The following is a 72,089-nucleotide window of genomic DNA, read 5'->3' as shown; positions in this document are numbered from 1 at the left end:
CGCATCTTTCTTGTCACATGACTTAGGTTTACTGGTACTACCCGAGAGCCCATCATATCTTTGAGGCCCATTATGAGTGAAGGGTTGGCCGCAATCATACGACTCCCTTACTTATGTCCAGATTCACCTCTACTACCATGGCACCATAGAGGATAGATTCCCCGCGACACTCCCTATCTTTTCAACAAAGACCACCTACCTTGTCCCCTCCCCTAGACATACCAAAAGCTCATCCATGCTCGACTATGCGGGTCTAGGGTCCCAATCATCGACCACCATCACATGACCCACCCCGTGGGTGTAACTCACATGGAATAATAGCCCGTGCAGCAGTACCTACACAAGCTCCACATTCTCTAGTGTGCAGGGTTCACCTGTGCCATTGGCTAATTCAAATAATTTATCTAATTTAGAAAACAAGCATGAAGCTTGAATCCTCTTCAAACTCAATTCTTATGCAAGTAAGATCACTAGTTCTTAGATAAAAAGGTCAACCTCTCTCTACATTTTAAAGCTTCGCTGTATAGAATTAAATGCTAGGTTGATTCGTACTGATTAGATAGACTTATTTCTTCTTGACTTCATGACCTGATAACTATTCTCACTTATTTTACATGCATCTAGGTCACTTTTCAATCCAATCTCTCTAACATCGCATAACTTTACCTATCATGTCTATGGTCCAAAAATTTGGAATAACTTTATCTCTAGAATATTTAAGTCGATTAAATTTAACTTAGAGAACTTTATCTCTAGACTATTTAAGTCGATTAAAATTTGAGTAACTTTATCCCAAGATTATTTAAGTTTATTAAAATTAAATTAGAGAACCTATTTATCATTTATGCCCATAAATTAGTTATTTAACTAGATACTCTTAGTAGAAATCTTGGCCTAAAGCTAGTTTCTCTCTCTAAAAGCTCACCTACCCTATTTCACAACTTGGGTATATGTATAATAATCATAAACCTAAGATTATGAGTTATTCTAAGTTCATCTAGGATCAAATTTTTGTTTAAATCATACAAATCCATACATTCTCTCTCTAGGATCTAATTAATTAATATACATCTTCTCTTACTCCAAAATTTATTAAATTATTCAAAATATGTATTATTTTTCCATCCTTAATTTGGATTAATCCTATTGTATCTAGGGCTTTAAAATCCAACTAAAAGGACTAGTTATGGTTATTTTATAAAAAACTTAAGCTAAGGTCTAAAGCTACACACTATTTGATTTGATTTGAAGGGGGTACGGCACTGCACAAGGACCTATAGTGATGCCTCTTGTTGTTTGGCTTCTTCCATACAGTCTTATGATTCCATGGCATATGAGTCGAGGTGGCAGTGCTCTCCATACCTACTTAAGCTTGGGGATGGCATCCATTCCCACTTTGTCATTAGTTTAGCATTTAACGGCATGGTTGTAGAGGATTGTGGTACGATTTTATTGACCTTGGAACCCAGAATGTAGGGGTTCCCTTCGTATAGAAGCCTTGAGCTTTCATCAACTTTGTGTGACCCAACGGAGTGTAGGCTATTTTTCCCTCAAACTAGGGTTGAGGATCCCCGAAATCCAGAGATCACCAGCAAGCGGAGCGAAGGGCTTCCCTGAAGGAAGCCTGAGCGAAGCGATCACCTTTCAATTATCCATCGCTTGCTTGTCTTTGGCTTAGGAGTTTGTGGTGTAGATGGTGAGGGTTTTGAGACCCAAACAAAAGGGTTTCCCTCTCTGAAGGCTTTCTATTAAAATATTTTGATGGGGATCCAAGGCTATGGGTAAAACTCTATTTCTTGAGGCCCACCACTTGGTAAATTTATGCTCATGAGTGAGTAGGCTTCTAGGTAAGCAATGGTGACTATGAGGTCTATGCTTGGGCATCATACATTCCTTGTCTAGCCAAGGTACTCTTGGGTGACTTCCCTAAAGGGTTGTTAAGGTTAACGTTTGAGAGGTGGCCTTCTTCTCTACCCACAACAAGGCTTTGGATCTTCATAATGGTTTAAGGGGGTGTTCAACATAGTGAGGGAAGAGGTGAGGAAATGTATTTGGATAATAACGCTTGGGATGTTGAAGGGTTTGGGATATCCTCGTCCATTAAAGGTACATGGTAACCATTCCATGGGAAGCTCAAGTGTAGCATTCTTTTTTTCTAACTAAATATGCAATTAGTGGCCATGACCATACCCTTCCGAGGATGATGCGAGAATCAGATAGAAATTGCAAGATATAATTTTACTTCCAATGTAAACTTCTACTTCAAAACAATCAGTTATCATGGATTGGGATTTGTTTACTGTGGTAAGGGCATCTGTGCATGTTGTTAGGAGTAGGTGGTCATGTCTCCCAAGACAAAATGTTGTGACTATGGTAAGGGCATCTGTGCATGTTGTTAGGAGTAGGTGGTCATGTCTCCCAAGACAAAATGTTGTGACTATCCCTAGTGTCAACCAAGGGGCTGGACAAATAGCTAGTTGGTCTTTCTAGGGGAACTCTAGCTCAAGAGAGGCGAGTGGGTGTTCCACTATTAGTTTGGTTTCAAATGCCACTAGCACAAACATAGATGTTATTTCCATCCCGCCTAGTTCCAAGCTTATGTGGAAGAGTGTCCATGGTCACCAAGACATGAATCTAATCTCCTCAAAATCATCAGGATATATTTGTAGTTGAATAATTATGTCAAACTAATGGGCAAGAATGCCTCAACCCATTAGATGATTCTTCCATGTTTTCAAGTCAATTTTCAAGGACTATTTACCTTTACATATATAAATGCGATTGGTTTTCTAGTCACATAAACAAGCCTTACGTTGGCCTTTCGAGGATCATACTGTGTGACGCTCTTCTATAGAAATCCATCACCATGAATGAGTGGTGGAATGTTAGTTCAAAGTTCTTAATTTTAGTCCAAATTAATGGTGGAACCTTAGTTCGAAGGTCTTGATTTTAGCATTCTGAAGGACACCCAATTATTTATATATGTCCCCATTGGCAAGCTTGACCATGAGGCTTGAGTGGTGGGATTCTCGAGGCCTCCCAATAATCCTTGGTGGGACACTAGTACCACCATCCAAGGTTATCGTGACCGTCTTTTCCTTGTACACAATAGGTAGCACGACATTCATTTCATGACTTTTGGAGTAGTATCCCAGCTTATTTATGTGCACTTTTGGTTGACCTTTGGTCTCAATGTGACATGGCTCATCCTTGTCCTCTTTAAGCTCAGTTAGATTCCCACTCATCCACTTAGATAAGTCTCCCTAAAGTTAAGAGTTCCCTTGCAAAAGAGAACTTATTGAGACTTAGACTTTCGAGGACAAGAAGGTTGTGGGGCCTACTATGTCCCGTCTCGGTGGTGATATTCGCACTCATTTGGTTTGCACTCATTTGGTTTGCACTCACTCGGAGGTGGGCTTAGACGTGCCAACATGTAAGCGATATGTGCAGTGAATCTTCCCTAGGAGGCAGTACCTTTGAAGGGGTCAAAATGTCGCTAATCACCTTAAATGGTGACGATGATGACCCAATTTACCTCCCACTGAGTTCTCTTTCACTACATCTAGCAATGCAGGGCATGGGTGAATTGGTTCCAGAGGTAGAGGCTCTAGAACTGGCTCTTTCTGCAACCTCTTAAGAATGGTTATGAGTTTGATCAAGGCTTTGACATGCTATAAGACTCCCTTACTGGTTCTATGAGTGGATCTAGAATGGAATTTGGGATACGCTCAAGCAAGGTTAGCAGTTCATACTCGACCACTTCAAGAATAGGCTTTAATTTACCATATACCTTCCTTATAAGCTCCTAGGTGGCTTGTTTCATTTGCTCTTTCTCCAACATGGGATTAGGGTACTCTTTGAGGTTCTTTGGAAGGTTTGTGTAGTCAATCAGCTTCTTTTCCTTGGGTGAGTAGGAGATCACTCACAAGGGATGTAGCTTTGGAGCTCTCACCCAAACCACTTTTAATAGTCACAATGTCGTTGTTCTTGAAAATTGATTGTGCATTACATTTCTACATATTGTGTTTTTTAAGTTTTTAAATATTTTGTTTTTGTTGACTCATATCTCATGTCATGGCTCATGGTTGGTGGGTTCATCATGCGAATTTGGAACAACTTGGCTCACACAAAGTTGTGGGCTCACGTCACTGCTAGGTGACCCATGGCTAGCTAACTCACCTCACATACTTTTGTATGGAACGTCTCACATCTCATGTCTTGTGATCTAGACTCACGGCTAGCTAACCCCATCTAGCTAACTCCATCACATGCTTTTATATAAAATGTCTCACGTATTATGATCTAGACTCATGTCTCGTGAGCCATGAGCTATACTCATGGCTTATGTCTCATGTCTCATGTCTCATGTCTCATGTCTCACATCTATATGGGCTCATGTCTCATGGCTAGCTGGCTCATGGATAACGCGAGTCTAGTGAGCTAGACTCATGGCTCACGTCTCACATTTCACAACTCACGTCTTGTGTGGACTCATGTCTTATATGGACACACAGCTCACGACTCATGTCTTGTGTGGACTCATGTCTCACGCTTCACGCCTTATGTTGTGGACTCACACCTTGTGTACTCATATGTTATGACACACCTTGTGGACTCATGTGTTATGACTCGTGGCTCATGGCTCATGTATGACTAGATTAATATATTTTTTATGAAATAGTTCCATTAAATTTTTTCTTTTATGAAATAGGCATACTTGGGCACGGCTTCCAAAGTAGTGTGTGGGGCCTTGTGCCTAAGTCAAGGTTGATGAGCAATTATTAAGCAATAATTATACTTATTGATATAATAATTACAAAGGATAAGATTTTTTCGTAAAAATTGATGCTGTACAGACTGTATGACACAAAAATCTGAATAGGACATGGATAGGTATGTCATTATAAGTCTTCAAGGCAAGTTTAACTTGTTGGTACAGTATTAGGTTCATTTATCCTTAAACGCATGCTCACGTCCTAGTTGACTCATGTTGCACATAAGTTATAGCTTACACTCACTTCTTTTATAGCTTATACTTACATCTCATGCTCAAAATTTTTCACACGTGACTATGGACTCTTATCTCTTGCCCAAAAGATGGTTTAGCCCAGCTTTTAGAGTTTTATAAGATTTTTTGGACTTGATGAAAGGTGATTAAGGTTCCTAATCTTAATTAATATGTTTGTTCATGTGATTGAGCGTTTTTTTTATATTGCTACCAATTCTAGCAATTGAGTGTTTTTTTAATTATTTTGTGTTGATTTTAGATGCTTTTAAGCTACCAATTCCAATAATGAATGAAATGCATTATTTTTTGTTGATTTTAGATTATAAGCTACCAATTCCAACAATGCATGAAAAAATATAAAATGCATGAACAAAGATTTTTTTTTCTCTAATCCACACCAACTTAAAGCTTACCCTTTTGGAGTGGTTCACAGTGGATTACACTTTTAATCATAAGTGCTGAGATATTTCTTGATTTAATGCAACGAAATCAAAGTCTTGTGGGCTTCAAAATCTTGCAAATCTGGATTTTTGGCTTTCACGTATGAAAATAACAAGCTCCAAAACCACATGTTTTTTTGGAGTGTGACCTCCTATTCAACACCAAGCAATATTGGGTACTCCCAATAGCTTGGAATGAACAAAAAAAATAGCTAATCCCTTGACAACGGTGCCAAATATGTTAAAATCGAAAGTTTAACAAGTGTCATTCAGTACTTTACCATAGAGCCACAAATGCAACCTCCATTATGGACCTCTGCACCATCACATCCTCACTCCATTGTCCCATTGAATGCTTCCATGGCTATAGCATGTAAAGGTACTTAAAACTTTGATTAGAGTTAATTATCCTCTATGTTTAAGTGTTCACCAAAGGCCTTACCTTTTGAAAAAATGTCAAACATGAATAATCTTTTGCTATAAATATGTAGAAATATGGAGTACTTCCTTCAATTTTGAAACATATATCTCAAATTGATTGGAAGAAGGAAAATACCTCTTCAATGCTTTTAAGGTATGGTTCTGATTGGGAAAAAAGGTTACAATTAGAAATATGCTTGTTCAAAACTATCTTTTTTTTCTTGTTCTTTTTTTGGGGGGGGGGGGGGGGGGTCGGGGGGGGGGGGGGGGTGGTGTTGATGATGATACAAACATCCACACTACCCTTAAGGTTGCAAAACGAGAGACAGAAAATATGTTTTTACAGAGAATGAAGATGAGTATTTTTCACATCATTGCCTTGGATATTGCCATTAACGGTAAAAACATCACAATTTTTGTACATCGCAAATTCCAAAAAATAATAACATGGCAGATTGCATCCCATCAAGACTCACATTGTTGTTCAATAGCGTTGGTGCTGTTGAGTTGCCTCAATCCCTTTATCAAGGCACTGTTATCACAACGATGATTGTGGAACCCTCCCTGGCCATTCCAATAATATTGCACAGATCATTGAGACAAGGGCACATGTCCAAATGATGTGCAAATAATCAGGGTAAGGGCACACCTCTTGAAAAGCAACATCTCCACTCGCCTTCGTGTGCATGCACACACATAGGTACAATTATCATTTTCTTCTCATTTCTTTTTTGCCACATTCAAACAATTTGCAAAAGCAAGATGAGACAATGTGAGAACATTGAAATTCACTACTGTGCAAGTGTGTATCTCAACCAACTCACGAAAAATAAATAACTCATTAAGTCAAAATGCACACAGTCTAAACTTTTGTAGTCTGGAGACATATATCTCACATGATCAGAACAAAGGAACCATTAACTTTGACCAGCTTGAGATCATACAAGGAGTACAAGGTTCACACCAGGTTTATCTCACATATCGAGGCTTTCGATCATTCAGGAGCAATGGAGACTTGTCGGCCAATCGCTTGCATTTGTTTGCAATTGTCAGATAGAGTGCATGATGAGGACCCGGTTTAAACCGCCTCACATTAGCATTAACATCCTTAGACAGGTGATGCCTGGCGGGGACGACATGGCCCCACCAAAAATCATTCAAAGCAGTCAGCATCAGCTCCCATAGATCCGGATTCCTATCTATCCTGTAGATGGAGCTTCCATTAATGGTCCATATGTAGAAATCCATCCAGCTTCGATCAAAAATCTCCATGAGCCCTTGTGCCTGGGGCATGTAATAGTATGGTACATATGGCCATGGCACACCAATGTCTGGGCGCCCATTGTTGAAGGGGCACTTAACCTCCAAGATGCCCCCATTGTCAAGTAAGAGAGGCAGTTTACTGTCCACGAGGCCATCAGGAGAGCAACCCATCCAATCTGGGATGGAAGTTCCAGTAGGATAGGACTTAAAAAGCTGGTGGGATACCTTGTTTTCTGTAAGTTCGATGTATCGCTGTATCGCTGTGGCTTCTTTGAGGGTTCCCCAGTTGGTGGCCATGTTTCCTTCAAATGGCTCCAGCAAGCCAATCTTCTCCCTCCATAGCTGCACACGCCGGCCTTCCCAGAAACCAATGGCGAATGCAAAGACGCTTGCTGTTAATCGAGCCTTTCGAAGCTCACCCCACTCTCTGACCTGCTTTTCTAGGCGCTGCTCCATATCCAGTTCCTGCTGATGGGCAGCATCAACCCTAGATGGCCCCTCACTTGCAACAGGAGGCTCTGGTGAGTCCCCTGTTGTATGTGTTGCAAAGGGCCTACACCATACATCATCACATAAAGAAGGCTTGCCGCTATTACATAAGGGTAAAAAGTTTGATCTGCCAGGGTTTTTCTTTACAAGCATGCAAACTGCTTGCATTTGTGAGGCGGGTCTCCCAAATTCTTGGTGTTATCTGCAAACCTTGGGGTTTTCTGCAGAACCTGGTCGCAAAACAAACAGGCAAAGCCAAGCTGCTGCTTGCTGCTTGCTGCAAAGCCTTAAACCCTGTGATTCCGCAGACCCTGTCACATGCGACTGTCAAAGCCAAGCTGCTGCTTGCTGCAGAACCTTAAACCCTGTGATTCTGCAGACCCTCTCACACGCGACTGTCAAAGAGGGGCAAAAAAACTTTGCCAGACTTTATACACTGCTTGCATTTGTGAATCCTTCGCCTTTCAAACACAAGAACATATATCAAACCCTAATAACTGCAAAAGAAACAGGAATATTAAACCCTAATATCTGCAAACCCTGACCTCAAATGCAACAGGAGATATAGCAGAAAACTGACTTGCCAGTGCTGTCCCATGCTACCCGTGCTCCTTGCAAACCCTAATCTCAAATGGACTGCAGGATATAAACCCTATTCAAACCCTAGAGCCGTTCATCATTGAATTTCTGTCTGCACGCCCGATCTTCCCAACCTTACTATGACATAATGCCCTCAACATAGGCATAGCTTTTAGCAAATAACGTGTTATTCTAACATTATTATTTATTATAATTTTAGCAATAACGTGTTATTATTGAAAAAGCTCACTCATAACATTATTATTTAGTATTATTTATTATGACAAAAAGCTCTCAACTATAGGAGTTGTGGGGTAACTAGAATGCATGGTTAGCAAGGATGTGCGTTTGTGTCACTATGAAGGAAGATGACACTGAAAAATGAGGAGAATTCAGCATGCAATGGTATTGGAATGGTTGTACAACTATGCTTCTGGACTCTCGTGTAAATGTATAAAACTCTATGGAAATGCACAAATTTGAAAGCATGTAACGTGCTTATTGAGCAAAAAAGTAGCTAGCCTACTCAATGAAATCACATGTATTACGTGTAAAAAACTCACAAGTCGCCATTTTGGGCACTTTGTTGCAACTCCTGCATATTCTTTGCTAGATTGTGCAAATGGAGCCAATGTGATCAATGGGTTTATAATGTAGCAGATTCACATGCTTCATCTCCCAAGCTTGCAAAGAGAGACTTCATGCCTCGGGTTTGCAACAAGAAGTAGAGAGAAACCTCAAGAAAATCACCAAAAATGCTTCAAATGCCTCCAAATCACTCACCTAAGCATAGACAAGCCTAAAGTAATAGAACCAAGTGCCCTTCTTGTAGGCGACCAAAAACGGCCTCTCCTTCATTTCGAAAATCTCCGCCTACTAATATCCATTTTGCCTCTTAATATCTTGGTTGGTTGGAAATGAGAAATAGCTTGATAATGGCCCAAAAGTGCTTAATACTCCATGTACAAGCTTGAAACAGCTTGTGGGAAGCCTAGGGTTTGCGAAAAGGCCTCACAAGAAGCGAAAAGTTCAGCAATTTAGGAAAAAAAATAGAAAATTATTTTTTGCTTATTTTGAACAATCTAGGTCAAAATAGGCTCAATAATGCTCACAAGAAATCTCTACTAAGCATTGGAAATCTTGTGAAGAGCTAGGGCTTGCAAATGGGTCAAAAACAAAATCTCAAAAATTAGGGGAAAAAACTAAAAATTCAAAAATTAGGTTGTATGTGTAGAATGGATCAAACATGGCTCAAGAACCATGCTCTGATACCACTGCAAGAAAGAGAGGTTGTACTTATAGCATAGAGTGTGCACATGCACCATCTCATGAGAGAGAAGGTCACCATGGACGCTTGCTTGAGCAAGAAAGTGATCATCAAAATGATAAGTGATTATGAGTTAATTATGATTAGGGCTTATACTTGTCTTATATATTATTGCCCCTTTTCACACTCATAAAACCCTAATTCAATCACAGATGATTCGGGCTATTATGGGATGCAAATAATGGTTGAAAAGTACAATCTAAAAGCTACAAGATGAGCCATCAACACCTCATCAATTTGAAGTCGAATTCTAGGTCAACGAGAGATAGTTTGACTAGGTATAAAACCCTAATTGAGTCAAAACTGTGTGCGGAGTAAAATTGAGTGGTTTACATGGTTTAAAAGCCTCATCAAAGAGATTTCATTCAAGCCAAATACCTCTCGTTTTTTATGTCATTTCCTAGGTCAACTTGAAGAAGTTGACTTTTCCCAAAACGTAAAATAGAGGCATGTAGGCCATTGATTGAAACAAATAAGAGTACATATTTGGAAAATAGGTACCAAGAGCTTTCCAACAAGCCTTAGATCTCCAAATTGTGACAACCTTACATTGGTCATCTAGGAGATACAAATTTGCAACCATGCCGAGAGGTAGAGGTCGTAAGAATCTAGACATACTTCAAGAGCTCATGGATCATGACAACGTAGAGTATGTGGATGATGTTGAGGTTGTGCAATATGTTGAAAACGAAGGTGAGAATGTATGTAAAATGGTAAGCATAATGAAGGCAATGCACATGCCAATGTGGGTGATGCTAAGCATGCAAATGACGGCAATGTACGTACTAATGTGGATGTACAAAATGCAAATGTTGGTCCTTCCATTACCAATGATATGCAAAAACGGTCATTTTAGTGATGAGATCTATGATGCAAATGTACGTACTAATGTGGATGTACAAAATGCAAATGTTGGTCCTTCCATTACCAATGATATGCAGAAATGGTCATTTTAGTGATGAGATCTATGATGGAGAATTTCAATCAACAACAATCCCAACTTCAAGCACAACTTCTCAAGGGTTGCAAGAGTGAGATGTTGGCTTTGAGAAGTGAATTCAAGAATGGAGGTATGCCACAAGTTGCCAACATGCCAAGGTGCTACTCCTTTGCAAGGCTCATATAAGGAGAGAGTTTCTCATGAATTTGGGATGCACCAGCCCTAGAAAAACATGGGAGATTATGCTAGGTGAGAAATTTGCATCACCAAATGTATTCTTCATCTCTAGGTTATGCTAACAGCAAGGGAATAGCCTTTGATTCTTCTTGCTTTTATCGAATCTATGATGGTACATAAAACATGGTGATGCTATTTGAAAAACTCTCTTTTATTGCAGTTTTCCAACCACTGTTGGTGGTTCCCTTTCCAAACATAAAACATCCTACCTGCAAGCTTGTGAAATTTAGGGATTCTCCGAATGTCTACCTCAAACTCCTTACTGATGTTTTGCCAAATAGTATCCCATTTTGTCATTATCTCCTCACTAATCATTGTGCTCTCTCTATCACATGTCCACATGGACACTGGGAAGGCACCCTTTTTTTGGCACATGTCCCTCCTTTTACCAAAAGTTGTCTTTAAACCTGACACATCATCTCTCAATCCTCTCACCTTTGCATATGGAATAAACCTACATAGTGGAACCATTGGACATTGAAAACAACTGAAAAGTTTGGTTTTTTGCATTATATCTTGTCCCCTGTCCATTTAAATTTTGTTCTCATCCCTGTTTATCATCTAGTGGAGGAATCTCAAATCTCATAATAGATGGAGCAATTTGCATGTTAGCTTCTTTTGGTGCCAGCTCATTGTCCACCTCATGACTATAGAACCATCAACAATCTGGCTTTCCACTTCTTCACCCACATCCTCTTCTTCTTGGAAATCTATCTATACCCCTCTACTAATCTCCTCCAAACTCTCTAAGGGTAGAGGATCATGATCTGTATTCCTTGCCCCTCTTCCCTTTCTCCTACATTTGCCTCCACCTCCCCTGGATGATAGACACGATTCAAATGTTATGAATAGAATTGAATTTGAAATTGGAATGTAACATGGAATACATATCACATACATATACATCAGAGCATTAAACATAAACATACATATATATCAAAGCATCCACCATACATGGCATTTGACAATCCATGGCCAAACGTGAATATGGATTCAGTCTCTTTAACAACATATGACAAGGCAACATTATATGCCTGTGAAATTTTTCCCATATAGATACCCTTACAAGGCATGATGCCCATTACCACCAAGCCGAGATGCAAGGCAAGACCACAAAAATCCCCTCACCACCAAGGCAACTCCATGGCATATGCCATGGAGTTTCATTGGCTATTGGTTATGTAAGTCTTGCACATGGCATATACCTAAAGCCTGGCTATGGCATATGTTCCATATGCATCGAGGCAGCTTCCCCTTGTCATTTTTTTGTGGAGCATGTGCCATAGCCAAGATTTAGGTATATGCCATGGATCCAGAGGCTAGACACCATACTTACCACTTGTTCATATGTTCACATGACTATTCCAACAATAGGCAAAGAGTCCCCTAGCCTAAAGAATCCTGTGACCAAACTCCAATCTCAAGACATAAGTCCTTGCCACCACCGCATAAGTCAAGACATAAGTCCTAGCCAATCTAGATCACAAAGGCTTAGGTTTAAAGCTTAAAGGCTACAAGCATAGAGAAGAAGGCTCATGGACCAAAGAAGATGGTCTCAGACATGATTTTGTTGTGGACAAATATCTTAATCTTAGCAAGGTGGGACTAATCAATGTTGATGATTCTTTGTTATTTTTGCTACATAGAGCTTCTTTAAGTTAATATGTTTTTGCACTAAATACACACAAGAAAGGCCCTGAAGGAGGCCGCGCCGATGCGGCCTCCTTCAAGGTGTGCTTGTCAATCATTGTAAAATTGCTAGAGATTTCTCCCTTGTATTGGCTCTACCTACCCCATGGGTTCATTATTAAGGTTATGGAAAATGCTACACAAAAAACATGGCCAAGCGAGGCCATGCAGGCTTGGCAAAGCTATTACTTAGCTATTTCTTGGCAAAGCCATCATGTGTTGGGTGTAGCACATGGCATAGCCATGTGCTAGCCAACACGGCCTCCCCTGGCCATGTTTTTTGTGGAGGAGCACATGGCATAGCTATGTGCTAGGCAACACATCATGGCATAGCCAAGTAAAGCACAACTTGTGTTAGACACGCCAAATGTAAGCAATGCTATCGCCCTTGAATACATGGCATATTGCATATTTTTGTAGAGCTACACCAGATCAATTGGGGAAAATACCACGAATTAAATTTTAAAGAACGACCTCCTTGGTTATTACATGGCTATGCTATAGTGTGTTGTCTAGCACATGGCTATGCCATGGTGTGTTGGTTAGCACATGGCATGTGCTAGCCAACACACCATAACTTGGCCAAGCAATAGCCAAGTAATAGACAAGTGATTCTCAGCTTGTGTTAGACACAACCAAATGTAATCAATGCTATCACCCTTGAATACATGGCATATTGCAAATTTTTGTAATGTTGCACCTGGTTAATTGGAGAAAATACCACAAATTAAATGAAAAAAATGGCCCTAAATGAGGCTGCGCTGCCGGCATGACCTCCTTTAGTGTGTCATGAGTTATATAGCAAAGTGGAGCCGCCGGCATGACCTCCTTTAGTGTTGTTTTTTTGTGTGTCATGAGTTATATAGCAAAGTGGAGCCACTCTTTGTTATTACGAATCGTATCTAACAAGCGGTCATGGAGGTTTTCCTCTACGCATCATTGCCTACCTACAGCAGAGAGGTTAAGGGAGAAAGGCTGAAGGGGTGAGAAAGGGTGAGAGGGTGAGGGGAAGAGAGGGTAAAGACAGGTTGCAAGCAGGGCAACCTATTTTTTTCTTATATGTAATATTGTTTTAACAACAATTAGTACCCAATTTCTTATCTAGAGAGTAATTAACATGTTCTTGAGTATGAATGACCATATAGAGTAATGACTATAGAGAGTAATTAGTACCCAATTTCTCATGTTGAGAGAAATAACCATAAAGAGTAATGACCATAAAGAGTAATGACCACAAAGAGCAATTAGTACCCGATTTCTTATCTAAGAGTGAAGTAGTAAATCTCCAATATTTATAGCCATATTAAGAACTTGAAAATGCTAGAACAAGATCTTGTGAAGACTAAACCGTCGACTTATCTAAGACAACTTTAAAAAGACTAAACCAACTTATCTAAGATAACTTTAAAAAGACTAAACCAACTTATCTAAGATAACTTTAAAAAGAGGCTCTCTTTAAAGCTTTTATCCTATTCACCAAAATTGGTGCAACTCTTTGGCTTATATGCATTATCGTTAATCTTTGAAATTATCTTGAAAGGTCCATAAAATCTAGGAGCTAACTTTACTACTACAAGTTGATCACTACAAATTTAAGTCTCCTTTTCTCAATACAAAGAAGCACATAATCACCTTCATTGAAGATGGCATGTTTGTATTTATGATTTGCATAATTCATGTATTTCTCTTGAGATTTTTAAATATTCAATTTAAATAACTCATGAATTTGGTTACAAAAGAATTTGCAGCCTCTATTGAATGTGAAAGTCTAGTCATAGGTGTTAGCAAAGCCTTACCATAGACTATCTCAAAATGGTGCTTTCTTAGTAACAATATGGTCCAAATCATATCATTTTTGTTGGCAGTCAAAGGGAAACTAATAATAAAATCCATACTTATTTGTTCCTGTGGTTCATTAGGAGGAATAAGTAAAGACATAAGCAAACCAAATTTATTTCCTTTATGACTCTTAATCTTTTGGCAAAAACAACACATTCAGAAAAAAAATAGCAACATCTTTATGCATATTAGGCCAAAATAAATCTCTAGAAACTATTTGAAAAGTAGATGCTTCTCCTCTATGACCAACGAAAGATGGTTGATACGATTCTTCACTAATAGCTTGCCTAAATGGTTTAGTAATGCATAATCTCTTTTGGAAGAAAAGAAAACCATCATCATAAGAATAATCAAAATGAGATAACCAGTCATTATCTTTCATGTTGTTGTATGCATTAAGAAAATTAGAATTATTTTCTTATGTTCCTTTCATGTTATCAAAATAAATGCCTTAAATAACATATATATTATTAATGGTAAGTCTCTTACTCAAAGCATCAGCAATAACATTTTCACATCCTGGTGTGTAGTAAATAGCTCGTTAAAAACTTTGAATAAAAGATTCTCACTTAATATGTTTATCTAATATTAAAGGTTGTGAAAGAAAATGTTTAATACTATTGTTCAGAAAAGGTTGTGAAAGAAAATGTTTAAAACTATTGTTCAGAAAAGGTTGTGAAAGAAAATGTTTAATACTACTTTCATAAAAAGTAATCGGATGGTTATCTTGCATAAGCACATCACCAATACCATGTGCACTAGCAATCAGTTTTACTACAAAGAATGGTCTAAGGAAATTAGGTAGTGTTAATACAGGTGCATGGGTAAGTGCGTATTTGAGTGCATTAAAAGATTTTTTATGCATGTCAGTCCAAAGAAAAACTTTAGCCTTTTTCAATAATTCAGTTAAGTAATGTGCTTTGTAAGTAAACTTTTTAGGATCAACACGAATTCCTTCTGCATATACAATTTGTCCAAGGTATTAAATTTCTTTTTAAAAGAATTCACTTTGTTTGAGTTACCATAGAGTTGATTTTCTTTCAAACGATTATTTCTCATGCTCATCTAAATCCTTGCTAAAAACCAAGATGTCATCAAAGAATATAACTACATAATTTTGTTACTTCACGAATATATGGTTTATCATGCAACTAAATGTAGCTGGAGCATTAGTAAGTCCAAAAGGCATTACTAAAAATTCATAATAGCCCATTTTCATGCAAAAAGTGGTCTTATAGACATCTTCTTCGACTATTCTAATCTGATGGTAGCCTGACTTAACGTCAATTTTGGAAAATACTTTGGCTCCTCTCAACTCATCTAAGAGATTGTCCACACATGGGATATGATATCTATTCTTGATTGATGACAGTATTCTTATTTAAAATTCAGTAGTAGTCAATACACATGGGAAACATTTCATTCTTCTTTTTGACAAGAAGAATAGGTGCCATATGGTGAACTACTAGGCCTAATAAGTTTCCTATCAAGTAAGTCCTCAATATGAGATTGGATTTCTTTTTGCTTTAGAAAATTTACTCTATAAGGAGTTCTACGAAGTGGAACACTACCACGGATAATGTCTATCCTACGGTCTTTTGGTCTAGAATTAGGTAATCCATGAGGTAACTCATTCATAAAACAATCCAAAAATTTTGAAATGAATGGTTTGTGTGAGGTGCCCTTGGAAATTGGTTTAGAGGTAGAAACCTCAACCATGACTAGATAAGTCTTTTCCTTTTTCCTCATGGCTCACTTAGCTTGGGTATGGCTAAGGAGTGCACATTCACTAGATTCCCGTAATCCTTTTAAACATACATTCTTACCATTGAACTCAAAACATATGAAATGAGAATCATAATCAATGTAAGGGCTATGCTCATGTCTCCATGGCATTCCAAAAATAACATCATATAAATGCAAAGGTGCGAGGTTGACTATATGGTGCAATGGATAATACTACATTTTTCACTTCCTTAGTACAATTATGCTTTGTTCCTTGAAAAGTGGTTTTGATTTTATACTTTAAAGGAATGGCATTTAATTTAAGAGCATGAATAAGCTTTTTGGAAATAAATCATGCGTACTACCATCATCATGCAATGATTTTACTTCCTTGTCCTTGATTTATCCTTTCATTTTTAATAGCCTATGAGGTGAAACTTGCTTTTCAGTAGGTTGAGGCATACTTGGATCATCTAAGATCTTCGTTTTTGAAATTACCTTCTTGCTCGAGAGAGAAGTGGTCATCCTCATCTTCTTCACCATCAATCATGTTGACGCTTGTGGATGTTGATTTCTTCTTCTCCTCTGGGCAATTGATTGTAATGTGTCTTTTTTGTCAACAATTATAACATATCACAACTCAAGAGAGAAGATATTGTTTCTTCTTTGTGTCAACGTTTTTCTTGTTGTTGTTGTTAGCACCTCAATTATTATTGTTGTTTGAAACAACACCTCAATTATTATTGTTGTTTGAAACAACACCTTTGGTATCATTGGTGTACATGTCAAAATTACGAAAAGGAACAAGCTTTCTAAATTTGTTAGCATGAGAATCCTGAGGTGATATTGATCTCGAAGAGTAGGCTTTAATTTGGCAATGAATTTGCATTTTTGATCCTTTGCTCTCACTCATTTAATGGCTTGGAGTTGAATGAGGACTTCCCAAAATTTATCCACATATAGTTGTACAGTCTCTTTGTCAAGTTGATAAAGCATATCCCATTTTAGACATGCTCTTGCTTTATATTGAGGTGGTAAGAATTTCTTTTTAATGAGATTTTAAAATTCTTTCCAAGTACTTGATCTTTTCACGTTCTTGCTTGATTGCATTCCACCATAATGATGTAGTTTTGACCAAGTGATTTATAACACACTTGACCTTATCTTTCTTGGAAAATTCTTCCCAAAAAAATTATCATCAAGTCGACTAATCCATGACCACCATTTTTTTCATCCTTTTTACCATCAAAATTTTGAAATGTGAAAGCCTTAACTAATTTTCTTTCCTTTTTGTTTCTCTTGTTCACAGAAAGTTTCTTTGATGATATGTCTAATGTTAAAGTTAGATTTAATACGTTTTTATCGTTTCCTATTAGAGACTGTCTTTTTTAATTCTATTCTCTTAGCTCGTGCTTGAAGAGATAGAAGTTGCTTGGAAATAAAAGGAGGTTGTGGATTTGACATGATGAGGAATTGAGAGAGAAGAAAAAAAGTACAAAAAGTTGAGAGTAATTAAGATAAGCAAATAAACAATATGTGAGGAGTAGTACTTACGATCCTTGCTTCTATTTTTTTAAAGTTGTATATTGTCCCAATTTTATGGAGCAAGAATCCCAACTTCAAGTGTCACAAAGCCCGTAAAGTGGTATTTGAAGCTTGGGTAATCGATGTCGAAAGAGGCGCAAAATATGAGAGTCTGTTACATAGCCGTTTAGCGGGCTATGGAGAGCTCAGCTAGACTCTAAGACTGCACACTAGAGCATGGACGGTGACGAGAAAGCGTGTAGTTTCACGGATGTCGAGTATGTGTGGGCAGGCATGCCACCATATATACACGAAAGTGGAGAACCTTATCCCCATTCTCTCTATGGCTAGGTGGTGATCTAAAGCTCTCCTCTTTCGTCGTCGACACGTTGTCGTAACCATAGCATAACATTGGTATCACAGCCTTGGTTCTCGTTTTGATCACGTGAATGAGGGCCAGGCTCACAAAGGTTATTCAACCTTATCAATATAATTTTTGTGTGGTGGAGGGGTCATCTTATCGATGCTACACTGTAGCACGATGTGAGGACGAGAACGGTTGCACCATAGCTTTGTATAAAGGGAAGCTTGAAGCTCTTGCTCTCGCCATCGTAAAGCTCTATGTTTGTGAAGCTACTACGTAACATTACTCCCTAGTGAAGCTCTACGTAACATTACTCTCTACTACATTGCTCTCTCTCTCTCTCTCCCATATGTGGGTAGCAACCGCTAGGGGGGAAGCAGGGTCGACTATTTGGAGAAGAGAAGGCAGACGAGGGGGGAGAGCTTGAGGACCATCGCATCTCTCTCTCTCTCTCTCTCTCTCTCTCTCTCTCTCTCTCTCTCTCTCTCTCTCTCGTACTACATAACATATGTATAACAAGCTTCTTTGTTTCCTCTATCATTACCTTAGATATTCTAGCTGTGCAAGGGTGTTGATGTTCACCAACATGCACCATCAACCTATTTATTATTTCATCAAATGGCATTACATAACATACCATGCAATCGCAAGTGTCAATGTATTAAGTAGGATACTGACAAACAATCTTATTCTTCTCTTCTTTAGTCAAGAGTCCAAGAGAAATCTTGTTCTTCTCTTCTTCAATTAAGAGTTTAAGAGAAATCTTCATTTATAGGTAGACTCTCAAGAAGAATTTATTGAGTCCAAGAGAAATTTTCCTTTATAGGTAGCCTCTCTAGAAGGATCTGTTAAACTTCTTATTATTTTCATAATAGGAGCAATCCAACAAACCAACATAGTAGCTAAGTCTTATTATGCATTTGATAACCATGTTTGTGTGGTTGATGGTTTGCTTCAAATGTGGTTTTAGTTAATGGTTTGGTCCAATTGTGGCCATCATATTTCTACTCCATGACATTAAAGGAAATTCTAATAGCATACTTAATGTATTCCCTTGGTAGTTCAATGATTTAAATCCTTTCCTTTATAGTTGTAATCCATGTAACATACTTCCATTGTATTCCCTTGGTAGTTCAATGACTTGAATGCTCTCCTTTATATTTACAATCCATGTAACATAATTCCATTCTATTCCCTTGGTAGTTAAGTGACTTGAATCCTTTCCTTTATATTTACAATCCATGTTACATAATCCATTATATTCCCTTGGTAGTTTAGTGACTTGTTTCCTTTCCTTTCCATGTTTTAAGTGTATTGACTTGCTTGTTTCCATGATCCAAGGTATAATGCTTTTGTCAATCTGACATTCATAATTAGTCTTATCCTCTCTTGAGCCTTCAAGGTCAATGTGGGAAGTCCCCATCATCCCAGTGTTAACATCAATCTTGGAGTCACTACTTTTGCTATTGTGGTGTAGATCGGGTTTCTTAATAGGACTTAGCTCTTCAAGATCCACATAGGCAAGATTGAGAGGTTCTATTTCCTTCTTCCCCCCACACTCTTGAGAAGATAAATCATACTATCAACACAGCTTGATGGCCTAGGTTCTTTAAGATTAACAATAGTGCCATCACTGCATTATGGATGAGAGCATATCTCTTTGTCAACAAAGGAGGAATGAAATACATAATCCTCTTGACCATCAATATCCCACTTTGAGGAAACCTTCACCTTCTTTGTTTTTTCACCTTCAATAATTTCATCAAGGTAGATGAGCTTGTGTGTATCATGAAGAAGGTTTTGAAGGAAATGTGCACTTAGAATGACACTTCCATCCCTAAGTGGGGTAGGGCATGATAAATTCACTTCTTCAATGATCCACTCAATTGAATCCTTCTCTATAGTCATTATGCCAAGCATAACACCAACAAATCCTCTACAAAAGGTACCAAAGGGATTCGATGTTGTTACGCATATAAAACAACCATTTTTAGAATATAGAAGCTATGGCTAACAAAGCTTAAAATGATGGGGCCATTGGGGGGGAGAGTGTATTTGATAGGTTTAGAGTGGAAGGAGAGAAAGAAATATAAAAAATCATGGTAGGGAGACTAAATTTTGATAGGTATTGAGAGACAAAGAGAGTGAGTTTTAGAGGAGAGGGAGGATGACAACCCAACAAAGCATCCAACTTCAATTGTAAAAATGTGCATGTAGTAATGAGTTTTGAGCTAAGCCCCACATTTTCTTGAGCACTTTAAGGTAGGAAAAATTTTGAACCCAAACTGAGATCTCATGAGCAAAAATTCATTCAAACTTAAGAGGGACATGAGCTCAAACTTCTAGAGAGTGTAATTTATCTTACCCAACTTTCCGTCACCAACAAAAAAAGGGAAAATAATCACGAGCGGCTACATTATTTGTAGGTGGTGGTGTCTACTATTATCACAAGTTTATGAGATTCATACCAGGGTTTTAAATCCACACTTTGGCTCATGAAGGGTAACCCTAATTCCCTTCATTTCATAAGTTGGCTGCATTTCTCTTGCAGGAAGTGCAATCCTGACAAAAAAAAACTAGTATACATGGGGAGCTCAAGCATTTATTTGTTGCTAGGTCAAAAAGGTAAAGGCAAAGCCTTTTCTCAAGGTGGCTACAAGTCAAAATTTGTAAAATAATCATCCTAGTCTTTTGGCAAGCATGCCAAAAAGGGGGATGATAGCCTAAGAAGAAAGACAAACGCAATGATTTATTAGAAACCACACTATTACACCATTATATCAATGAATGTAGAAAAAGACTGGAGAAGGAGAAGAAGAAAGAGTCTGGCATGGATATGTGGTTGATGCATCAGCACTAAGTGCTAAAACTAAATGTAATCTCTTGACATGGAATAATGATGTCATAGATGGCCTACATGTGATGATGTGGCACTACACTCTAGTTGGCCTACATGTGATGATGTGGCACTACACTCTAGGTTACATGTTTGATAGTGTGTATGTATGATGTGGCAATGAAAGTAAGTGGCATGCCATGTTACAAAATGATGTGACACCATGATGATATGGTAAGTGGACATTGTTTAGGCTCTCGATGATGTGGCTAAGTGAGTGGCAACATTGCTCAAATGGCATGTGGAGGTGACACAATGATGTGAAATTTCTTAGGCTCCACAATGTTGAGGTGGCTAGGTGCCACATGGTAGAAGTCATGGTCTACCTCATATAGCAGATGATATAGTCCACCCAATGCTAGGCTTGGTGGGGCTTGTACTCCACCAATATAGCAGATGATACAGTCCACCCAATACTAGGCTTGGCTTGTACTCCACCAAGCCTTGCAAATATCAACCCTATGTAGGCTTGGTATTAGAATTAGAATGGTTTTTTAACATAAATAGAGGATTTTAGAATCGGGAGGGGAAAAATATCAACCCTATATATGCTTGGTGTTAGAATTAGAATTAGAATTAGAATGGTTTTTTTACATAAGTAGAGGATTTTGAAATTGTGAGGGGCAAAAATGACCTTTTCCTTACTCAAATTGAACCAAATTCAATCCCACACAAAAACATCTCAATGAACACTATAAGCTTGGTAAAATTTAGCAACTTTGCATGACTTTACAAATTTATAGGTTTATTCACTTCAACTCTCTAATAAATTGATGTAAAACTCTAATGAAGATCTAGTAGAATCTATTTGTTAAAAATAAAATTTAACCTTTTTAACACATTACCCTAGTAAGATCTATATACAAAAAATAAAATTTAACCTTATCACCACATTGCCTTCTCAACACCCTAGAATTTTAAGAATTATTAATTAGTATTTTAGGTGCCAAATATAAGGTGCATAACAAAGAGACATGATTTAGTATTTATTTAAATATTTATAAAATATTTTAAATAAGAAACGACATTAAATTTCTCAATAAATCAAGTTTAGCTCTACGATATGTAGGCTTGCATGCCTACAAAGTGGCAAGTAGCCTTAAAAGAAAATAAGGAAGCATTCACACAAGTAGAGAAAACAATGATATAGACATGGTAGATCTGGATCTAGGCTAGTATGGCAAGTTTGTGGCTATGCAAGTTTGTGGCTATAGAACTGAGATGGAAAAAAAGAGAAGGCATGAACATAATTAGGAGGTTGAGTCAACTCTTCGAGAAGAATATGGAGAGGATGAGCTTCAACTCCTTTTAAGCAAGACTAGACATGATTAGGAGGTCGAGTCAGAAGTCAACTTTGAGAAGAATGAGGAGGAAAGGATGACCTTAAGCTCCTTGTAAGCAAACACACACACACACAAGATTAGACAAGCACACGAGAGAGATGGATAGCTGAATTTTCTTATATTCTATTCTCTTCTCATAATATAAAGAGGTAAGAGTACATACTATAAGGGAAAGTACTCTCCTAATAAAAACACAAAGGTTGGTCCATAGTGTGAACTTAACTACATGAGTTGGCACTACAACGATGCCATACCTCTAGTACATATCAAAGTAACTATCACATAGTGTGTAAACCCTTGGTAGTATATTAACCATAATGTCACCAGCCTAGCTAATGACGTAAGTGTAGAAGCTATCACCTAGGTGGGTCATCAATGTCCACAGCACTAGTTGAGCTTGATATCTCAACACTCCCCCTCGAGCTCAACTCCACACACTGCACTCTAAGTAAGCTTGTAAACTTGCGGAGCTTCCCTGTACCCAATGCCTTTGTGAAGATGTTAGCCACCACCTGATCCTCTATACTTACACATACCAAATCCATATCACCTATACTATAACTTTCTCCCTCACAAAATGATAATGCACCTCAATGTGATTTGTCCTAGTATGATAAACTAGGTTAATGGATGTTATGTTGTCATAATAAATGACAATCATCCTATCCACAGCTTACCCATATCACTAACTAACTTCTGAAGGCAAGCTACCATAGCAACACTCTTGTACTTAGTCTCTATAATAGATAAGGCAATTATTGGCTGTTTCTTACTGCTCCAACTCTCAACAAAAAAATAAAAATAAAGCCATCGGTAGATCTCCTATTGTACGAGAAACTACAGACCCAATCATCAGCATATGTACACCCATGTAGCTATATCTCTCTACCAACCTCATAGAAAAGTCCATAATCAATAGTGGACTTCATGTATTTAAGAATCCATTTAGTCACATCCAAGTGTGGCTCTCTAGGAGCTTGCATAAACTGATTCACAAGTCCAACATCATAGCTCAAATCCAGCCTAGTAATGGTCCTATATAGATCAAGCTACCCACTATATGCTTGTACATAGTGGGGTCCTCCAAAAGCTCACACGTATTTACGACGAAAAGCTTAGTGTTCTACCCTAATGGCACTAAAATAGGGTACATAAATAGACTTACAACCTATCATACTAACATGTCCAAGCTAAACTGCCTTTGTAAAATAACAAAACACCATCAAGTAATCTCACCATCTCTGTAGTACCAAGAAGACATTGCAACTCACCCAAATATTTCATCTCAAACTTTTGGTTCAAAAGCATTCTAATATCATGTATGTCAGCATCACTATCACTAGTGATAATCAAGCCATCTGCATAAATGACTTCATTATCACCAGTGATAATCAAGTCATCTACATAAACAACTAACAACACAATCCCTTTATCTACCTTTTTCCCATAAAGTGAAAAATCTATATTGGATATCTGAAATCTAATGGTAGTAAGATACTCCTCGATCTTATTTGACCATGCTATGGGATCCTACTTGAAGCCATATAAGGCTTTGTGTAACCTACACACAAAATCTAGATATGCATCGCTCTCATAACTTGGAGGCTACATTATGTAAACTTCTTCTTAATAATCACCATGAAAGAAAACGTTCTTTATATCCATTTGTGATGTAAAGAATCAACCCTTTGTTGTAGCCATAACAATGATAGCTCTCACAGTTTCCATTCTTGCAATTGGGTTGAAATGTCTCCTTATAGTTAATGCCATATGTATGCACATAACCCTTGGCAAACTAATCTTGCCTTATACTTATTCATCACAAATCCATCTAAGTTATGCTTGACCTTATACACCCACTTATATCCAATCGCCTTCTTATCCTTAAGCAAAGACACTAATTCCCATGTTGCATTTGTATATCCAATGCTGCCATCTCCTTATACACCCACTTATATCCAATCGCCTTCTTATCCTTAAGCAAAGACACTGATTCCCATGTTGCATTTGTATATCCAATGCTGCCATCTCCTTATCCATGGCATCTTCCCATTTCTAATTTCCAAGTACATGCTCAAAACAAGTGGGCTCTATGTCTCGTATTGCTTTAACCATGTAAGCATAGTGATGGGATTTATATCCATCATAACTGAACCTATCAATAGGGTATCTAACTTGAGTATATATGCATGTACACCTAGAAGTGTCCTCAAAATAGCCTTAGTTCTCCATACACCATGAGTGGGGATGGGCATGAATAAGCTTTTTGGAGCGAGCTATTTTTGACAACCAATATCACTCTATAATCTCTATTACCCTTCTCTTCTCTCTCTTCTCCCCCCTCCTCCCTCTTCCCTAGCCCATGACCTAGCCCCCACTCTACCACCTCTCTCTCTCTCTCTCTCTCTCTCTCTCTCTCTTTCTCTCACTCTCCCTCCCCCCTCTCATATTCCTCTCTCTCTCTCTCTCTCTCTCTCTCTCTCTCTCTCTCTCTCTCTCTCTCTCTCTCTCTCCTATTCCTCTATCCTTCTCGCTCTCCTCCCTCTCCTATTTCTCGCTCCCTCCCTCTCTCCATTTCCCTCTCTCTCTCTCTCTCTCTCTCGATCTCCCTCCTCCCCCTCCCCCTCTCCCTCTTACTCTTTCTCCTATTCCTCTCCCTCCCTCCCCCCCCCCCTCTCTCTCTCTCTCTCTCTCTCTCTCTCTCTCTCTCTCTCTCTCTCTCTCTCCCCTATTTATCTCTTTCTCCCCCTCTGGTCTCTTTCTCTCTCTCATTGTCCTCTATCCCACTCCCTCTCTCTTCTCTCCCTCCACATTGTAGAGGGAGTGGGATAGAGGACAATGAGAGAGAGAGAGAGAGAGAGAGAGAGAGAGAGAGAGAGAGAGAGTCCCTCCCCAACCCTAAGTGGCAAGTTCACCACTTGGGGGGTGGGGGTGAAAAAAAAATAACAAATTTTTTTCCACCCCGAAGTGGTGCGGTCGCCACTTGTGGGGTGGGGGAGAAAAAAGTTTTTTAATAATTGTCAGCAAAATTTTAAAAATAAAACTAAATTTCTTTTTCTACCCAACCCCCCAAGTGTGGCGAGCTCGCCACTTGAGGAGTGAGGGAGGGATTCTCTCTCTCTCTATCTCTCTCTCTCTCTCTCTCTCTCTCTCTCTCTCTCTCTCTCTCTTGTGGGTTACAACGTGGAAGAAGCTATTGGAATACCTAACAATTATGAGAGATCTGGTGCTAGACCTTTTTGCTACTAGGACTAGAGATCTTCATGAGAGTTATGAGGGATCTAAGGAGAGATATACTTTGTGTAGAACCAGATGAGCATATTGTTAATGAGGTTTTAGTGCCATTAAGTAGATTGTAATAGATATAATGATCGACATATGAAGCTCTCATAATCAATATTTAACATAAAAATGTACTCTCTTGTTCTCTCTCTCTCTCTCTCAGTGGTTATACTAATATCCTCTTTGTCATGGAGGAATCACTTTAAGCCTATGTTGTGTGTACGTGGACAATTAATGTGATAGAGAAAGATAGAGATAGAGACAAATAGAAAGACTGAAGGGAGAGGGAGAGGGAGAGGGAGAGGGAGAGAAAGGGATTTTTGTGTGTGTGATCGTTATCCTCTCCATTTGACCTTGGGGAGTCGTACAACTCCTTGGATTTAAATTCGACTCAAAGGAAATATTGTTGTGATGCAAATTAAAGAGGTGTTGTAGAAATTGTTTAAAGAGAGAGAGAGAGAGAGAGAGAGAGAGAGAGAGAGAGAGAGAGAGAGAGAGAGAGAGAGAGAGAGAGAGAGAGAATAACTAGAGGATAGACACACACACACACACACACACACACAAGAACTAGAGGATAGATACACACACACTGAGGATTCAAGGGTCAGGCGAGCCGAGCTAGGCTGGGCTAGGCTAGGAGGAGAAAGGGAGGAGTGAGGAGGAGGAGGAAAGAAGAGTGAGAAGAAGTATAGAGGTGTGGGCATATGATGTCCCACCTGTAGATTAGTAATCACACATGCTGAGTGGACCTAAATAATTCTCTAGTAGTGGATCTAGTGTTAGTCCATGGTCAGGTAGGTTGAGGACATATGCAAGGAATGCAGATGCATCATCTTGTACACAGGTATTGCATCATCACACAAAGGGAAGGAAAAGGTTGATCAACCCTTTGTGCCTGATCAGTCACTTAACCAGTCAAGTATGTCACTCTTATGTGGATGGTCTAGTGGCTTCGAGTAGAGCCTTGATTGAGGAGCTTGGATTTTAGTGGTTACTCCTTTGTGAGTGTGAGTTTGGAGTGAGATTTTTTGACAGCCACTCTCTTGCTCTCTCTCTCTCTCTCTCTCTCTCTCTCTCTCTCTCTCTCTCTCTCTCTCTCTCTATATATATATATATATATATATATATATATATATATATATATATATATATATCTACATCTTTAGTTGCCTTCACTGGTGCATACCAACTACTCATCTCATCAAAGATAACATCTCTACTTACTTGCATCTCAGGAGTGGTAGGGTTATAACATCTATAATCTTTCTACTCCAAAGCATAGCCAATGAAGATGTATTTTGTTGCCTTTAGATCTAACTTGGTTTCTCACTTCATCATGAATACATATGCAATACATTCAAAAACTTTCAAGTAAAAAACATCTAATTTTATACTTGTAAACTTACGTTCAGGTGTCATGCCATGAATACATATGCAATACATTCATGAATACATATGCAATACATTCAAAAACTTTCAAGTAAAAAACATCTAATTTTATACTTGTAAACTTACGTTCAGGTGTCATGCCATGAACAACTACTTTAGTGGGCATCCTATTCATAATGTAAACTGCAGTTAATACTGCTTCAGCCCAAAAATAATCTGGCATATTCTTTTCAAACATCAAGGCGGCACAAGCAAGCAACTTCTACAATGTGCATGTTTTTCCTTTCTATAATATCGTTCTATTGCGAGTGTACCTACATGTGAATTGCCTCTTAATTCCCTAGTTTATTAAGAAATCACTAAACTTATTTGAGTATGTATGTATGTATGCAACACACACACACATATATATTTTGTTAACCTTAATTTATCTAGATGTATATAGGTTAATAAATATATGTGTGTATGTATGTATAAGAAGAATGTATAACTTTGGATGTTAGCATGACTAAGGTGAAGGTAACCATGTTTGCTCTCATCACATTATTATGTAGCTCCTACTTTAGCTACATCTTTTGAGTTTTAGTGTTTATAGTGTACATATTCACCAAGCTATCCCAAGCCTCCTTAGGCATTTGGGCATCCTGTATATGCGTGGAGTGTGTCACATTAACCGATAAACCAATATTATAAAATCCCTCTTACTAATATTGACAGATATTATATAAAATCCCTCTTAGCCCTATAATTTTTTAATTATAAAATTTGCTAAACTATGTAATTATGTAGAGAGAGAGAGAGAGAGAGAATGAGAAATTACTTGTTTTTGCTATTAAAAAAATCTTAAAACCTCATAAAATAAAAATTTATTCAAGCAAGAATATCCTTTTCTAAATGAAAATGGTATTCCCCATGTGCAAAAGTATTGAGAGAAACCCCCTTAGCCCCCATGTGTACACTCACCAAGGGTCAAGACATTGAAAGATAAGTAAAATTAATTAATTAGGAGAATAAAAGTCAATTAGACCATTACCTAAACTGATAAAAATATTTAAAATAAAATGGTCAAAACTTTAGAAATTGCCAAGATTTTAAAAGAAGGGTAGTAATCAAGGATTCATCTGAGACTCTGGACTTATCAAATTAACCCTTTTAGAGTAAAGATATCCCCAAATCACTCACACTTCTTGATGAGGATGACCTGGACATTGAGTCGGCACATCTCAGTGTAAAAGTCTCTACGAAAGAGTTTCATGCAAAGAGCATTGCAGTAATTGAGATGGGATCAAGGCATAACTTGATATCTTATGAAACATGGGTAGCTCTAGACAAACCTCACCTCAAAGCTACAAATACACAAGTTTGAAGTGTGTATTTATTAACTACAAAAGCCGTGGGATTTTTAAACGTTAATATTTCTATAAGAAATAATCCCTTGGTGGGAAAGGTGTTTGTTATGCCTGTAGGATCCATGGAAGAAGAGATGATTCTTGGACGATCCTGGATTTGTGCCAATAATTATTATATCCAATGAGAAGAAAGAGCAGCATAACTCCATGATGGCAAGAATACCATTACTATGCCATTATGGAGCCCCTTAAACAAAGGAAAATAAGCAATGAGACAGGTGACATGGAACCACCAATGCCATAGAAAGCAACGGTCATACCAGAGAAGGCATCCATGTCACAAGCTTACCCCCATACGCGAAAACCACAGAAACAACAGAAACAACAGCAAAAGTATCTAGTCCATCAACGGTGGGTTCCCAAAGCCCAACTTCAAGCACAAGGATACTATGATACTACAAATAAGGTCTCATGGGGATTAAAGGAAAAAGTCCAGACTATAGGCATGGGACCAAGAAAGCTAACAAAAGACAGAAAGCAGAATTCTAATCAAAATCGCCATTCTCAAGGTATTCAAAAGCAATGGGTTTGAAAGGATTTACTAATTGCACAAAATTATTATCAAGGCAATATAGCAGTATGGGTACCTAAGTTCAACCCAAGATCCAATACTACATGTACTTTCAGAAGAACCGTGAAGAACCATCAACACAAACAGAACCAATTCTCAGTTAAATCAAGTGATAAAAAGGCACAAAAGTTGGTCTGGCAACAAAAACTCATTCAACCAAGTGAATAGAAGAGTGTGACATTGCCAAATTCACCCACCAAGGAGGACAAGGCATGCACTTACATGCACAAGAAACAAAACAAGTTCCACAGGATTCAGTGGATGCACTCTTCAATTGGATGGAGGGAAAAATTAGAAGCTCCCACTTTAAACTAAAGCGATTGAAACAACAAATTCCCACAAGTTCCAAAGCACCACATGGGTTCCTATGGCAATAAATAGAGAAGATTACAAGAGGTATCCATTCCCCAGTAAATGGGTACGAGGTAAAAGAGTATGATTTGAAAGCCATGAAACATGTTCATTTGTTTCATGTGTATTCAATGCTTCTCAAAATGCATAACTTGTAGCTTGGGGTGTTTGAGCATATAGGAAACCATAAGGTATCAAAAACTTACACGCATTAAGGATCAAATAGTTTCAGGTTGTGAACAACCTTGGCGCTTCACACCGTGAAATGTGCTGAAACAGTTTACGCCGTGAACCATCCTACCGCTTCATGCCATGAAATGGTTACAAACCATGGACCAATCGTGCACTGACACGTGGGTTGCCCACTTAAGTTAGCCGCAGGACCGACGGCGGCGGCTAGAACATAAAAGCTTCTTGTTTTCTTTTTTGTGCATTTGCCTTCATCTCCTGCTCGTCTTCTTTGGATTCTTCATCGCTTGCATTCATGTTCGTCACCAACGGTCTGCCATTTATCACTGCTTTTGCGATCTTTGCTTCAGGTAGGAGCTTGCCCCCTAACTTGGATTCTTCCCTTTCTTTTCTTGTTCCCTAACATGAAAACAATCGAATGCATTATTATCCCATTAATCTGCATATGATCATCATTTTGTTTTTGAGTCGCCACAGCTTGTATCTATTCTACTTGCATGATATGTGTATCATCACCCTTAATCACCTCACAAGGGTAAGGGTTTCCTAAACCCGTGAAATAGCAGTTTACTATTTGATGGAATTCAAACTAACCCTTGGTTAGCACTAACCACTGCACTTAATCGCACTCTGATGTTTATGACGTTATAAATACACACTCACATTGATTCTCACTCAAAAACATTATATATAAAATTTTGATAGTTCACGGATTTATCACCTAAACTTTCATGGGTTAAAGACCCACTCTTGAACTCTCAACGGGTTAAAGACCTGCCCCTGAACTTTCGCGGGTTAAGGACCCACTCCTGAACTTTCACGGATTAAGAACTTTCATGGGTTAAGCCTTTCACGGCTTAATCCCCACACACCTGAACTTTCACGACTTAAGCCCCCCTCCTGAACTTTCACGCATTAATCCTTTCACAGCTTAAAACTTTCAGGCATTAAACCTTTCATGGCTTAAAACTTTCACGCATTAAGCCTTTCACGGCTTAAAACTTTCGCGGCTTAAGACTTTCACGCATTAAGTCTTTGTCGGCTTAAGACTTTCACGACTTAGGCCCTACTCCTGAGCTTTCACGCATTAAGCCTTTCATTGCTTAAAACTTTCACACATTAAGCCTTTCACAGCTTAAGACTTCACGACTTAAGACTTTCATGCATTAAGCCTTTCACAACTTAAGACTTTCACGGCTTAAGCCCCACACCTCAACTTTCACGACTTAAGCTCTCACATTTTAACATTGTTTCCCAACGAGCACTCATACATATGTTATTGCTCACCCCACTAACATTCTTTTCATCACACACACACACACACACACACACACACACACACAAGAAGAAGAAGAAGAAGAAAGAAAGAAAAAGAAGGGGAGGACCATGAGCTCCTACTAGTCATTATGGGCTGACGCTCTTTTCATTGTTATATGGGCCTCCTCCGTTACACCAAAACCAAAAGTCGCAGAGACTCCAGTCATGACCCAAACCAGTACCATAGGGTCACTGATGGAACAAAGGAAGAGAGGACCTCATGGCACCAAGCTCAGTTATCTTGGGCCATATGCACAGAGTTTCTAGGGTTCCATTATCTACAAACACATCCAGATGCTACGTGGGAAAATCACGCTCCAATACCATAGCCCCAAATGTTTACAAATATTGGAAGATATAGAGGTCAAGGGTAAGTTGGAGAAAGTGGGACTTGGCAGAATGGCCGAAATCCTCCTTCGTACCATCAACACCAATTTATGTGCGAAGTACCTCAAGTCATATGACAAAGCCACCAAGTGGGGAATGGTAACAAAGGCAGATGGCACAATAGAATAGGTCCTACTCTCATAAGAACTAATACGTGGGGCTCTGTAATTGGCACCACCAATGCAGATACATATTCACAATAGAATAGGTCCTACTCTAATAAGAACTAATATGTGGGGCTCTGTAATTGCCACCACCAATGCAGATACATATTCACAATGTTGAGAAGCTCCCCATGGAAGATATGCTCAAAAGGGTTTCCTACAAAGCAATGTCTATTATGATGCAGGTAAAGTGAGTTGACAGATATAACAAGGTCCCTCTCAATCGTGTAGCTAAAGTACATAAAGAAAAAGAGGAGGACTGGGCATGGTATATCCATTGAGAGATGGAAAACTACCTAAAATCACACCAATTAAAGGTGTGCAATCCCTACTTACTAACCAAGGTACTCAGTCATGCAATTGACCTTCCAATTCTCGAAAGCATGCTGGAAGCACACGTACATCAAGCTGCAATGCCTCTAGAGCTGCCAACCATCACTCCTAGAACAGCTGCAAGAAGGACAAGCCTCTTCAAAAGAAACAAAGGAAAAAATGCAAGAGTTGAAGAAGTGGAAGTGGAAAAAGAAGGACAAAAAGATGAGGGGCATAATACCAGCAATTTGCTGAGGAATCACAACACTTGGAAGCAGAACTAGCCAAGGGCATTACATCATATCAACAGGTGTTGAAGCAACAAGAGGCAAGGGGAATAAGCCTTTCTGATATGCCAGTAAGCATAGCTTCGGAATTAACTCTTCAAACACCCCCTCCAATCCTGGCACATATGGCATTCAGAACCTCTCCCCACTCCGCGATCATGTTCTTTCATATCCGCCAAACTTCAACAGAGATTGGTGCAGAGAAGGTCCCAGAAGAAGCTGTGCCACAAAAAGTTGTTATAACAAAAGGAATGAAGAAGCTACATCTGTACATCCAGAGACTACAGAGCAAGGCCAAGAAGCTGAAAAAAGACAGAGAGCATAAGAACCTACAAGCCCAAACAAGCGACAACGACTGGACCCAATTGGTGACACTTCTTCTTGCATAACTTAATGCCAGATTGCTTCTTGCAATAGACAATGGAGGGCCTAGACTGCTTCCTGCAATTACAATTCCGTGAAACAGAAGGTGTGGCCTCCACAAGTGCATCTATTTAGGAACAAGAGTAGAGGGTTTGGCGTTGTCACCTACTTACTACGCCAATGCTCTATGGCAAGAACACCACTCTCTGGAAGTAAGTACAGAAAGCTTTAGACCAAGTGTAAATTTTCAAGGAACAAATGACTGCAGAGACACCATCCTCAAAAGTTTGAAGGCAGCCGTAGAAGAACAAGAGGCAAGATACCAGGTGTTGGAAGGAAACAACCAAATGCTCAGCAGAACCATAGTGCAAAGGATCAAAGAAAACACAGAGCTGCAAGCGCAAGTTGAACAAGCTAAAGAACAGCTTCAAAAGGAGGTGGCAAATGCGAGAGAGAGAGAGAGAGAGAAGAAGAAGAATATACAAAGCAGCTCCACAAGGCTCATGTAATGTTCCAGGTCAAAGAAGAAGGGTTAACAAAGCAAATCGTTGCCCTCACTGAATCCGTCACTGCAGCATAACAAAAAAAGGTTAATCTTCAAGCTGAAAGGGAACATTTATACAAAGCCAATGATGCAAAAAAGATTAAAGCTTTAAATGAGGTAATCACTGCCAAATCTTTGCAAATAGATCAGATGCTGGGACTAGCCACAAACAAGTCCTTAATCATGTTAATCAGCAGCTAAGAAACAGCCAGTTATTAGCCGAAGAACAACTAAAGAGGATTGAAGATGCTAATGCAATGGAACCATCGGCAAGAAGGGCACAAGAAGCATCTACATAAAGATATGAAGAGTTGGATGCTACATGCATGGTACGTGAGGTTGCAATATCTGACCTTTTGTTAACAAAAGACTCAAGGCTACAAGACTTAGAGCACCAACCTGGCAATAAGGCAAAGGACTGAAAGAACGAAGCCTACAAATGAATTGAGACTACTTATTGAACGAGCCTTAGAGATAGGTTTGTTTCTGATAACTCCTCGCGCCCCTCCTCAAACCTTAACCTTGTTTTTTTCTACACTAACCCTCTCCCTTCTTCAATATGAGATTAACTTAACTAACAACCTCAATTTAGAAGATTTAACACTAATTCACCAAATTACAAAGAGAGATGCCGATCCAACTATCATTATGGGTATCTTTAGGGGTGACTTAGTACTAACGGATCCAGTTGATATATTTTTCTATCCCTTGCATCCAATCGTGCTTAACCTCTGTAGTTGGTGTCGGGTGTTACGACAATCTGAATCTTGGATAACAGTGTCAACAAACTCAACTTGTTTATGCGAGATGATATACCCACAACACCGGCCACCTCTACGAAGTGGTTGCACGTAGTTATCAATGGATCATTAGTCTCACAAGTGGTTAGAGGTTTATAATACACACCAACATTTAAATGTCTTAATGTCCACCCTCTATCATCCGTTTGGTATTATAAAGCTTTATCGCAATATACATAAGCATTTGGAGGCCATGATAACTAATGTGGTATATAACTTTGATAAAGTACATATAGAATATCCTAATATTACCATAGAAGATCTTACTACAGAACTCCAAGAGTTCATGAAAATTAACAAGCCCAACCACCCACTCTCTAGTTTAGGTGAGGACCAAGAAGAAACACAAGGCTCATCCATTCCTATTACCTATCCTGTGTTCTCTTCTATGGCAAGTAAATTACTACACCCCTTTCCGAGCATTACTCCTACTAACAAATCTGAGGCCAACTATATTTTCTCTCGACTACCTTCTATACCTTTAGATTTCCCCAATGACACTCTCGCCCCCTTGAGGAGATGCCAGCACCCCACTCGTCTCCACCAAGGCCGCTTCAAGAGGTACGTCCCATTCAACCAAGAGATGATATTGAGCCTTGTAGTGACAGCAATATTCTTAAGTCCTTGTCATATGTAGAATATGAAGGGATTATCAGGGCAAGCAACCCGTTACTGAAGCCAAAGCTAATGTTCAAGGTGTTTATGCAAATCACACCATTCAAACCAAACCGCAAGAGCTTGCCAAAAATGCCTATTCTGCAGTGATATCAACACAGCAACCTTATGTGCCCCATCCTCTCCATGCACCAATGCCAGATTGGGAGGAGCTCTTACCAATTGCAGGAGAAGGTACTTTATGGAAAAATGTGGCAAAGCATACAAAGCTAGCAAACCCCCAATTAGCGGACTTGTTCGAGATCAAAATTACTACATTCATAATTAGTTACTATTTCCTCGCAAGTGGCGCAAGGCACATCCTGTTCACGCAAGAGGGGATTATACTGCCATCATAACAGATGATACCAATCCCCGCATTGAGTATTTTGGTATACAGCTAGAGTGATGTATTGAATACTTGACAATTCGTGAGTATAGCCACTAGTACTAGTGGTCACCACCAACCCAAAGGGTTAATCCACTCTGTACATGCCTATTAAGCGTAGACTCACCCCACTGCAGTTCCATGATGCCAAGCAAAGGGATTCTCATGTGTGCTATAATTTCCCGCAGTTTGTACCAGTAACATTTTTACATATAGCACAACATAGGCAACAAATGCTGACCTAGATACGAGCGTCGCATCATATTCCAAACCCCGCTATCGTGGCAACAGTCATGTTTCTGAAGACATCGTTGTGCTTCTTGATCAACCAAAGGAGCAATATGATGGCTTTGATGCTGAGCAACTCCTCTTCGACATGAACACAGGGCCTAATGAGAGGGGAATGATGTTGTACTATCATCGCCTAAGGTGTCTTCCAAGAAGCTACATGCATATAACCTTTGAAGATATGGTCGACACACGGTTCCGGACATCTCACTCAGCTTTTAGAAGAACCTTAAAAAAGCTTCAGTCACACCACAACTTCTACAGGCAGCATGAGTTCAACGACCAAGTCTTTAGACCTCGGTAACAGTTTCTGCGGACATGACCTACATCTAGGGGGGGATGTTAATCCCATTTTGGATTAACAAATATGCTCCTCCATTTGAGAACATTAAAAAGTGTTATGCAAAGGCACTATAAAAGTTGTACATTGTGAGATATTGGCCACCCAAGGCCTTAGTTAGTAAGTTTTAGGCACCCAAGTGTGAATAAGGGCCAGTTGTATATAAGGTAATTTCTCATAATGGAAAGACACAATCCCTCTTTGTGCTATGAGAGCTCTTGCTTTTTCTTGTGTGTGTGTGTGTGTGTGTGTACTCTAGTGCATGTTCCTTTTCTATGCTTGTATGTGTGGAAGAGTAAGAGGTGGTTGCCTTGCATATGTGGTGTGAGCGACTTCGCGATGATAGCATGGAGGTGGTGTTCAGAGAAGTGGAGCTTTCAAAGTGAGCTTGGGAAGCCTCAAGGGACACGAGCTCAAATCATTGGTAAGCACCCAACAATTATTGTGTCTATTGCTTCTCCCATTGGTGTTTATGTGGAGTTCCTTCTTGGGAGGTATGGTAGCCCATAAGAGGGGCACAGAGCAACACTTGTGTGGGTGTTCATGGGATTAGTAATGGCTCTTTGCATAGCTACTTGGCCATCACTCAAGAGTAGATGAGGCTCTTTGCATAGCTACTTGGCCATCACTCAAGAGTAGATGAGGCTCTTAAAAGCCTTGCCAAGGATACATAGATATGTGGATTTCTTGCTCCTCATATTTTTTTTTATGTTCTTTAACTTTCTTAATGATATGGTTTTTATTAGTTACTTATTAATGAATGGATTAACGTAAATACTATTTAGACTAATAATTTTGGTTAAAATATTTCTAACCAAGAATGGGAACATATTCAAACTTCTCCTGCTAAAATAAGGAGTTGAGATTTGTTTATCAATTAGTTTCCAAAGTTTTTGGAGTACTTGAATTCACTATCGCTAGAAGAAGACTATTTTGATTTTGTGTTTGGACTCTAGCCCACGTAGTGTAGCTCCAAAGTGCGACCACTGGCATATATTATAATCTTAACAAAAGGGATTATCCTTACATATGAGATATAAGCTACATATAAGGATGAAGCAAGCGTTCAGAAGATAATGGGAAAAGCATGTATCCTACAATATTCAGACCTTTGTCTCATTTTAGACAAGACATTAGACCAAAATGTGTCCCCGTTATGGTCTAAGCCCAAATCTAGACTTTCATACATTCATCTAGACTTTCATATATTCATGTATATCCTGAGAACGAGGCCATAAAGAAAATAATTAACGCCCTCTTCCCTTTATAAAGAAAATGATAGCACCCTCTCTTTATACCTGATTCATTTCATATTTAGATTCATAATAATAATCAATACCAATTGTGAATTTATCAAGTCTTTGCTCTCTCATCAAGGACCACAATGGAAGGGCCTATTTCTTGAAATTGTAAACTTTGGGAGACAAAGTATGGATGAAGAAGCATTTGAAATTGTATTGTTATCGATTAGTTGCTTCATTGAGACCCATGGGGATCAACAGATGCTAAAACGTAGAATTGTTGCTTTGTTTTGTTAATTTATCCTCACCAATCATTTTTCATCAGGTGTATAAGTTCTTATCATTGATTGCAAGGTTGAAATGTGGGAGTGAAATGGTTCAAGGGTACCGATCTCTCACTTAGGTGGTTATAGAATGAGCTCAAGCACACTCACTTTCTCATCTTTCTTTCTTGTTGTTAAGAGGGTCGCTAGCTATGGGGCTTTTGTTAGGATGGAGCACTGGTCGATGTCTGCTTTAGTATTTCGTGAAGAGGACGTGAAGAGGAGGTGGCTATGTCATAGGCGTCATGTAGACTCTTATGAGTGCTTCTAGGTTTACCTCTTACTTCATAAACACTAGTAAACTCACCTCTATTAGTGCAGTGGGTTATGCAGACCACAAACTTTATAACACTAGTATTCTTTCAACTCTTGATATAGACTCATCTCTCTTAACTATTTCTGCAATGATGGGTCTTGTAGCTTGTAATTGTTGTGCACCCCCTTTGGTGAAATTTTCCTCGGAGTGCATGGATCGGTTGCTTTCATGTACTAGTGTGCTTGCCCTTTGAATATTGTAAATAATAAGAGAATAATGAATGTATGGGAAATGGCTTGCCACGTATCATATTTTACAATGTTCTCAAAAGTATAGGAAGAGCATGAGCCATAGACCAAGGAAACAGGCAAACATTGTCGGCGAGTAAAACCTGCCGTATAGAAGGTACAACTAACCCTTTTAAGCTTTGACATTGAGAAGGATGATTTCATGGTGACACGTTAACAAGCATTAAAATTGCACATGGTAGAACTCGAGCTTTCCTTACTTTAATCATAATACAAAATTGTTTAAGACAAAAAGGGACAGACCCTGTCTTTTTCATCATAAAATACAAGACCTATGATCAAAGCACCCAAATACAGTTGGACAAGGAAGCATAGGCGAAAACTTTTTTTTAGAAAAGTAGAACTAATATAACATTCTTTAACAGGCGCTACATGATGAGAACTTATCCCACCCCCACAATGACCATCAGCTCCTACGTAAATTGCCAGGAATTAACTTACCAACCAACTAAGAAGAGAAAATATGTCAACTACGAACACGGTTTCAGGAAAGATGCAAATTGAAGGGCACATAAACTAGACAACAAACAGAGCCAAGACCAGACAATTTTCATAGACAGATGCCCCGCATATAGTAGTGATTAATCTTTTCAGTGAAGCTAGTTCGCAAATGTATTCTACACTAGAATGTTTGATTGAAATTTTGAATGGCACAATTCCACAAGCACCAGTACTAAGGCTTACAAATGCAATAACAGATGTAAAGCAACACCATGGTAAACTAATGTCTATTGATCATTCACTCATTACAATTGCCGAAGAAATGTTGGATAAAGAATGATTCTAATTATGATGTTGCAGACAGCAAAGATTTTGAAATTTTGCCTATCTGCAACTGTGCTAACATGCTAGACTGTTTATTATACTATCACACGTGGCCGATTCAAGGTCCTTCCTCTGGTCTGATGTGCTACTACAGAAGCTTTAACTGGTTGAGTGGTTAAAGCATACATTCTCACAGCAAAAAGCTCCTTCGGAAATCCTTTTTGCAACTGACACAAGCAATGCAATATAGATCTCAAAATCCTCTCTCTCTCTCTCTCTCTCTCTCTCTCACTCTCTCTCTCTCCAGGACAACAATTCACACTTTTCACACACGAAAATGCATGTGTTCATATGCATACTATACTACACCTGGGTAACAGCACAAACATTCACCCGTACACATAAGGAAACAATTTTTTATTCCACCACAATAGAAGACTTTAGGGCCTACCAATGTTTGTTCATATAGAGGATTCCATCCTTTCTGAAATCATGAACAAAAATGTGCTACTCTCTGCTTGAACAAGTTAACAAAAAGAGCCACTCCCTCTCTCTCTCACATGCGCAGGCGCACGCGCACACGCCAGGACAAACATTATACATATGAAATACATGCATTCATATGCATCATGTACATATGTAATAGCACAAACATCCATCCATGCATACATACAAGTATACGTAAGGTATGAAGCATATAATAGGTGGAGACAAGGGGAAAAAATTTCTCCACCACCAACATTTGTTCACAAAGAATTCCATCTTCTGTGAAATCATGAACAAAGTGTGCTAGTCTCTGCTTTAACAAGTAAGACAAGAGAGCAACTCTTGCAAACACACCCTCTTGAAGACAGGAAGACAACACCCAGACACTCCTTTCTCCAAAGCATGGGTGTCACATGCACCCTTCACTTGGTTGCCACATGGACATAATAATTACATGCAAAAGAATACATATAATTAGGCACACTAAGGAGCTAGTTTTGAGGCAAATGGCATGTCATCACTATCGGCTTTTACAATTCATCTCCATGGGATTTACGAATTTTAGAAATGCTAGCAAGTGATCTAAGCTGGAATACTGACACTTAAGTGATGGTAAAAACAAGGGAGAGGTCGGTGATCAAAACAATAGAGAAAGAAAGTGAAGTGTTATGTAAAGGCGCTTGATATTGTCCAATCTTGTATGTCTCTGAAAATTGCCATGACGATCAGTGATCAAGGCATCTTGTAGCATAAGAAACCTATTTTATTGAAAATGAGTTGGTCAAATTTACGATGCATAAGTATTAAGGAACATTGTGTTGTCAGCCAAAAAATTCTCGGTCAAGGCTTGGGTAGCTCTAGGCAATCTTCCATGTGTAAACCCTGCACAGTTTTGTAACCCACTTGGGATTAATGTGTGGACAGATACTTAGCAGCTTATTAGGCCATGTACCAGACACTAGAAATCAGTAAAATCGGGTCAAATCATGTAACAGGAACGATGCAGCTGTTCCCAGCAGTTTGAGCCCTCTTTGAGTACATGCAGAAAAGGTTGGGCAGCCCATAGGACAAAGGAGTAGGACAAGAAACAACCTGGGGAGCATGCCAGGCAATGGGCAGACATCCCACAGACAGGTGTGAACACTCTTGGTCACGTCACATAATAGAAATCACTTAAAACACTTAATTTAATTGGCACAGCACAAGAAAAAGCCAAAGCACATAGCTGAAAATTAAACTTGCACAATACCACCACCGCTGGAGCCGGAACGGTCCGAAAACACCCCCCCTCCCTTTCCTTTTAATATTGATGTATGTTAAAGGGGTACTTTCTTGTACAAATTCCATGGGCTCTTCAAGCCAGATTTTCCATGAACAACATGAATGAAAACATGTTACCAAACAAGATAGTTTGTTGGTGTAGAATCTTCGTCGTGGAAGAGCAATTGCACGCAATGTAACTTGGTAGAACACAATGCTAATCAATACACTTAAATACACTAAGATTTGATGGACACATGCTCAATACAAGAAGTAATTTGCTGGATTGACAAGAGACACAGAATGAGCAGGAACAGCCGGCCCCTCCCTCAAATAAAGTATATTGATCTTGGGAGAATCAACATAGTGTCATGGGCATTTCTGACCAAATTTCCATACCAATGCATATGAATACAATATTTCAAACAAATGGTTGTCGGTGTAGACTTGCAACTCACACTACCCTCTCAAGTGCCCATGTTCCCTACCATCTGCTCTCTATTGTTCCACCAACACATGGTAGCAACAATCTGCAAGAGAGCATGTAGGACAAGAGAACACTACACAGGGTATGTGATCTTGTAATCTGGTTCCTCCCTCCTGCTACTTGCTTCCATATTTAAGCATAAAAGCTTACCAACTGCAAGTAGAGTCGATGACATCGAAAGTCTTCGCGATGGAAGTACTTGAAGTGTTGAAGTCTTCAAATTGTCGCAATTCTTCGCGACAAAAGTCTTCAAGAGGATGAAGGGAACCCTCGGCAAGCTTCCCTTGTGGTTCAACATGAGAAACGATTTTCAGCAAAAAAGACCAGAAATTACAATAAAAAAGAGAGCTATTTTGCTGAATTTCAGTCATTGGGAGTATGTAGGAGAGTGAATAGCACCCGGAAACACTCTTAGAAGCTTGGGAAACACCTTAGCAAGCTTGGAATGGGAAGGAGAAAGTGCAAAAAATATAGCCAAAAAGCCCTCGTGAAGGAGGCGCCTTCTTCTAGAGAAAGAGGGAAGAGTGAGGTGTTGAGTTGTCCACTCTAGGTGGCATGCAGGTGCTTTGTGGAGCACGCTAGAAAGGACACGTGGCTGGTTACCCCCTTTACACAAAGGGAATAAGGTCTGGGTGGTTGACATTGGGTTTTGTCCACCTCGGGATATCAGTGTGTGTGAACACCGAGCTGGTCATAATTTATAAGTGAGTTTTGGTCGCCCAAAACTTAATGAAATGTGAACACACTCACTTTTAAATTAGTGCTAACTCCTAAGGCTAGGTTTATGACCAATACTTACCACCTGTCATATGCCACATAACCATGTCAGCAGATAGTTTCACACGCACAGTTCACAGGCGGACATCCCCTTACCTGGAACTACACATTGGTCAAGCAAGTATGAAAACAGCATGCAATTTCAATTGCAAGCAAGCACATAAAGATGCTATGCAATTCAACATTGGTATGGACAATCCCCGTTCATGAGACTATACCAAAATAGACGTGCTCCAGGCAAGTCCACAAGGTACCAGACCCAATGGAACACCAATCCACCAAGCATTTCCGGGCATGTACACAGAGGCACAAGTCCCAACGGAAAGCCAAGTCCACTGTATCACATGAGTGACACCAATCCCCGACGTATACAACTGCCATGGACACCAGTCCAATGTACATACATGATGAGAAAGCACGGGAGGACCAGTTGGGTAGCCAAATGGTGACATCCCCTCCGGCTTCTAAAGAGTTGTCCGCAACTGAAAAGCATTCAAATATGTCTGAAGCACATGCAGCCCTACAGGCAATCTCTGAAGAACTCTTCACCTACCCATTTAGTATCAATGGAAAAATACTTCTTAAACTTCACAAGGTAACGTCTGACAACTTTGCCTGCACAACAAGCTTGCGTTCTTGTGATACACAATCTGCTTTGGCTGCAAGATCTCCTCAAGCTCATCCACTTCTGGTGGATCCTCAATGATCGTTTCACTAGGCTCCAGACCTACATACTTATGAAGGAGACTCACATGAAAAGCATTGTGTATGTGCCAATGACTAGTCAATGAAACCGATCCCGTCAAGTGGGAAAGACTCCATTGGACACCCACACGCTTAATAGCACAACTTTAAAACCACAAATTTGAAATGGACAACTTAATACAACTTCAAATTTAAATGAAATGAAATGGAAAGATGGACACCAGCACTGGGGCCGGAACGGGCCGACCCCCCCCCTCAATATATGATATATTTATTGGGAGTATTTAATAAATACAATGCTCCATGGGTTCCAAGAACCAGATAATGTCCATGTACATATGAAAACAGTACCAAACAAATAGGCTCGAAGTCGAATTTCGATGTAGAAGCTCGAAGCAGAATGACCACTAGTGTGGTCCAATCTCTACGGTCCTGTGCTTTCACTGAACTCCGCGGAGAGCGCCTCACTGGTGTTCCGAGACCACGCACAAACAGGCGCTCTCGTACTAACGCCTGGCTCTCCCGATCTCAGCACCTTTGGACCGTGGTTCTCCAATAGAGCTTGGACAACCCGGCACCGAACGGGTGTTGGCCGTATAGGGAGTCGGGAATCCCTTACCAGATTTAAACACAAAATACTTTACTTAAATCTAAAATTCACTTACTTGTGGATAGCTGATAGAGAACCAATACTCGTGGTATGATGAAGCCACCCATGAGATGCGAAGTCCATTTGATGAAGACTCAATCGCCTCGTGGTGAACCACCAAGGCAAGTACCACCGCAAGAAACCACAGCCGCCTGCTGTGAGAGAAGAAGCATCCACTTGCAAGGGAGGAGAGAGACCTGGCTGCTGTGTGTAGGAGCAGAATACTTGCTGCAGCCGCTTGTGGGGAGTAGAAGCTGCAGGCGAATAGGTACAGTCGCCTGTATAGGATGTGACGCAGCCGCCTGCAGGAGAGCTCACACAGCCTGCTGAGAAGGGGAACCGGTAGAGGGTACAGCCACCACAGATGGTCCAGAAGCGCAGCCTGGACAGCATACAGGTGAGGTTGCCAATAGATGGTGGGCAGCCTGTAGCATGTGCAGTCGTAGAGCAGCCAGCCGCCTGGGAAAAGCAAGCGCAGCCTGCTATGAAGAGAACGAGCACACTCACGCCTGTATGGGAGTGAAACAGTCGCCTGCAGGAGAGGTAAAAGCATGCGCCTGGTTATTCAGAAACGCAGCCAGCAGCCTGAGATGCAGTCGCCAGCTGTAGAGGTAAAAACATGCGCCTGGTTGCTGTAGGAGCAGAAGCATAGGCGACGTTTCTTGATCTTCACGTGGATGGAGTAATCGGGTGATGTCCACGCTTGAAGGAGGAGGTATTCTTTTATAAAATTAATGTGGAGTCTTCTCTAGTGAATTCCACGCATGCATGTGGGGGGACTAGTGTGGGTAGGTGACCATGCCCACCCCCACACTCACTTAAAGTGGGGCTCCCCACCTTGGCCCCTAAGTGGGTGCCCAAAGGGGGTGCCCACTTTTAAATAAATGTGAGCACCTAACCTTATAAAATAAAATGTTAGAATATGAAACATTAAAACAACATGTGCGACATACTTACCACCTATTCACATGCACCAAAACTCGTCAGAATACAGAGCAAACTTCACGACTCACTGGCAGGCGTCCCCGCTCAGTAAGTAACACGTCAAGCAGGCAAACACACAAATACATGTCATGCGAAAACAGTTTCAAACATGCAAAATATGTGTGCATGTGCAAATAGTAACATGGACATATCTCCCGTTCATGGAACAAGTACAAAATATCTGTCGGCACAAAACTGGCACGACATAAAAACATAAAAACCTGGTCTTCCTATGGAGTGACAGTCCCATAGGTAAGACACAGTTCCAGGCACGAGTCTCCCTATGGTGTGACAGTCCCATAGGCAAAACACGGCACGAATACTGGCTCTTCCATGGCGTGACAATCCCATGGGTCAAACACAGTCCAGGTCATACACGGTCTGGCTCCCGTCCATACAACACCATCCTGCTAACACACGAGTGGCACCAGTCTGGCTCCCGTCCATGTCAGCAAAATACTGGCCTCTTCACACGAGACACTGGCCTGGCCTCAAGTGAACGAGACGCAAAAACTGGAGATGGACCAAATGGTCAGCCAATTGGTGACAGTCAATGCCAATCTGAAAGCCACTTCATTGATCTTCTCGATCACTAGAAAAGACCCATAGTCCTTGGTTGCAAGCTTAGGATATGCACCCTCTTTGCCAGGCCTCTTTGCAAGTCTTGCTTTCTCAAATTTCAACAATACCCAATCATTCTCTTTAACATCCAATCGCCTTCTATGCTTGTCGGCAACCTTTTTATGTTTGTCTTGTGACCTTGCAATAGCTGTCCGCACCTGAGCAAAAGCAATATCCAAGTCTCTTACATACTCATCAACTGCAAATATCTAATCCTTTGTGCAAAGGATGGGTGGAAAAACCACCTCACTATAAATAATCTCAAACGAGACCTTTCTCATAGATGCATGCACCGTTTTGTTGTATGTAAATTCCACAAGCGGTAAATACTTCTCCCAAGAGAACTTCTGACCGCCACATAACATTTCAAGAGATCCAACGCGGCTGAATTTGCAGCCTCACTTTGCCCATCCGTTTGAGAGTGATAAGCTGATGAGAAGTCCAATTTGGTGCCCATGTTATCAAATAAGGCCCGCTAAAAGAGACTTGTAGTCCTGGGATCTCTATCCCCCACAATGGACTTCGGCATTCCATGATGCTTGAACACTCGTGCAAGATATATTTATGCTCAGCTTTGATGGTCTTTTTGACCAGCAAGAAGTGAGCTTGCTTACTAAACCTGTCCACGATTGTGCAAATTGCATCATTACCCTGTTGGGTCCATGGCAAGTCCATCATGAAGTCCATTGTAATACTTTCCCATGGTTGCGTGGGAATAGACAATGGCTGAAGCAAACCTGGTGCCTTTTGCCTATCAAATTTTACCTTTTGACAAGTGATACATGCACGTACATGTGCCTCTATGTCCTTCTGAATGGGAGAGCTAGAATTAGGGTTAGAGTTATTCATGTGTGGGAGACATACACAGAGAAGCAAGGGAGAGAGAGAGAGAGTTGTGGGGATAAGTCAACTCAAGCATTGAGTGTGTGACTCCCCTATCACACATGTATATTGCACTAGTACACATAGTGCACTTAGTATATTAAAAGTACTAAGTGTACTATGTACTATAACTTATGGGCTTGTACACACTATAAGGGTGGGCATAATGCCTTTACCCCAACAACCTCCCACTTAAAGGCAAAGTGTCCTTAAGTAAAGGAAAAGAAAAAATCAGCATGTACATGATAATATACAAGGCCATATCAAGGCTGAAATTGGCCTCATCCAATGCCCATCAAGTGTCTGCAATGAGCAAACCGCTCCGGAGGCAAACTCTTTGTCAACAGATCAGCCGGGTTGTCATCCGTATGAATCTTAACAAGCTGAATTTGCTTGTTCTCTATCACCTCTCTGATGAAGTGATACTTCACATCCACATGCTTCATCTTTGCATGAAAGACAGGGTTCTTTGCCAACTGGATGGCACTCTGACTATCACAATGCAACAATGGAATATCCCCTGTATAACCCAAATCAACCACTAACCGAGATAGCCATAGTGCCTCCTTGCAAGCCTCTGTGGCTGCAATATACTCGGCCTCTGTAGTAGATAAGGCTGTGCACTTCTGCATCCTGGATATCCATGACACAGCACCTCCTGTGAATGTAGACACATAACCAGTAGTAGACTTCCGGTTATCTGGATGACCGGCATAATCCGAATCCGTGTAACCATGCACCAATGCATCCTGTTTGCCAAAACAAATGCACATATCCTGTGTGCCCCTTCAAGTATCTCATGACACCTTTCACTGCTTCTTGCCAAGGTTGGCCATGTATCTAGAAACCACTCCCACTGCAAATGCAATGTCCGGCCTAGTAGCAACCATGGCATACATGAGACTGCCACACAAACTGAAGCATACGGAATCTTGGCCATATCAGCCCTGCCACTGTCTGACTGTGGGCTGTCCATAGCACTGAGTTTCACATATGGAGACAAAGGAGTACTAGTCTTCTTCCCCCCGTCCATATTGAACCTTTACAAAACTTTGCCGATGTATTCCTTCTGAGACAAATACAACACATGATGATTTCTGTCCCGAAGTATCCGCATACCCAAAATGTGATTTGCATCACCCAAATCCTTCATATCAAAGGTTTGATACAGCCTCTGCTTCAAGGCATCCATCTCCTTACGAGATTTCCCGACAATCAACATATCATCAACATACATGTAACGCGCGGAAGCTCTGGGTAGTCTTCTTTCAGCCCTAAACACTCTTGGAAACCTTCTGATGCGAAAACGCACCATGATGCAAAAACGCAGGTAGAGAGAGAATAGAGAGAGAGAGTGAGAAGTGCTGGAATTTCAGTATATACTATGGTACAAAAAGGTACATATCTGTACAGCCATGGGCTGCCTTCATAAAAAGGTTCCTAACCCTAAATTCTGTCCCCTATGGGACCTCTAAGTGACCCACACCCCTAGTGGGTGGAATACTTACAATGATGAGTCCTAGAGCCTTTTTATATGGGCCTTGGACAATGTAGCAGCTGGCCGACTGCTGGTCGGCCAGTTCTGAATTCATAAAATGATATTTAACTTGCCGACTTGGTCCTCCTCTTGTTCTCTATCACCTCTCTGATGAAGTGATACTTCACATCCACATGCTTCGTCTTTGCATGAAAGACAGGGTTCTTTGCCAACTGGATGGCACTCTGACTATCACAATGCAACAATGGAATATCCCCTGTATAACCCAAATCAACCACTAACCGAGATAGCCATAATGCCTCCTTGCAAGCCTCTGTGGCTGCAATATACTCGGCCTCTGTAGTAGATAAGGCTGTGCACTTCTGCATCCTGGATATCCATGACACAGCACCTCCTGTGAATGTAAACACATAACCAGTAGTAGACTTCCGGTTATCTGGATGACCGGCATAATCCGAATCCGTGTAACCATGCACCAATGCATCCTGTTTGCCAAAACAAATGCACATATCCTGTGTGCCCCTTCAAGTATCTCATGACACCTTTCACTGCTTCTTGCCAAGGTTGGCCATGTATCTAGAAACCACTCCCACTGCAAATGCAATGTCCGGCCTAGTAGCAACCATGGCATACATGAGACTGCCACACAAGCTAAAGCATACGGAATCTTGGCCATATCAGCCCTGCCACTGTCTGACTGTGGGCTGTCCATAGCACTGAGTTTCACATATGGAGACGAAGGAGTACTAGTCTTCTTCCCCCCGTCCATATTGAACCTTTACAAAACTTTGCCGATATATTCCTTCTGAGACAAATACAACACATGCTGATTTCTGTCCCGAAGTATCCGCATACCCAAAATGTGATTTGCATCACCCAAATCCTTCATATCAAAGGTTTGATGCAGCCTCTGCTTCAAGACATCCATCTCCTTACGAGATTTCCCGACAATCAACATATCATCAACATACAAGATGAGGATCAATAGACTACCATCCAAAGCTTTCTTGGTGTATAAGCAGTGATCTATGTCACTTCTCCTGAATTTCTGGGATTTCATGAATGTATCAAATTTATGATACCATTCCCTTGGTGCCTGTTTGAGCCCATAAAGACTCTTTTTCAGCTTGCATACAAGCTTCTCCTTTCCACTTACTGCATAACCCTCTGGCTGTTGCATATATATCTCCTCATGGAGATCACCGTGAAGAAAAGCAGTCTTCACATCCATCTGAATCAAGTCCAGATCATCATGCGCAACCAAAGCTAACACAGCTCTAAGTGTGGTCATTTTGACCACTGGAGAGAAGATCTCCTCAAAGTCCACACCATATTCCTGCTTGAAGCCCTTAGCCACTAACCTGGCTTTGTATCTTGGCTTTGCATCTGGTGCAACTTTGAGCCTGTGAACCCATTTGCATGGCAAAACCTTCTTGCCTGCAGACAAATGCACCAACTTCCATGTTCCATTTTTGTACAGAGAATCCATCTCTGACTTCATGGCACGCTCCCAAAGAGCTTTGTCTGCCCTCTGTAAAGCCTCCTTATAACATGAGGGCTCCCCACAGTCAGTAAGCATCAAGTAGTCAACCCCTGGAACAAACCTGTCAGGGGCTCTGGAGGGTCTTGTAGACCTCCGTACCCAATGACCATCATTTGCAGGTTGCTGTCTAGCCTGCATATCACCCATTGGTTCCATGCAATAGGGCTGAAATATCATGCCCGGTATTTCCTCCAACTGTGGCATATCCATAGGGATATCTTCTGCCATCTCTGGCTGTCCATTTGGACCATTTTCAGCACCATTTAAGGGCTGGTTTTGCTGCTGTAATGGCTGATTTACGGCCCTTGGTTGTTGTCCATGATGTCCATCATCATCAAAGATGACTCTGCTAGGCTCCTGTTGCCTTGCAGGCTCCTTACACATGCATGTTTCATCAAAAATGACATCATTGCTGTGTATAATCTTTCTATTTACGGGATCCCAAAGTCTATACCCCATTTCACCTCTGTCACCATATCCTAGGAATATGCATTTGTGAGACTTAGGATCAAGTTTGGTGCGCATTTCCCTGCGTATGTGCACGTACGCAACGCAACCAAACACTCTCAAGTGCTTGTATGACGGAGGCTTCCCTGTCCATACTTCCTCTGGCACTTTCCCACCAAGCCTCGTGTTAGGTGACCTGTTTATTAGATGAACGGCTGTCATAACAGCTTCAGCCCAAAAACCATGAGGTAACGCAGCATGTGACAACATAGAATGGACCTTCTCCTGAATGGTCCTGTTCATCCTCTCTGCTGTCCCGTTTTGTGGAGGATCATAAGGAGTAGAGAGCTCCCTCTTGATGCCTTTAGCATCACAAAAGTCCTGAAACTGTTTGTACATATACTCTCCACCATTGTCGGAATGCAAAGTCTTCAGTGTTTTGCCAGTTTGATTCTCAACAAGATCAACAGACTTCTCAAACACTGAGAATGTATCACTCTTCAAACGAAGAGGATAGACCCACACCTTACGTGTGGCATCATCAATAAAAGACACATATTTTGCCCCTCCCAAAGAAAGCTGAGGCATCTCACATACATCTTTATGCACGAGCTCTAACTGAGCATCTTTCTGCCCAAGAGCTTTCTTGTGGGGGCACTGGAGTTGCCTACCATATATACAATGCTCACAAAACTGAAAACTAGAGAACTTTAGAGAAGGCAAGTAACCCAAACGAGACAATTGCTCCATTCCCTTGACACTCATGTGTCCCAACCGGCTATGCCACATAGAAATTTCCGGCAGCTCGGTTGCATTTACATTAGCATGGTGACAAACACCTGCATGCATGAAATAAAGAGTGTCCACCTTAGAGCCTCTGGCAACAACCAGTAAGCCCTTACTAATTTTCCACTTTCCACGACCAAATGTGGTAACATAATCAGCATCATCAAGCTGTCCAGTAGAAAGCAGATTCTTCTTGATGTCAGGCACATGCCTGACATCATGGAGCATAAGCTGTGAGCCATCTGAAAACACAAGCCTCACATCACCTCTGCCAAGAATCTTGCATGCATGGTTATCACCCAAATAAACCACTCCTTCATTGCCAGCAGTATACCTGACAAACAAGTCTCTGCAACCTGTGACATGAAAGGAGGCACCTGAATCAATGATCCATGAGTGCATACCATGACCACCTGTAAGAAGTGAATGGGCATCAAGTGAAGACATAAATAGGACCTCATCCTCACTGTCACCTACATGTGACACATTGATTTCTTCAATCTTGACTCCACTTTTGCCCTTTGGCTTTACATCTTTGGCTTCATCTTTGTCTTTGTCTTTGCCCTTTCCCTTTTCCTTTTCCTTTTGATCATTTTTCCATTTATAGCATTGCTTTTTGATGTGTCCCTTCTTGCCACAATAATGGCATTCCAAGTCCTTTTTGGAGCGAGACTTGCTCCTTCCCCGTTCTTGGCTTTTTCCCCTTTGCTGGGATCTCCCACGTGCATTCATTGCATTGGACTTTCCAACAGAGTTGTTTTTCCTGTTCATCTCTTCTTGAAGAAGAGCACCCTCAACATCTGCATATGACAGCATAGCATTCGAATTGCATGTGGCTGTCCTGAATGTGTCCCAACTCTCTGGCAAAGTACATAAGAGAAAAGTGGTATTGTACTCATCGTCCATTGCCAACTTTTGATTTATAACTTGGCTGACAATACCATTAAACTCATTTAAATGGACTGCAATAGACGCCCCTTCCTTCATCTGAAGACCTATGAGTTTCTTCAACCAATACACTTTGCTTGAGGCACTTTGTTGGGCATACAAGTCCTGCAATCTCTGCCACATTCCCCGAGCTGTCTCTCTTCCCGAATGCTAAAAAGTAAAGAGTCTGACACAGACAACATGATAGTAGATCTTGCCAGCTCATCCATATCTTCCCACTCTTCAGCAGTAAGAGAAGCGGGCTTTACACCCCTTTCTTTGATAGGCTTGTGCTGCTTTTTCTGGAGCAACACATTATAGCACTGGGTTTGCCAAATATCATAGTTATGTGAGCCTTCAAGCTTCTTGATGTGAAGCAATGAAGAGCTCTCACCTGTGGTTGCCATAGCAATATGCAACCTGTCAATGCCTGACTCCCTGCAAAATGTGCAAACACTGCACCAAAAGCACACAAAGTGCTCACAGTTGTTCTCTTAAACTTTGTCTCCCACTGCGGAAGCAAGAATGCAACTTTTCTCCAACTGTAAGTGATGAAATCACCAAAATCTGGTTGCTGCAGATTTAGGACAGCACCTTAAATGTGCTCTGTTGCCCTTCCAAAGTACTGTACAGCAATACCAAGTGCTCACCAATGATGTAGCAAGCTGAAATTGAACCTTTTCCCACTCAAATCAGTGTACAGCCATGCCAAAACTTGCACAAAGCTGTGCCAAATCTGTACCAGCAGGTACAGTAGCAATAAATGCTCTCCTGGCTGTCCAAATGAGTGAAAATCAGACTTTTACAGTCCCGAACACTGCATACAACAGTCCCGAAGAGAAATTGGGCAAAAGCCCCTTGACTGCAAGCTGATTTCTGAGGATTCAAGGCATAAATGTCTTGCCTGCTGCTTTGCCAAGCTCAACAAGCATACGATCTTGAAAAGCCCCTTGATTTAAGATCAATTGCTGATCATACATGGTACATTGACGTACATGAAGGCATCCAGAGTCTTTGCGATGCTTCCCCCTCGCCACATATACATCCAATACATGAAAGCCCCTTGATTTACAGGCACATTGAGTGCTTGACAGGCATCAACACGTTGCCCAAAGCATCAAATACGAGTGCCTGCATGCAAATCAATCCAATCGGCACAAAAGCCCCTTGATTTGCACTGCAATTTGCTGCAATTTTGCCCGAATGTGCGATTTCTCACATCATTCAGCATGTATGAATGCTTAATTGCACAAATACATCAAAAGCCCCAAATTTTGACATCCAATTTCCTGCAAATTGATCCTGATTGTGACCAATGTCACCCAATTTTGCCAATTTTGCTCAAAATTGAGCAATTCGGCACCTGTACCTGCTCAATTGTTGATTGTACTTGCTCAATTGCAAATCCCAAAAAAAAAATTTGAAGCAGAATACCTTGTAATTTCTGATTTTTTGTTTTTGTTGCAGGAAAAAGAGGTTGATGAATTTGGTGCTGCTGCTGAGAAGGGTGCTGCACGTGTCGGGGAGACCTAATGGCCTGCAGCTGCATCAACCTAGGGCTTCAGCATGATGACGTGGTCTATAAGCTATGTCACGGCTCTGCACGACTTGACCGCAGCCAACATGGGCCTTGCTGCTGTGGGCAATGGGTTCTTGGGCTGCGTGTTGGGGACTGAGGTCTCTTGTCCCGGCAACGGAACCAGGAGCGGTAGTGCGAAGGAGAGCAAGACAACCCAAAAAGCTCCTGCGGGGGCTGATGAAGCGGCAGTGCGAAGGAGAGCAAGCTGTTGTGTTTCTACGAGCGCTGCCCAGAAGCCCGTTGAATGTGCTGTTGATGACGGGCGCCGGGAGTTGTGCGCGCTGGCCTCCGACTTCGCCTAGGAGCCAGCCGACGACTTCGCATAGTAGCCTTCGCCGTGTAGCGCTACACGCTTCCCAACGGGGTCCACCTAAAGGCCTTCGCATATCAGCCCGAGCTTCTTCTTCGTCCCAGATTTGCCACCACAGCCTCTGCGCCTGGTGTATTGACGTCCACCTCCTAGGACTCAACTCGTCTAACGCCAGCAACAGTTCTACACACGCAGCACTGCTGCCGTGTGTTTGGATGGCGACCAGCAGAGAAATTCGAAGGCTGTGTGAAACGAAATCTACTTCAACAGCAGAGAGATTCGAAGGCTGTGCTCAGCAGGTCTATTCAGTTCTGTTTGCCTCAGCTCTGATACCAGTTGAATGGGAGAGAGAGAATTAGGGTTAGAGTTATTCATGTGTGGGAGACATACACAGAGAAGCAAGGGAGAGAGAGAGAGAGTTGTGGGGATAAGTCAACTCAAGCATTGAGTGTGTGACTCCCCTATCACACATGTATATTGCACTAGTACACATAGTGCACTTAGTACATTAAAAGTACTAAGTGTACTATGTACTATAACTTATGGGCTTGTACACACTATAAGGGTGGGCATAATGCCTTTACCCCAACACCTTCCGCATACCTGGCTAAAAGAAATACCGCTCAATCATGTGCGCAGTAGGCATCATGCCTTTATGAACAGCATATAGAGGAGCATGGCACTCATCCAAAACCTTTTGCCTCACGACAGACACCACACATAGGCAATTATCTTTCATGAGATAACTCTCTTTAATCACGTAAGAGACATGTTCATGACCAGCCATCAAATCAACCCAAATGGTGGCAAAATCAGCATCCGTATGATACAAATCAACATCCGTATGATACAAATCACGCATGGCAGACAAGTCCCCATGAGAGGCAACCGAGACAGCTGCTACATATGGCTTTCGTGACAATGCATCTGCTACTACATTCTTCTTTCCTAAAGTGTGCAAGATCTGAAAATGAAACATAGAGAGGAAATTGGCCATCCTCGTATGCTTCTCTGACAATTTAGTTTGGGTAAGAAAATGCCTCAAACTCTAGTGATCTGTTTTCACAGTGAAATCAACCCCAAAAGGGAATATTGCCATATAGTAAGTGCATGAACTACAGAGCTCTTTCTCATAAATGCCAAGAGATAGCTTTGCATCATGCAATTTATGGCTCTCATAAGCCACGGCATGTCCTTCTTGATTTAGGACAACTCAAATGCAATTTCCAGATGCATCACATTCCACACTAAAGGGCTTTTGCAAATCCGGAATGATCGACACTCGACCATGAGTAGTTGCATCAATTTGAGGAATGCATCCCTCTCTACACTAGTCCATTTGAATGTGGCCTTCTTTGTAAAATCATGCTCTCATGTGCACAGTGTGTATCTACCGTGTGCTACACGCACACAAGATTAGCTTCGAGGTTTGGGGAAGCTTGGAGCTAGGCAGGCTGATTGGCGAGCTGAGTTAGGGGTAGGCTCTTGGCCGGTCATCGGGTGGGAATTTTGGTCTTGTAAGGGTTATTTGCTTTGCAAAGAAGAAGGGCTAGATGTGTTCTTGCAACTATATGAACAGTTTGAAGAGAGAGAGAAGAGGAAAAAGCCAATTGGCTGTTTGTAAGAGAGAGAGAGAGAGAGAGAGAGAGAGAGAGAGAGGTGACGTCTGGGTGTTGTAGCGCAGTCTTATGTGCAAAGAGAAAGCCACGCGAAAACTGTGCCTAGTCGCAACCTTTATGGTTGTACACATAGGCAGGTGACTGGCCTGTCCGGAGAACAAGTGCTCGTAGGCCGTATGCAGGCAGTCGGGTTGTATGCGCAGCCAGGCGCAGTCGAGCGTTGGTACTGGCAAGCGGCTAGGTACACACGCACAGGCGACTGCGCATGCAGGCGAGTATCGCAGCCCGGGTTGTATGCAAAGGCACAGGCGCAGGTGGCTAACCACGTGTGCAGGTGGTCCACACAGGCAAGCGGGCGCTAATTACAGGCGGGAGGCAGAAAAAAAAAAGCGAAAAGCATATGCATGCCAGTTTTTTTTAGCTTTCGTTTTTTTTAACAAAAAAAACCCACGCCTTGTTTATTTTGCTTTTGTTTTTGCTGAGCCTTAGTGAAAGGGTTTAAAAAACCCAAGTGTTGCTTTCTAAGTGTTTTTTTTTAGAAAAGCAGAATATATATATATATATATATTTACCCCCCAAAAAAAAACGCAAAAGCAAAAGCTAAGTAAGCTTTTGGGGAAGCCTATAAATTTCCCTTAAGCGGGCTTCTTTCCACACCTCTCTCAAGTTCTCAAGCTCTCTAGCACTCTCCTTGTGCAAGATAAATATTTTCTCTCCTCTTGTCCTCTTCAAGATGTCAACCCAAGAATCCGAGTTGGAGCCCATCTCCGTACGTAAAGACCTGCCAGCTACAAAAGCCACCGATGGCGATCTTTTCAACGATTTTGTTTCAATATCAGATTTCCAAGAGTTTAAAGTTACTCTCAAAACTTCTTCCTCGGAACGTCAAGCACAAATCGCCGCGCAAATGCAGGCTTTACAGAACTCCATCTCTTTGTTGACCACTACCCTATCTACTCTTTCGGGTATGGATACTTTGGCATCTGCTTTAGGCCCCAAAATTACTCCGGAACAGTTTGGGAGCGAGCAAAAGCAGCGTACCAAAGAGATAGTGGACACTTGGCTACATAAGTGACAAGTCCATTTTCAGTTTCATCCATATGACGATGGCAAAAAGATCCAATTAGCAGCAGGTTTCCTCTCAGGCAAAGCTTTGCTTTGGTGGAAAGAACTCAACCCTAAACCAACAACCTGGACACACTTCGAACACGTCTTCAAGAAAGAATTCCTCAAGAAAGAGGATGACTATGATGTTGTTGCCCCATAGTCACAGGGGATGGAAGGGACGAGTGCTTGGAACGGAGGGACACTGAAACGGGACGGACTGGCGACGGGGACGGGGACGGGGACGGCAAGGGACGGACGAACGTTCCCTAGGAATCGTCACTCACAAAGGACGGGGACGCCTTCAAGAACCGGGACGCCGGTGGGGGACGGCTCTGTGGGGGGAACGGAAGGGAGCCGTTGCGCGATTTTTTGCCCGTTTCTAGTCGTTTCATTCGCCGTTTCTAGCCGTTTATGGCTATTGGCTTGGTCGTTTGGGGATGGCTTGGGCCTTGGCCCTTGAGCCTTGAGGCTTGGCCCTCCCTCTCTCTCTCTCTTGTCCTTGAGGCTTGCCTCTCTCTCTTGCCTATCTATATAAGAACAAGCCTCTACATGGCTACAAGCACACACAACTTTCAAGCTTTCAAGCTTCTTCTAGCTTCCAACTTCCAAGCCTCTCACACAAGGCCCGTGGGCCGTCGCCCCACTATCTAGACTCTCTCTCTCTCTCTCTCTCTCTCTCTCTCTCTCTCTCTCTGGGTAGTGATGTACATGATGCTTACCTTTGTTGCTAGAGTTTTCCTTCCCAGATGTTATCCATTAGGAGCGCCTAGTACCTTCCTTTTTCTCATAGTTGTTGTTTCAATTTCAGTTAGTTGTTTAGTTGTTTTAGCTTTTCTTACACAGACATTATATCAGATCCACCAATTGTTGTAACCTTTTTGGTCTCACAGGTCATTTTGGCCTTTTGAAGACGTTAATATATCATTTCATTTCATTTCTCTCTCCCTCAAGCCTCTTGAGTCTTCTAACTTCCAAGCCTCTAGGCTCTAGGCCCCTCTCTCTCTCTCTCTCATTCCTCAAGGCTCAAGAGTCAAGCCATCTTCAACCATGGCATCCTCCTCACGTGTCGGAGCTTCCCGTAGAAGGACAACGGGATGGACATGGTGGGAGGAGGTTAACTACACCCCATCCGCTCATGGAGGCGGTTCTCGGCCATGGGCATGCAAGCTTTGCCCGTACCGGCGAACGGGTGGCGCCGACAAAATGCGAGCCCACCTCTTGCATGAGAGTGGGCATGAGGTGAGGTTTTGCACGAATGTCACGCCTGAGAAGAGACGAGAACTTCTTGACAAGCTTAGCGTCTACGAGGCGGTCGAAGTGACAAGAAGGACACCACGAGTGGCCGTGGATCCCGCAACGATGGGGAGAGGAACTCAAGCCTCTACAATGGAGTCGTGTGGTGGATCGGGATCATGCACACCATCACCTTCACCATCAAGTCGGAATGTTACTCCATCCACGACGCCGGCACCCTCCATCTCCACCGCCTCTAAACCATTACATGGCTCACGACGACAATCTACACTTCGGGAGAATTGGAACCCCAAGTTAAAGGAGGAGGTGGATATGGCAGTGGCCCGCTTCTTCTTCCACGACCACATTACCTTTCAAGCGGCTAGGTAAGTGCAATCGATCATTGCCAATTCATCATTCATGTTTTCATCATCCTAGTCCCCTTCTCATTAGTAAACTACTTTCTTGAATAGGTCGAAATACCTTCAAGGTCATGGTTAAGAAGATTGGGGAGTATGGCTCAACCTATACACTCCCCTCATCCAAGAGCTTGCGCACTACATTGCTCGAGAAGGAGAAGCGCATTGTAGAGCAAGCGGCCGACAACACAAAGCGACAATGGGAGAGGAACGGAGTCTCCCTCATTGTGGATGGATGGAGTGACACCCGCAAGAGGAGTATTCACGGCGTGGTTGCATATTCCCGCAGGAGATGTACTTTATCTCATCTCATGATGCATCCGGCACCGGGAAGAGTGCGGATGTGCTTGCGACGGAGTGGGCTACCACCATGGAGATCGTTGGACCCGAGCATTTAGTGGGCTTTGTTGCGGATGGGAGCCTTCCAATAGGGCGGCGGAAGCTATTCTCCAAGGTAGGTATGGACATGTCACGGTGTCCTTTTGTATGGCTCATTGCCTAAACAACCTCCTCAAGGACATCGGGGCATTGCCATGGATCAGCCCGCTCATTGAGGAGGCCAACACCATGGTCTCCTTTGTCCTCCACCACCAAAGACTTCGGCATGAGTTCAACAAGAGGTCCTGTCTCTCTCCTCAAATATTCTGACACCCGGTTTGCCTACAACTTTCTCATGTTGGGGCGGTTGAAGGATTGTAGCGGTGCTTTGAGGGGGCTTTTCCTTAGCGACGAGTTTGTCACCATGCAAGAGTCCCATACAAACACTGGCCAAGAGTTTAGGCTACGGGCGGATGACGCCTCTTGGTGGGAGCATGTGAAGACCACAAATGCTATGGTGAGGCCCATAGTCCACCTATTGAGGATTGTAGACGCTATGCAACCATGCATAGGCAAGGTCTACGAGGCCATGGATCGCATGATAGAGAAGTTGAAAGACTTCGTGCCTGACGAAGATAGATACGAGGAGATCCATGCCTTGTGTCTAGGAATGTGGAATTCCTACTACTCTCCATTGCATGCAGCAGCTTATGTGGTGGATCCAGAATTCCAAGGCAACAAGCAGGAGAGCGACCGGGAGGTGAGCGCTGGATGAAGGATCATCTTGAATCGTTTTGCGCCTGATGCATCGGTTAGGCGCAAGATCAGGGACCAGCTTTCGCTGTACAGGTCATTTCATGGCTCCTATGGCTGTCATGATGCACAAGTTGACCGCTCGAAAGTTGGTGCTGCTCTATGGTGGGAGGACTTTGGTTCGGATGGACCGGAGCTGCAACAACTTGCCATCCGCATACTTAGCCAGGCCGTCAGCTCCTCTTGCTTGGAGCAACTTTGGAGTACGTACAGCCACACTGCCTCTAGGAAGAGGCAGCCAACTCGGGGTAGAGCGTGCCAATGACCTTCTTGTCTTCGTCAGCGCGAACTTGCGAATGCTTTGCAAGAGCGTGACCAAGAAGGCAGATTCCTTCACCGAGTGGGAGATGAGTCAACAAGAAGAGCAACAAGAGGAGAGGTGCAGGAACAGCATGCCAGTGAGGATGAGACTGAGGATGAGCTTGATGCTTCTTTGGCACGAGCTACCCATGACCATGAGGTGAGGACTTCACGTGGATGATCATTCATGGATCATGATTCATGGGCCTTACTACTTAGCTCTAGCCTCTAGTCTCTAGTCTCTAGTCTTTAGCACTTTTTTGTCATTGACTCATTTGAGTCCGTCCATGTATTCTGCCTCCTTAAGACTCAGTCCTGACTCTTGAGTTAGGACTCATTTTGTATCTACTTAATTATTAATGCAATCAACCGTGAACGCCTTCACTCTTTGATTGGCGTATTTTGTTAATATGACACCATTTTCGTGTAAATTTGTGCTCATTTTGATGTACTTCCAAAGTAGAATAAGTGTAGAGTAGAAAAAAAAATTTAAAAAAAAGTATTTTTTGAGTGATGCTCCCTACTTATGGCCATCCCCCGTCCCGTCCCCGTCCCCTGTACCTTGTGACTATGTGTTGCCCGGTTTGCTACTTTGACCATGACCTCGCAGAACCTCACTTATGAGGTCTATCTCCAGAAATTTAGGAACTTGCAGATAAAAGCTACGAAGATGGATTCCATAACTCTTCTGGGTTTCTTCGTAGCCGATTTACCGGACTCGTACTGTTTACAAGTTAAAAACAATAAATGCAAAACTTTGAACGAGGCGATTCATTCCGCTCATATATATGATGATACAATAGTCTCTTCCAAGTCTAAACCCGTTACCAAGCAGGGGAACAAGCACAAAAGAAAGTTCTCTGCATCAATGGCTAGCACGACAGATGGAAAGTCTTCGGACCAACCTTCGAAGAATTCAACTTCGACCCTAGCAAAGAAAAAATGTCTCCTTAAGGCTCTGAAGCTCAAGAAGGAGGGATGTTGCTTCATCTGCAAAGAAAAAGGACATATACGTAACAAGTGCCTGAAGCAAAAGGATGCAAAGACCAACGCAGGACCCAAGCCAAAGGCAGCTAACCAATTGTCTTTGACAAGTACCTCAGTTATCATACTTTCTCGCCCTAGTTCATGTTCTGATTATCTGTTCAACTCTCAAGTTTTTGACGTACATGATCTTCTCCGAGTTTATGGAGAAGTGAAATGGCCATAGAATCCACATTCTTCTAGACCCTGGCAGCTCACACAACTTTGTTAATTACAAACTTGTGCAGAAATTGGATCTTGATACAACACCCAACGATCATATCTCAGTTATTATACTTTCTCGCCCTAGTTCATGTTCTAATTGCCTGTTCAACTCTAAAGTTTTTGACGTGCATGATCTTCTCCGAGTTTATGGAGAAGTGAAATGGCCATAGAATCCACATTCTTCTAGACCCTGGCAACTCACACAACTTTGTTAATTACAAACTTGTGCAGAAATTGTATCTTGATACAACACCCAGCGATCATACCTATAAGATACGATACTACCGATCCGGATTCAGGACTACGAAGATACTCTGGAATGCTATATTATGCACCTAGAGCATGTAGACTTATTATTAGGGATTGAGTGGTTTAAGACTCTTCGAGTCCAGATAGATTAGTCTAGTCATACTTTTTCTTTTGAACATAGAAACACCCAGTATAGTATCTTAGGTGATTGTATACATCTCTCTCAGGGACCTCTTGTACATATAGTTGATTTTAGAAATATAATGGATTCTTCCTTATATACTGCTTTCCATTGTGTCTTGATTCCACTTTCTTCATTTCTCATACCTACTATGGATGTCAATGAATTAAGTGTATTTGAAAGCAAAGAATTAATAATACTTGATTTGTTTCAAGATGTATTTCCTAAGGAACTGCCATCAAGCTTACCACCTGAAAGGGCAGTAGATCATCGTATTGACCCGGTCCCTGGTGCTCACCCTGTTAGTATTCCACCTTACAGGATGAGCCAAGCTGAGAAAGATAAGTTGGCCAAACAACTTGAAGATTATTTAAGGATGGACCAGATCCGTCCAAGTAAATCACCTTGGAGGACAGAGGAGAAAGAAGGACAACACCAGGAGAATGTGTATAGATTACAAGAGATTGAACAAGCTGACAATTAAGAACTGCTATCCTCTCCCTAGATCAGATGACCTGATTGATTGGTTAGCCAGAGCGAAATATTTCACGAAGATAGATTAACGTACTGGTATTGACAGATCATCAGTCAATCAAGTATGTGTGTGATGCCGATGATTTGAGAGGAAGGAAAGCTCGATGGACTCAATTAATGCAAGATTTTGATTTTGAGATTCGTTATAGAAAAGGGTCCATGAATAGTGTCGCAAATGCACTTAGTCGAATTAGAGAGGTTAATACTTTGTCGTTCACCGAGATTTCTACTGACTTATTTCAATCATTGAGAGGACTTTGCAGACCTGATAGTTATTTTGGTCCATTTTGGCAAAAGATCCAAGACGGGAGCTCATTGATTGACTAAGACTCAATGACTGAGCGGCCTACCATTCAGGCTGCAAGAGATCAGTGGATGATTCGGAATGGTTTACTATTCCGTAATGACAAAATTTGTGTACCACAGATCCTGGACATTAGGTCCAGATTCTTAAGGAGTGTCACGACGCCCCTTCTGCTCGACACCCTCGGGTACACAAGACATTATCGTTAGTGAAACACACTTTTTATTGACCGAAGATGATAGGGTATGTAGAAGATTATGTTCTCAAGTGTCAAGTTTGTCAAGCAAATAAAGCTGAACGCTTTAGACAAGCTGGGTTGTTGCATCCTTTGCAAATCCCAGGTAATAAATGGAAAAGTATTGCCATGGATTTTATTACCGGATTGCCAAGAACAAGTCAAGGCCACGATTCTATTTGGGTTGTGGTAGTTTGCTTGACAAAAATGGCTAGATTTTTCCCGACACGGAAGTCCATTACAGCTACGCAATTAGCAAGGCAATTTATCGAGCAATTGTTTAGACTGTACGGATTACCGCAGGACATAGTCAGTGATAGGGACTCTAAGTTTACAAGTAATTTTTGAAAACTTGTTTTTGAGAAGTTGAAAACAACTTTAAATTTGAGTTCCTTATATCATCCTCAATCTGATGGCCAGACTGAAAGAGTGAATCAGATTTTGGAGGATATGCTTCGCATATGTATTCAAAAGACATAGTTCATGGGAGGATTTATGCACCGAACTCAATTCGGACCAATTCCGAATTACATCAATCTTTGCAGGATCCATCCGCACTCCATCTTTGGACACAAAATGCCCACGATAATGTCCTCAACATGCATTGGTACATTTTCAACCATAGCTTCTCCCTCCCGAGCACACTCGAAAGGCATGAGTGGAATGAGAGATACGCGGAATACCTGCACCAACAGAAAATTGCAGCCCATGTTGCATATGTTGTGCATGCACATTTTCATCCGGCAATGGCATTTAACATACATTTTGACCACTGCCATAAACATTATCCTTCACGAGCCACATAAGGTACTGCATGGCATGAAGTCGCCGATTGTTCCGCTCCCATAGCATGGAGATTTATCCTCTTAGACATAAGTTCTTGTTCAGGCACTTGTGGGGATTCCAAGCCATGCGAGATGGTTGCCTTTTCTGCATAAGCTTCCTCGGTGCGAGCCAAGTATACACGTGCTACATCCCTCGGTTGCACGTGCAACTCTTGAACAATCATTGCCATTGCATGATCCATATAAGATTCAGCTTTCTTGGCCTTCAAACGATCATGTACCAATGGATCCTCGCGACGGTAGAGATTCAATTCTTCTTGTTGTGCATGGAGAAGAGCCTACATACGAGCAAGTTCCGCCCTAAAGACTATAGACTCTTCTTCTTGCATCCTCTCTTTGCCACCCCAGCAGACAGGCCTTCTTAGACAGGCGGGCTTCCCTCAAGGGCACACAGGTGTACATGGGAGATGATCTCACTCCAGCACAGGTGGCACACCGGTGTGAGGCGATGGACGATTGTCCCACATATTCATGTTCTCTATTGTGCACCACATGAGTTTGCTCATCCTGTAAAGCACTGGAGACATGCATTTCATTATCCCCTCCTCTTGTGTTAACATCTCGAACATTCATTGTATGGTTGTCCATAGTGTTCTAAGTGTAGAGATAGCTATATGCTTTGATACCACTGTAACTTGGTAGAACACAATGCTAATCAATACACTTAAATACACTAAGATTTGATGGACACATGCTCATTACAAGACGTAATTTGCTAGATTGACCAGAGACACGGAATGAGCCAAAACGGCTGGCTCCTCCCTCAAATAAAGTATATTGATCTTGGGAGAATCAAGTATCCAATGTGATAGGCATTTCTGACCAAATTTCCATACCAATGCATATAAATACAATATTGCAAACAAGTGGTTGTGAGTGTAGACTTACAACTTACACTACCCTCTCAAGTGTCTATGTTCCCTACCATTTGCTCTCTATTGTTCCACCAACACATGGTAGCAACAATCTACAAGAGAGCACGTAAGACAAGAGAACACTACACAGGGTAAGTGATCCTATAATCCTGTTCCTTCCTCCTGCTACTTGCTTCCATATTTAAGCATAAAAGCTTACCAATTGCAAGTAGAGTCAATGACACTGGAAGTCTTCGCAAATGAAAGTGTTTGGAGTGTTGAAGTCTTTGATTTGTCGCAACTCTTCGCGACAAAAGTCTTCAAGAGGATGAAGGAAACCCTCGAAAAGCTTCCCGTGTGGTTCAACTCGAGAAAGGAAGGCTAAAATTAGGATTTTTAGCAAAAAAGACCAAAAATTACAGCAAGAATGAGAGTTGTTTTGCTGAATTTCAATCGTTGGGAGTGTGTAGGAGAGTGAATAGCACTCAGAAACACTCTTGGAAGCTTGGGAAACACCTTAGCAAGCTTGGATATGGAGTTGGGAAGGAGAAAGTGCAGAAAATACAGCCCAAAAGCCCTCATGAAAGAGGCGCCTTCTTCCAGAGAGAGAGGGAAGAGTGGGTTTAAACTTTTGAAAATACACTTTTTCAAAAAGGGGGATGGTGACTCTTAGGAAGCACAACTCTCCCCTTTTTTCTAACTTGTCTTTGCTCTACAAGGGTACTTGCACCCTACAATCAGGTTAACAGCCATTGTATCAAGGAAGATCAAAATTTAGTGATGTAGATCTATGTGCTCTTAACTCCAATACAATTTAGTGTGGTTGCATTCCAATCCATTTAACTCACAACATTTCCAATCCATAAGTCTTGTAGTGGTGCCATGAAATATTACTTTCCTTTTTTTCAGATGTTTACACATTTATCAATAATGCATGTAGTAGCTAGAACACTGAAATTCGGCATACAATAGTTTTAAAAAATTTGAAAAACAAGTGATGCTCTTTCGGACTTCAATGATCTTTACCTTTGTCTTGTACAAATAAAGGCCTGCTTGTTCAAAGAGGTCACGATAATAAGAATCAGATCTTGTCACACTGCTATCAACCTTGTCAACCACAAACCCTACAAAATTTTTTGAGGCATAAAAACAATAGCTTTCTCAGATAAGAAGCCATTCACCTAAAACATTCATGTGACATGGCACATTCACAGGCTGCAATTGAGATTTTACCTGTCTTTGCGGTATTCTCCTTCACTACAAAAAATCCCCCAGGCTTCAAGCCAACCTGAAAAGTACAATTAACAAGGGTTACCACTGCACACCTTGGAATATATGCAACTTCAAGGAAGGGAACCTATATAAAAAGTTTGCTAGTTTCATCTTGTGAAAGCATTGCCATTCCCAATTGCCACACTAATGTTGGATTGTAAGTAACAAGGTGCTGTAGACATTTGGATGAGCAAAAGGTTTTGAAAATTTGTAACCAACAACTCGTAAAGCTCGTTGGTCCAGTTCAGTAAAGCCCAGGCAAAATGTCTCCAAAGCAAGTACTGCCCTATAAAGAACTAATGCCTTTTGGCAACCACCAGCATGAATCTGGTGCTCCACTACCTGCACCCATCTTGTTTGCAGGCAAGTGATGCTGTTCAAGCACTTGGCTGAGATCGGTCCGCTTCTTTGGCCAGTGCAAATTGTCTCTAATTATTTAATATTAAGTTCCTAAGAGTAACAGCCGAAGTGCCTTCCAAAGCCCATCGTTCTCTCATGGCCTTTCTCACTCCTTATACACGGCGTATATGGCTACTCCTAGCATAACACAATTGTTTAGTGGCCTGACTGCATCCTCCAACACACATGCTCTGCAACTTGCAGGAAAGTAGGGGAGAGGGCCATGCATAATGATACACACAATAGACATAGGCATGGAGGCAAGCACAAGCACACAAATACACATGCACATTCATGGATACCAAAAAAAAAAAATCTACAAACACATACACGTATCTAAAAGCAACATAGTGATGCTACACAACATCATTGCATGCTTACATGTATGTGCGTACACCACCCATACAAGCAATGGCACAGCTGCACTTAACACCTCAAAAAAAAATCTACAAACACATACACGTATCTAAAAGCAACATAGTGATGCTACACAACATCATTGCATGCTTACATGTATGTGCGTACACCACCCATACAAGCAATGGCACAGCTGCACTTAACACCTCCAAAATGGGCTCACCACCTCTTCATGTGACAAATAGGTATGGTGTTTTTCAACTGAGGCCAGCTTTGATATGGTATGGCATCAATAACTGATGTGACCACTCCCAGCTTGCCGATCAGCAATCCTTCCATGATGTCACAAGAAGGATATAGAATCTACACCCGTATGACTAAAAGGTACATGGAATCTACTGAACTGTGCATAGCCTCCTGAAATATGATGGTAGGCCATTGAACCTATGAAACGATTATAAAATCAACTTCATCAAAGACTCGTGAAAAATGTGGGATGAAAACACTTCACCTTGGCCCTCTTGAAAAAGTCGACAAAATCTTGATCTGTTAAATGTCCAATGCACCATTGTACCCAAATGACATCGTATCGATTCACTTCCGGAGTAAATTCCTATAAATTAAAATGGCAAGGTAATCAACAGAAAGAAAAAATACAGCCAATGAGCTGATCGCTCAAGTGGTGAAGGTGTTTGCCTAAGACCAAGAGGTCTTGGGTTCAAAACCCCCCTTGGTGCTTCCTCGGCGGCATCGCTATGGGCTGATAATTAAGCGCCTACGGGTGGAGGAAAAATCAGTAACTACGGGAGGATCTTGGCCTTAAGGCTAGTCGGAAAAAAATATGTATATATATACAAAGCTGATAAAAATCTTGCATATTGACTAACAGTGAAAGACATACTTGCAATGGATTGAGGTAGAAATTGACAACCCTCCCTGCATCAGGGGAGCTGAAGCTCACTGCCTTTAGATCTTCTTTGGCAACTTCTAAGAAGTGAGAAACTGGCTCCACAATATCGACCTGGAACACTGAATCTATTCCAAAATCACCACTGGCAGCTTAATTCATGTTGTATGCATGCATGTGTGCGGGTCGGGGGGGGGGGGGGAGAGAGAGAGAGAGAGAGAGTGTGTGTGTGTGTGTGTGTGTGAGTGTGTGGGTGTGGGGGTGTGTGCGCGTGCGTGCGTGCGTGCGCATGCATGTGCATGCACACGCAAGCTAGTGAAATTATCGGTACATTTGTACATGTCACAAAAATCTACCAAAACACACGTATAATCATTTCAGTAACAGTATACCTCATGGAAGCGACGGAGCAAAAGGTTCTTTGTCACTCTCCCAACACCCGCTCCACAGTCTGATAAGATTAAAGTCGAGTCAAATAAGGTGCTGTGTGTAATGATCACTTGAACAGTTTGTCCGAGAGTGAACCATTTGCATTTTAAACCATGTAGTACTATTAATCCTCACCTAACGCTACCAAGCGTCTTGTTGATGAAGGAGCTTCCAAAGTGTTTTTCAGAACTTCCATAAGAAATTCATCACTTGCCATCACATCCCGCTCACTGACATGGCCGTAACCACCAAGCACACCATCTACAGAAGCCTCTACACCCTGTCAAAAAAGGGATAAGTGCACACATGATGAGAAAGCCATCTCTCACGGCAGAAGAAACACCAACCAGCAATGTCACAGACACTAGCATAAAAGCAAACACTTTCAACCCTAGCCATATGTCATGGATGCAATCATGTGAAAGCCATGTCCCATAAAAAAGAAGACTCTGGCGATTTGTCATCGATGCAAGCATGTGTAAGCCATGTACCGTCACAAAGGATACCCTGTCCGTTTTTCGTCCATATTTTTTTTCTCGGGAAATTTTTCGGCCATATTTGTGAAGTTCCAGGTAGTGAAAGCCCTAATAATTTGTCCAGTCAAAACCTAAAACTCTCATCTTCATAAAGAAAGGGTACAGGCATGTATGTCATGGCAGAGACCAGCAAGAAAAACCCTAGCCATTTCTCATCAGAAGAAGCCCATTACCTCCCAGTAGGAAACGCCCTTGCTATACCATTGCTGCTTCTTATGGGGGTCAGCTGTGGTTGCACTCTCTCCTGTCTCCAGAGTCCATAGCTGCGATCTGCTGGAGAAAGAGTTGCCATCGGAGTCCACCCCCCTCTGCTCCATCGACGACAACGACGATGAAATTGATGATTTTGTAAAGCGCATGAGAGAGGGCGGGCGCAAGGGCCAGAAAGATGCAAGACGGGGGCAATTCCCAAGGGTTTCGAGGAGCTGTTTCATGTTTCTGTTCACATTACTGGTCAATGAGGCCGGACAAATTTGAAAGGAAAAGTGTGGAGATAAGAAATGACACCCCCACCATCTAAAATGTATCTTCTATCTATATTGAATCTAGTTAGTGGGAAGGTGGATTACTCCATGGGCTCACAACCTCCCCCCGTCGCGTAGCTCACTGGCATCGAACTTGGGTCCCCCATAATGGGACCCAACCGTTCTACCACTAGACTACGCGTCCCTAAGCTGATCTATGCTGAATATTTACTTTGAATGTCTACTTGTCGCATAGAATCTATCTATCTAGTCTTCGACCCTAAAGGCTATATGGATATAAAATGGGCCTCACATTTCTCACCATGTCACCGAACAAGGTGTCGCACAGGCATGAGTGTGCAAGGGTCACCAAACAAGGTGTTGCACGCGCCAGGGTCACCAAACGAGGTGTCGCACGGATTTTGTCATGTGCATGGGTGTTTACATCGCCTCGACATTTATGAGTTATACTTCATCATTGTTGGTTGGCCATGTGCCATTTATTTTTACTCGTATATTTACGCACCCCGATGTGCACAGGTGTAAGGCATGTGAACTAGAGGTTTACTATTGTTTTTGGTACACACTAGATGTGTGTGAACATCCTCTAGAAGGATTGATTATTTTGTAAAAAGAGCCCTATTTTTGGCAAAAAGCTTCATGATTGACTCATGGGCTATTTTTTTAGGAATACATGATTAAATACTCATGTCGTGCAAGGAGCCAGCACGCTTGAGGGGGAGATTTAACACAATCCTTGTTGATTGATGGTGATGTTTTATTTTGCGTACAGTTTTCAAGTCTATGGTTTATCTTCCATGTTTATTTCCATGTCTATGTGTAATATGTCTGAATCTGTTATTTGTTTGTTGGAGTTGAATATTTATTCGTGATTATTCTGTTCAATTTTGGTACTTTGATTCTCTTTTATGTGGCAAGTTCCTGATAGTGGTATCAGAGCCAACCACACTCAAAGAGAAGGTATCCACAGTCAAAGAGAAGGTATCTCGTGGAGAAATTGGGCAAAAGGAATCCATGAAGGTCAAAGGCTTTGTATATGGTGGAAAGAAGAAAAACCAAAGGTCTCAACCTTGTATGGTTTAGGCAAGACATTGATTACATGCAAAAGCACCTGCTGCTGCAGGGAGCCCAAAAAACCACGCCTCTTTGAGAAAAAGCGATTTTTCTCACACCGATCTAACCGTATAGATCTGATCAGCACCAAGCAAAACCCTAACTCATGTTCTCAAATATTGAAGAGCTTCAGCAAACAGATAAATCTATAATCAAGGGTCGGCTTTTTTTCTCTCCATCCTCACGGCTGCACGCTGCGCTATTTTCGTGGAGAAAAGATTAGCTACAATCTAATCTCTTCACACCATTCAATCTCAAGGCTTTCAAATATTTCCAATTTCAACTCTTTCAAAGCTTTCCAAGCCAAACCAAGGGAACACATGCGCATGGAAGCTCCGGGTTAATTTCTAAAGGCCTGCAGAAAACAACAGATTTACCGAAAATTAATTTTTTCTTGCCAAGGCTCTCCGTAACGCCTTGAGGGGAAATAAAAAAATTTGTCAAAGCTTTCAAAATTTATTTGTCTCAATTTTGGACGAATCAAAGGCTTCAACAAAATCTCTGCCAGCAGAGCCGAGCAAGTGTGTGTGGTTTCTGATCTCTCTCGACAGTATTGTGCGAGAGAATACGAGTATCATCAGTGCGCTTGAATCTCGAATCAACTCGACTCTTTGCAAATTTCGGGTTCAACGATAAGTATTATCATCATTTATCATCTTTGTTGAATTATTTCTATCATAAATTAATCAATTTCTCTATCTCTCGACTTTATTACCCCTGTTACAATGAATCCGCAACCCCCAACTGTGGAGGAACAGTTGCTAGCCCTTTAAGCTCAGATTTTAGAGGAGAGGGAAAAGAGGGAGAAGTTAGAGAGAAAGTTGAGAAAGAGGAGTAGAGGGAAGGAGTTTGATTTAGTTGATGAAATCCGACGTACGATAGAGGCTACTCTTAGAGCCCAGGACTCTAGAAAGGAGAAGAAGATTAGTCGGAAGGCCTTTTCCTTCCAAAATTATGATGGGAAGAAGGACGCTAAGTTAGTTCTCTCTTGGCTTAGTCAATTAGATGACTACTTTTCTGGGGAAGACTTCTCTGAAAAAGATAAAGTCAAATGTGCTGCTAATCATCTTATAGAAGGAGCTGCGTTGTGGTGGAATACTACCAAGACAGGCCATCATAAGCCTCGTACTTGGAAAGAATTTTAGAAGGCAATCAAGAAAAACTTTTTGCCACTATAATACAAGGCCAGGAGTAGACAACAGTGGGATGGCTTACGTCAGTTGGAGAAAGACACCGTTCAAATGTATGTAGGCAAGTTTTGGCAGTTTCTCCTACAACTTAAAGCCATTGAGAAGGTGCATGAGAAGGACCAGAAGAGGAAGTTTATAGCGGGACTGAAACCTCACATTAGGGCCAAAGTGAACATGTTCCATCCGCATTCTCTTAGTTCCACAATCTCTTTAGCCATTAATTGCGAAAGAAAGAATAATGTTCCGAAGGAGAATCATATTACCTAGGAATTCCATCCTTTTAAATCTCAAAAGCAAGTTTCTTCATCTAAATATTTTGACAGGACTCAAGGATGGCCCCGCAACTTTGGTCAATTAAGAACAAAGAAAGCAATGAATCGGAAAGTAAGAAGACCGACAATGAAGACAAACAAAGAGGAGCCCAAGCATCGAATCCGGTGTTTCAAATGCAACAAGGCAGGCCATGTGGCATTTGAGTGCCCGGAGAAGAAGAGGAATACGCCAAAAGCTAGTATCAACAAGATCGACGAGGAGGACAACGACTATCTGCCCGAGCAAGAGGGTAACTCCGAAGACGAAGATCTCTCAGATCCAGGAGGTAAGCCTAAATCTTTACGGGTTAAGTCTAAATCTTCACGACCTAAGTCCACACCACATATGTTGTTGAAAATGAAAGGAAAGATTAAGAATGAATCTATTACAGTCTTGCATGATGACAGGAGCACACACGATTTCATCTCTAAAAAGATGGTAAAGGCACTTAATCTTGAAATCACTCCATCTCGTTTTATAAGGTTAAGTCTGCTTTTCAAAATCAAAAATATAATTGCACCAAAGAAGTAAGGAATTTAACAATATCACTTACACCTTATGAGGAAAAATGAACTTTTTTGGTTACACCACTGCAAGGTGTAAATGTAATTCTTGGCATGCCATGGCGACACCAGTATAATCCATATATTGATTATGACACACATTCATTGTATTTCATGTTCAATGATCAACATTTGTGTATTAGGGGAATGATGGAAGACAGGAGTGCACCTTTCCTTAGCCATACCCAGGCTAAGAGAGCACTGAGGAAGAGGGAGAAGACATTTCTCGTCTTTGTGAATGAGATTATTGCTCATGAACCACCTCCCAAGGACACTTCACATGATACTTTCCTTTCTCAGTTTTCTGATTGTTTTCTTGATGACCTACCCCCTAGCTTGCCTAGCTCTAGACCTGAAGACCATAAGATTGACATTATCCCTAGTAGTATACCTCCCTAGTAAATCAGATTGAGCAGAAAGAAATTCAGAGACAGATAGAAGACCTTTTAGACAGGAAACTAATCAGGCCTAGTAGTTCACCCTACGGAGCTCCAGTTCTTCTAGTCAAAAGAGAAGAATGGAACCTACCGTCTATGCATTGACTATAGAGCCCTGAATAAAATCACAATAAAAAACAAATATCCTATTCCTCGAGTGGACGATCTTCTAGATAGATTGGAAGGAGCAAAGGTATTTAGTAAAATAAACCTGAAATCTGGATACCACCAAGTGAGGATGGTAGAGGAAGATATATACAAGACTGCTTTTAGGACGCAGACGAGTCACTATGAGTTCTTAGTGATGCCCTTTGGACTCACTAATGCTTCGCTTACTTTTAGCCGCATGATGAACCGCATCTTCCTCAAATATCAGAACTTTGTGGTAGTTTTCTTCGATGACATTCTTGTATTCAATGATAGTATTGTTAAGCATGAGAAACATTTGGAGATATATCTTCCTCTACCAAGTGAGGATGGTAGAGGAAGATATATACAAGACTGCTTTTAGGACGCAGACGGGTCACTATGAGTTCTTAGTGATGCCCTTTGGACTCACTAATGCTCCGGCTACTTTTAGCCGCATGATGAACCGCATCTTCCTCAAATATCAGAACTTTGTGGTAGTTTTCTTCGATGACATTCTTGTATTCAGTGATAGTATTGTTAAGCATGAGAAACATTTGGAGATATATCTTCCTCTACCAAGTGAGGATGGTAGAGGAAGATATATACAAGACTGCTTTTAGGACGCAGACGGGTCACTATGAGTTCTTAGTGATGCCCTTTGGACTCACTAATGCTTCGGCTACTTTTAGCCGCATGATGAACCGCATCTTCCTCAAATATCAGAACTTTGTGGTAGTTTTCTTCGATGACATTCTTGTATTCAGTGATAGTATTGTTAAGCATGAGAAACATTTGGAGATATTGTTTAATCTCTTAAAAGAGAATGAGTTGTATCTCAATCCTGAAAAGAGCTCTTTTAATCTCTTAACAGAGAATGAGTTGTATCTCAATCCTGAAAAGAGCTCTTTCTTTCAGACAGAGATTGAATACCTTGGTCACATTGTTTCTGCTGATGGTATTCGTGTGGACCCCAAAAAGATAGAGACTATAGTGACTTGGTCGAGACCCAAAGATATTCATGAGCTCCGATCATTTCTTGGTTTGTGCAGTTACTATAGACGTTTTGTAAAGAATTTTGCTTACATTTCTCATTATCTCACTTTTCTTTTAAAGAAAACAAACAAGTATGTGTGGATTGATAAACAGGAAAAATCTTTTAATGCTTTAAAAGAAGCACTCAATAAAGCACCAGTTCTGCAATTACCAGACTTTTCTAGACCTTTCTTTATTGTTGTGTGACTGATGCTAGTGGTACAGGCATAGGAGCAGTATTAATGCAAGATGGTCACCCCATAGCATTTGAGAGTAGGAAGCTTAGACCCCCCGAGTGCAAGTACAACACTTATGACAAAGAATTAACTGCTATAGTCCAGGCCCTAAAGATTTGAAAACACTATTTGATGGAATCAGAATTCATGAGTACCAGGCACCTACTCACTCACCTAGCCTTTAATATCTGATAAACACATCAAATGGGCTGCTTTTATTCAGAGTTTCCAGCCTACTATTCTTTGTCAGCCTGGAAAAGAGAATGTAGTCACTGATGCCCTTCGTCGACGGCCTAGTGTTCATCACATCACTGCTGTAGATAGCTCGACTTTTGATGCTATGAAAGACTCTTATGACCAAGACTCAGACTTTTCAGACACTTGGACCCAAATGAGAGATAATGGGTGGACTCCCCACTCATCATGATTTATATCTCTTCTTTCAGAGAAGATTATGCATCGCGACACCTTTTCGACAATC

At 41.3% G+C, this 72,089-nt stretch overlaps 2 protein-coding genes and 1 long non-coding RNA gene across 6 annotated transcripts; all 3 read right to left on the bottom strand.

Annotated features, from left to right (window-relative positions):
• Window positions 1-6,695: 6,695 nt before the first annotated feature.
• On the bottom strand, window positions 6,696-8,347 carry LOC147613760 (uncharacterized). Of its 3 annotated transcripts, none has more exons than XM_086781735.1 (2): window positions 8,166-8,347; window positions 6,696-8,081 (listed from the first exon to the last, which is right to left on the bottom strand). In XM_086781735.1, the coding sequence occupies exon 2, from the start codon at window positions 7,786-7,788 to the stop codon at window positions 6,838-6,840; it is 951 nt and encodes a 316-aa protein (XP_086637861.1). In that variant the 5' UTR covers window positions 7,789-8,081; window positions 8,166-8,347; the 3' UTR covers window positions 6,696-6,837. The 3 variants fall into 3 exon arrangements, with proteins under 3 accessions (XP_086637861.1, XP_086637860.1, XP_086637863.1); XM_086781734.1 differs by having other exon boundaries at window positions 6,696-8,117; window positions 8,201-8,347; XM_086781737.1 differs by having other exon boundaries at window positions 8,201-8,347.
• A 29,600-nt stretch (window positions 8,348-37,947) lies between these two features.
• On the bottom strand, window positions 37,948-66,540 carry LOC147613758 (alpha amino-terminal protein methyltransferase). 2 transcript variants are annotated; one of them, XM_086781732.1, is made up of 8 exons: window positions 66,285-66,537; window positions 65,711-65,855; window positions 65,539-65,597; window positions 65,141-65,260; window positions 64,751-64,852; window positions 63,445-63,499; window positions 63,238-63,335; window positions 37,948-38,238 (listed from the first exon to the last, which is right to left on the bottom strand). In XM_086781732.1, exons 1-8 carry the CDS (start codon window positions 66,468-66,470, stop codon window positions 38,107-38,109), a joined length of 897 nt encoding a protein of 298 aa, XP_086637858.1. In that variant the 5' UTR covers window positions 66,471-66,537; the 3' UTR covers window positions 37,948-38,106. The 2 variants fall into 2 exon arrangements, with proteins under 2 accessions (XP_086637858.1, XP_086637859.1); XM_086781733.1 differs by lacking the exon at window positions 37,948-38,238 and adding an exon at window positions 38,788-39,379 and having other exon boundaries at window positions 66,285-66,540.
• LOC147613759 (uncharacterized) lies at window positions 40,023-41,532 on the bottom strand. The gene is made up of 2 exons (XR_015263263.1): window positions 40,395-41,532; window positions 40,023-40,317 (listed from the first exon to the last, which is right to left on the bottom strand). It is a non-coding gene; the product is annotated as an uncharacterized LOC147613759 (long non-coding RNA).
• Window positions 66,541-72,089: the final 5,549 nt, after the last annotated feature.

The sequence above is a fragment of the Cibotium barometz genome, chromosome 43 (assembly GCF_041138505.1).
Source record: "Cibotium barometz isolate CiBa-2024 chromosome 43, ASM4113850v1, whole genome shotgun sequence".
NCBI lineage: Eukaryota > Viridiplantae > Streptophyta > Polypodiopsida > Cyatheales > Cibotiaceae > Cibotium > Cibotium barometz.
Note: the sequence above shows the minus strand (reverse complement) of the source record. Positions and strands in the feature narration are given on the sequence as shown.

What these genes read in the sequence shown, in the direction of transcription:
- LOC147613758 (XM_086781732.1), bottom strand. Translation starts at nt 66,470, where the DNA reads ATGCGCTTTACAAAATCATCAATTTCATCGTCGTTGTCGTCGATGGAG. An exon ending in AGGGCGTTTCCTACTGGGAG is followed by an intron (nt 65,856 to 66,284) that starts GTAATGGGCTTC and finishes CTTTTTTGACAG; the next exon opens with GGTGTAGAGGCTTCTGTAGA. An exon ending in TGCTCCGTCGCTTCCATGAG is followed by an intron (nt 65,261 to 65,538) that starts GTATACTGTTAC and finishes TCAGTGTTCCAG; the next exon opens with GTCGATATTGTGGAGCCAGT.
- LOC147613760 (XM_086781735.1), bottom strand. Translation starts at nt 7,788, where the DNA reads ATGCAAGCAGTTTGCATGCTTGTAAAGAAAAACCCTGGCAGATCAAAC.